General features: G+C 33.0%; 6 protein-coding genes across 6 annotated transcripts; 3 read left to right on the top strand and 3 right to left on the bottom strand.

The window, feature by feature from the left end:
• Positions 1 to 20,392: 20,392 nt before the first annotated feature.
• Positions 20,393 to 22,512, top strand: LOC114737691 (uncharacterized). Its single transcript, XM_028925647.1, has 3 exons — positions 20,393 to 20,470; positions 20,997 to 21,367; positions 21,456 to 22,512. The coding sequence occupies exons 1-3, from the start codon at positions 20,393 to 20,395 to the stop codon at positions 22,510 to 22,512; spliced, it is 1,506 nt and encodes a 501-aa protein (XP_028781480.1).
• Positions 22,513 to 25,939: 3,427 nt separating this feature from the next.
• LOC114737690 (uncharacterized) lies at positions 25,940 to 26,554 on the bottom strand. The gene has a single exon (XM_028925646.1). It carries the CDS (start codon positions 26,552 to 26,554, stop codon positions 25,940 to 25,942), a length of 615 nt encoding a protein of 204 aa, XP_028781479.1.
• Positions 26,555 to 26,572: 18 nt separating this feature from the next.
• Positions 26,573 to 27,177, bottom strand: LOC114737689 (uncharacterized). The gene is made up of 3 exons (XM_028925645.1): positions 26,956 to 27,177; positions 26,669 to 26,875; positions 26,573 to 26,581 (listed from the first exon to the last, which is right to left on the bottom strand). Exons 1-3 carry the CDS (start codon positions 27,121 to 27,123, stop codon positions 26,573 to 26,575), a joined length of 384 nt encoding a protein of 127 aa, XP_028781478.1. The 5' UTR covers positions 27,124 to 27,177.
• A 3,443-nt stretch (positions 27,178 to 30,620) lies between these two features.
• On the top strand, positions 30,621 to 33,374 carry LOC114737687 (pentatricopeptide repeat-containing protein At3g12770-like). The gene has a single exon (XM_028925642.1). The coding sequence runs from the start codon at positions 30,892 to 30,894 to the stop codon at positions 33,331 to 33,333; it is 2,442 nt and encodes an 813-aa protein (XP_028781475.1). The 5' UTR covers positions 30,621 to 30,891; the 3' UTR covers positions 33,334 to 33,374.
• A 13,019-nt stretch (positions 33,375 to 46,393) lies between these two features.
• On the top strand, positions 46,394 to 49,198 carry LOC114737693 (uncharacterized protein At1g66480-like). The gene is made up of 3 exons (XM_028925649.1): positions 46,394 to 46,494; positions 46,908 to 47,582; positions 48,742 to 49,198. The coding sequence occupies exons 2-3, from the start codon at positions 46,926 to 46,928 to the stop codon at positions 48,811 to 48,813; spliced, it is 729 nt and encodes a 242-aa protein (XP_028781482.1). The 5' UTR covers positions 46,394 to 46,494; positions 46,908 to 46,925; the 3' UTR covers positions 48,814 to 49,198.
• Positions 49,199 to 52,570: 3,372 nt separating this feature from the next.
• Positions 52,571 to 60,524, bottom strand: LOC114737686 (putative 1-phosphatidylinositol-3-phosphate 5-kinase FAB1C). Its single transcript, XM_028925641.1, has 12 exons — positions 59,013 to 60,524; positions 58,008 to 58,793; positions 57,764 to 57,917; positions 57,318 to 57,662; positions 56,381 to 57,139; positions 55,959 to 56,290; positions 55,759 to 55,882; positions 55,472 to 55,624; positions 55,162 to 55,365; positions 53,914 to 55,089; positions 53,544 to 53,810; positions 52,571 to 53,012 (listed from the first exon to the last, which is right to left on the bottom strand). Exons 1-12 carry the CDS (start codon positions 59,582 to 59,584, stop codon positions 52,758 to 52,760), a joined length of 5,127 nt encoding a protein of 1,708 aa, XP_028781474.1. The 5' UTR covers positions 59,585 to 60,524; the 3' UTR covers positions 52,571 to 52,757.
• Positions 60,525 to 72,089: the final 11,565 nt, after the last annotated feature.

Genomic DNA, 72,089 nt, shown 5'->3' with positions numbered 1-72,089 from the left:
ATGTTATTAATTTTTTACATTGTTAATAATATTTCAAATATTTAGTTATTATTATCATTTTAAAATTAAATTTAGTGTTAGACAATAATTTATCCAATTAAATTTTTAAAAAATGGGTTAATTTGGACTTTAATAATGATTTGATTTATATTATATGCGTTGATATTTTTAAACTATATATATATTTGATAATAGAGTATTTTTATACTCATATAACTTGTGATTTTATAATTTGAATTAGAAATTTATGAGTTTCAACAATAATGTTTCTCACATTAAAGTAAAATAATAGCTAGATTGTAAAATTTAAAAGTAAAATTCCTATAAAGAAGAAAAACTTGATATTTTTGTTACGAAAGAAAAGCATACTTATGAAGAAGAGTAATTAATTATAGTGATGATGAAATTTCAAAAGATTAATGATAGTATTTATTTATTGCACAATTGCATAAACTTTTGGATGTTGTTATCTTGTTAATGAATGTTTTAGATGTTCTTGGATGTTGATGGATATTTATATATGATGATATTTTATATTTGTGACTTAATTTTATTTATATTTATGTCTTCTTTTAATAATTTCATTGGTTTATTTTTATTGTTTTATAAAAAAATATGATAAATATAAAAAATAATATTTTTTTCTTAAACGGGCCAAAAACCCGCAGGCCGGCCATGAGTCCTATAGTTTAAGGGCCGGGACCTAGCAAATTGGGGTATTTTTGAAATTTCAGCCATAGAGGGCTGGCCCTTTTAAGCTCGTCAGCCCTGAAGGGCCGACCCTGATTCCCACCTCTAAATTTCCTCTTGATTTTTTACAGATGAAGAATGAGAAGGGAGAAGGTGCGTTGGCCGTTTATAAGGGTGAGGGGTGTTAAAAAGACCATTTTGCCCTTCTAAGTTTTTCTTTCTTTTCCAGTTCGTCCTTCTTTTTTTTTTTTTTAATTGAAGAATGAATCCAGAAATTATTCCATCCTTTTTTATAAAGAATTTCTTCTTCATTAGCTTCTCTAACCCATAAAATAATTTCTCTAAATAGTTTGGGCCAAAAATCAATTCCTAACTATTTTTCTTGAATTTTTCAAAAAAAGATGTCCTAAACTTCCAAAATTATCTTTATATTATCTGGGATATATTTTGATGGTTTTAAATCTTAGAAATTTTTCCAAATATTTCCTCTATCATGCCTTAACTAAATTCATAAAATTTGGGATATTACAATTGATATTTTAAATATTGATAAAACATTCTCAAATGCTAACATATTAAGTTTATTTTTTAAAACAACCATAATTGTCACAAAAAATTATCATTTAAGCTTAACGATTTTTGGGTTAAAGGATTAAAAAATATTTTTAAAAATTAAGGGGCCAAATGTATACTTTAACCTGAATGATATGAATTTCACCTATTTTGTTGGCCAAAATATGAATTTCAAACATTGAATTTATATTCAACATCCCAAGGTTTATATTTAGAAAAATAATATAATATTAATTACTAATTAATAGTATAAATACATAATTACAAATGACAATTAATTATAGCAATATCTGGTATGACCATTCAACAAAAAATTTGATCCCAGAGTGATAAGGACTTTTCAACTTAGTTCAAATCTGTATTAAATTTGATGGATTTGTTTTATTAATATTTTGCCTTCATTTAACACTCTTAAATTCTATTTATAAGCCTTATCAATTATTCAATTGGTTGTTAATGTACGGGACCTATTGTAAACTTAATTAAAGGAAACATTTATGCGGTTATGAGCCGCTTCTTCTAAGTTCCTTGAGAAAATAATAACTAATTTTGAAAATACTTACTACAAAAATTAATAAATAATACTTAATTTTGAAATCATCAAAATTAATTTCTCAAAAATTTTCGGAGCCAACAGCAATAACTATAAAAGAATAAATAAAATTTAAAAAGTAGACCAAAATGTCTCTAAAATTTATATATAGAGAAGTGGGGTTGAGAAATAATCCATCCTTTACACTTATATTCAAGGGGAGAAAATCCTTCACTAGAATGTGCAATCAATAAAATCAAGGAAATATAACTTTTAGTTTTTGAGCTTTCTTTTCATTATAGATTGAATCATGAACTTTGACTTAGAATAATTCAATCTTTATAATTTATTCAAAAAAAGAATTACATTGGTTAGAAGTAAAAAAACATAACGACTAATTTGTTTAAAGTAAATAAACTATAAAGATTGAAATGTTGAGTCAAAGTTCAGAAATTTGTTTAATAATAAAGCAGAAGTTTATGAATTAAAAGTTACACTTCTCTTAGAAGTTATTTTCAACTCCTACATAGTGTCTCTTTGGATTGGTAGTTTAAAAAGTAACTTATTTTTAATTTGATTTTGAATAAGTTAAATTGAGTAAAATTTAGATTGGATAATATCATTTATGTTTGGGTTAGTTTTTGTCAATAAATCAGTTTGTAAGTGGAGTTGTTTGGATTATTATTTAAAAAGTAAGTTTTGCTGTAAAATAACCAAAAAGACATGATATTTGTCGCACCTTACTATCGTATCCATTTGGATTTAATTAAAACCATTTTAAACCACCTTGGATGGTCTTGGGTTCAAAAATCCATGAAAAACTGATTTTTGGATTTTTACTGTTTATCGGGTAAAAATCCAGTTTTCTGGCCCAACTTCAAAAATTCATAACTTAATCTAGAAAAATCAAAATGGAGTGGTTCAAAATTCTATAAAAAGATCTTTGAATGCTTTTTCAAGGAAAAATAATCTTAAGAACCAATTCTATTAGAAAAAGTGTCAGATTTTTGTGAAATTCACTTCTGTCCATTTGGCAAAAATCCTTTTTCCAGATTCTGAATCTTAACTTTGAAAAATCATTAAAAATCGTGTAGTTAGCTATTTTAACATGCTGCCTATCAATTTGAAACTCATGACGTCAACTCTAACCATACTAAATTTCATCTAGAGATTCGTTCAGTAACTTAATAAGACATGGCTCTAAACTGACGTCCTGCTTAGGGATTACAGCATCAACCATTGATATTTATACATAACCAAATGTCCACGAATTTTTATGGTGTGACACCATAATTTAGCCTCCAATCTGCAGTTGGCTCTTGGGAGTTTCAGGCCCTAAAATGTTAGATTATACTTGGAGGATGAGATTTTAAGAAATCCCAGTAGCAAGATCAATCAACCAAAACATTAACATGCATCAATTACAAGCATTTTAACCTTTTGCTATTAATAGGGAACTACTTTACCTCATACATGTAGCACTCTAACATGCAATAGCCATGGCACATAAAGCAAGGAGTATAGCTACACAATCATCATCATCATCATCATTTAGTTCAACCACATAATAGCACATGAAATTGCATAGCAAACAATGCAATCAACTCAACATTAAGATTAATTAAATCTTACTACTTAATCCAATGCTCTTTGATTTTCTTGTTCTTCTTTCTTGCTTCCACAAATGCCAAACCCTAGTATGGCAATCCACAAAAAGGGCAGCAAGAATCATCAACCATTCCACATAAGAATCAATAACATAACTCAAGTAATTCCTAAACCCCTTAAAGCTTCAATCTTTATTCTTGAATTTTTAGAGTTTATTTCCTTTAACCCTAAAAATTCCCTCTTGACTCGTTCCTACATGATTTTTCATGTAGAATCCAAATATCTACTTGGATTTAACAAAATAAATTTCCTTCTTTCAATTTCAGCTTGACCGAACCATTAGGGTTCCTTATCCAAAAATTTCAACTTTGATTCTATGGCTTCCAATACTTGTTCTTTAGTTTTACCCTACACTATTTTCCATTTTGAACACAATGGAAGCCTCAAAAATTTGAAAAACTCATCCTAGGGTTTAGATCTTGCTTTAGCCGAAATGAACTTTAAGAGAATATCAAAGAAAACACTTCAAAAACAACCTACAACCACTTGTAACCACTAGGATCTATTATGCTTTGAAGTGTTCTAGCAAGATTGAACCATACAACTTCCTCCTCTACAATACATATGTTTCGGCCAGCATCAAAAGAGAAGGGAAACTATGATTTTCAACCATACAACTCAAGCAATCAAAGCAAAGAACACCTTAGAACAACTTACCAAGCTTGAATCTTAGTTGGATGATCAAAGTTCCCTTTCTCTTGATTTTCTTCATCAAGCTCTCTCTTTTTCCCTCTCTTCTTGCCTTGGCCGAAATACTAACCAGATTTAGGGGGAGGAAGAGCTCATTAATGTGCACAAAATATCCCACCAACCATCACTAATGATTTGTTAAGTGTCATAAGCCTACTTAATCTTAATCCTCTCTTTTAATTAAAATTAATCATAATGTAATTTAATTCCAAAGTCAAGATCCTCTCTATTGGTAGCTTGACACTTAGAAAGCTTTAATTACCATCCATTGAAGGCTTGATAAGTGGCAACTTATGGGCCAAGTAAAGTGCAAGACTCTGATTAATACTTTATCGGTGTACTTTTACTCCGGGTTTAATTCTTTTCTATAATTACAGTGCTTTGGCCTCTGTAATTATTTTCTGTCAGATCCATAAATTATTATCTTCATTTTTATTTCCTAAATTGCCCTCTTTGTCTCAAATTTAATTTCCAATAATTAAATAAAAAGGAAAACTATTTTCCTTCTCTTTAGTGATTTTTCCTCTTTTCAAAGGAATTGGGAAAAATCTTAGATACTTAAGGGTCTTCTTTTAATTTCATAATCTCTTATAATTCCTAGGGATATCATAGGAATTTTCTTGGGATCTTATTCTCCTTAAAAATATTTATTTGGAATTTTCCAAATAAAGGACCTTAAACTAACTTAAATTGCCCTTAAATTCCTTTTTAATTTCTATAAGGGCAATTTGGTCATAAAACCAATTTTATAATCCCATATAATTCTCAAGGAACATTTTCCTTATTTTTTCTTAATTTTTTGAGACTTGAAAATATTTTTCCATAATTATTCTTGACCAATTTTCCTTAATTAGTCAAACTTTTCATAATTGGCTTAGAAAATTATAATAATTATTTTCCATCAAAATTCTTCTATTTCTCCTTGTCATTTTTGACCCTTAATTATTTAGGAATATCCCTATTCCTAAATGCCATATTACTGGATGTGACAATATTAAATAATACATGTAAATTATTTATTACTTCTCTTCTACTATACATTTCTTTAGTTACATTTTTTTTCATACATTTTATTTTATACCTTTTCTCATTCATTATAATAGCATATTTGAAATCAAAAGTATATTTATAACCTATTTATTACTTTCAATTAATTTCAACTAGTTTTTTGTTATCCACAAATTAATTATTTGAAAATTATAATAAAAACTAGAGGGAGCAGTAAATTTTTTAAAGGTGAGAGCAAACTATTTTCAGAATAAGCAAGTTTGTAAAAAAAGAGTTATTTAAATTATGATTGAAATAATAAATTTAATTGTAAAATGACTGAAGATGAATTTTATCAAGTATATATGTATCATATATACATAATGCCATACGAGAGGTGTCCAAATTGTCCCATCTCGGTGGGTTTGTCCCGATCTTGATCACTTTGGGACAAGACGTGATAGGAAAAAAATTTGCAAGATGGGATAAAATGCTAAACGGAATGGAATGGGACGCGGGACGGGATTGTCTCGTCCCGGGATATGTAATTAAAAAAAATTGCAAACAATAAAATAAGTAAAAGAAAAACAAAAGCCCTAGTGCCTGATTTTCTAATACATCTCGTCATCTCCCTTTCAGCCTCTCTAGCCTCCAGGCCTCAGTCATGGTACAATGATCCTGTTGACTCCTCACTTTCGCTCTATTAACTCTCCCCATGCCATCGCATGACGTTGTGTAGCACTCATTCCTTCGTGCCTTTGCTTTGCTGTATCTGAAGTCTATAATGCGTCACCATGATTCTCACCCTATCTCTACCGTGTGAATCGCCTTCGCTCTGAACTCCACCCGTGTTGTCACATCACTATGAGTAAGCTTGTTCCTTTTTTCCTTTGCTCTACTATCTCTTAAATCTCTAATTGCGTCGCTATGATTCTCCCCTTGTCTCTCCCCGCATTGCGTGAATTGCCTTTAGGAACTCCCCTTGCCATCACCGTGAGTCATTCCTTCTTGCCTTCACTCTGAACTCTTCCTATGTCACGTGACAAATTCCTTCTCACCTTCGCCTAAGACTTGAATCATCATCTCAGCTTGCAGGTATTTGGTCTGAACTCTGTTCGCACGTTCCATTTTTTTTCTTTGTTTAGTTCAAACAACTCAAACCTTTTTGTCTCTGCCTTTATTAGTAAAATACAGTTAACCGATGATTATTATCATTTATGGAAACATCAATTTTTTGTGCATGATTCAAATAGAGCATAATTATTGATATGCATTGTATTTGTTCTTCATTTTGTTGCTAGGAGGTAAATTGATTAGTGAGCAATTTGAATTGTAAATTACTTGTGCTTTTTTTTCTTATTTATGCAGAAAAGAAGTTTAATTTAATTTTAAAGATGTCTAATCCACAAACTGCTCAAGATGATTATGATGAAATTGAAAGTAGAACTATATAAACACCCTCTGTTAATGAAAAGAAAAAAGACATAGGTTTGACAAGTATTGAGGGTGAAGGAGGAGATGAACCAAAAGCAAAGAGATAGAAATCTGTGGTTTGGGAACACTTTGACAAGCTACCTTTAAGCCAAATAAATGGAGAACTTTGAGCAAAGTGCAAGTATTGTCCTACAACAATTGCTTGTCACTTCTCATATAGGATGAGTGGATTACGAAAACATGTAGAGAGATGTGTCTTAAATCCAAACCGAGAGTAAGAGGACATAATCTTTGTTATCAAGCTCTCAACTAGGTTCTTCTAAAACATTGAGTCATCATGTATTTAATCAAGAGGAATGTAGAAAATCTGTTGCATTATTTATTATATTGGATGAAATGCCTTTTCGAGTTGTGGAAGATGATGGGTTTAAACAAATGATGAATAAGATAGAACCTCGTTTTCAAGTCCCATCAAGAATGCATGTCACTAGGGACTATTTTGGATTGTATCTTGAAGAAGTAAGGAAGTTGAAAAAATATTTTGAAAGAACAAAAGTTTGTGTTTGGCTTACTATAGATATATGGACTTCTTGTCAAAATTCTAACTTTATGTGCTTGACTGCTCACTAGATTGATCAGGAATGGACATACCAAAAGCGAATCTTGAATTTTTGTGTAGTTGAAAACCATAAGGGTGATACAATTGCATCAGAAATAGAGAAATGCTTGTTGGCTTGGGGTATTGAGGAAGTATTTACTATCACAGCTGATAATGCATCTTCAAATGACAATATAGTGGTAAAATTGAAAGACGTTTTGAGCCATTGGAATGGTCTGGTATGTAATGGGGACTTCTTGCACTTGAGGTGTTGTGCACATATTTTGAATTTGATTGTTTATGATGGTGTGAAGGATATGCACAAATCTATTGAAGGCATTCAAAATGCCATTAAATATGTGAGATCTTCTCCAGGAAGGTTGCTTAAATTCAAAGAGCTTGTTGAGAAAATGAAAGTTGACTCTAAGAGTCTACTAACCATGGATTGTCCAACTAGGTGCAATTCAACTTACATCATGTTAGAGAATGCCATTAAATTCAGTAGCATCTTTGAAATAATGGAGAAAGAAAATAATGATTACACAAACTATTTTGTCAACATTAATTGGTCCTCCTGATGCTTTGAATTGGAAAGATGCTAAAGACTAAAAAATTTGTTGTGTTTTTTGAAGTGTTCTATGACATCACTTTGTGATTTTCATGATCACTTTATGTTACCTCAAATGTATGCTTCCAACACATAGGTGATGTGTTTGTTATCCTACATATAAGGGCAAATAATCCTAATTTTTTGGTATCTGATATGGCTAAGAGGATACAAGGCAAGTATGAAAAGTATTAGGGAATGTTAGAAAATCTCAATCCTTTGTTGGTGGTAGCAATGGTTCTTGACACTAGGTATAAAATGAAGTTTTTGAAGATTGCTTTTAATGAGATATTTCCTGATTCTACATAATGTGAAGTTATGACAAATAAAGTTACAAACGCTTTGTATCATTTGTATGACTTCTATTCAAGTGGGCATGAAACAAACACATCTAAATCTCACAAACAAACTCAGACACAAGCATCAAGTGATCCTACCAGTTTAACTCAAGATTAGATGACAATGTTGGAGTCTAGGCCTCTACTACAACTATTTGTTGCCCAAACTGAGATTGATGTTGAGACAGATAAGTATGCAGAAGTGGACAAGTATCTTCAAGCTGAGTTAGTTGATGTGCTTCATCCTAACTTTGACATTTTAGCATGGTGGAAACTAAATGGTTCCAAGTACAAAGCCTTTTCATCGATTGCACGTGATGTCTTAGCCATACCTGTATCCACCATGTCTTTAGAATCTATATTTAGTACAGGAGGTCATGTCATTGATGAATTCAGAAGCTTCCTATCATCAAAATGGCTGAGGCACTAATTTGTGCACAAAATTGGTTATCTCCATCTACATCAAGACTAAAAGGGCTTGATACTGATAACTTCAATGATATTGACATTGGTCATTTCTATTCTTTATTTTATTCAATTTATTTTTTCAACTTTGTTTAAATACTCTAACAAGTTGTTCTTTTTCTTGTGTTTCTTTGCAGAAGAGGAATTAACAACTTCAATTTCAAATCTGTTAGAATGTTAAATTGCTTTGTGGTTGCTTTGATTTAGCCTTAATGTCATGGATTTAAATATTACATTATTGTGTTGTGCTTGTTTTGGTTTGGACTCAAATGTTATGGATTGATACAATTGTGTTTTGACTGTCTTGGACTACTTGGATTGTTAATTGTGACTTTTGATTGAGATTGGCTAATGGTTGTCTTGGTTTTGACAATAAATTAAATGTTGTGGTTTAAAATATTAAAGGTTTAAACTTTCAATAATTGATTCATTTTTTTGGGTACAAGTGTGGATGAAACACTAATGTTTGAGAGTTGAAATACAAATTGTTTTTGTCACTGAATTTGATGTTGAAAGAGGCAGGGGAATTAATTATTATGAAAGTGTCCAATTTGTTGCATGTTATTTTAGTTACTTGTCCACTAAATTTTCAAAGGCCCAAACTTGTCCATATTTTTTTGTGGCAAATTGACTAGCATAGTGTTAGGCCTAAAAAAAGAAATAAGAAGAAATTTTAATCATTTTTCGACACAGGCGCAATAAAAACTGAATTGAATTAGGCCCAAAACTGAATTTGAAAAAAAAAAAAAAAAGAGGGACGAGATGTCCTGGCCCTGTCCCAGTTCTATCTTGGTCCCTTTCAGGATGGGACACTCCTGGGACAAGACGGGACACAGAACAAAAATCTCTTAAAGGTTATGGTTGTTCACTGGGACGGGACTGAGACGGTCCTGTCACAGTCTTGTCCCATCCCGTGAACAACCATAACCTTTAAGAGAAAATTTAAAAAAATGATAATAAAAAATAAATAAAATGCATAGTGCTAATCTCGTACCACATTATTGTCATTTTGATGACATGAATGAGTGACCCTATAGATAAGGACAAAAACAATCAAAGTACTCCTGGTCCTACATTCCTTTTCTCCTTTACAGTTATTAAGCACAGTTGAAAAAGTAAAAGTAAGATTTGACATGCTTTTTCAAATCGTACGATTCAAACAGCTTTTGGTTCATAAGTTAAATGGACCAAAAGTTATTTCAAACAGAAAAAAAAATTGTCCAAATGTGCTTGTTAATAATAAGTTGCTTATTATTAAGTGGGTTGCTTAATAATAAACTTATGTTCACAAGATTTAATACTCTTACCATTTAAATCAGCGCACATGATTACAAAAAAAAATGACATGAAAATGATTGTTGAATTTGAAAATTCTTAAATAGTTATCAGAATAAGAAAAATTTTATTTCAGTCAAACATGACTAAATGAAGATTCTGTAATTTTATAGAATGACAATATTGCCTTTATGAATTGGAAAACCAATTGTAAAAATGGCATGGAAAATCTGTTGTTAATGGTAATATCAAACTTGTTATTAAATAACTTGTTAATTGTGTTACAAGAGTTGAAATTTTTTTATTTATCATGCATTGACTAATCCGTCAAAATATAAAAAGCTCTCAAATTGTGTAGTTAATAGCATTCTTAGAGTTCTTATGACTTGTTAACCTCATTATTAAAGTTGTAAAAATGACATTTCTTTTTTTTTAGGCACAAAATGACACCTTTTTAATTTTATGTAAGTGCGTCTAGTACTATGAATTTTTTTTATGTATCTAATACCTTAAAGTATTTTTTTTATATGAGTCCAATATCCTGAGATATTTTTTTGGTTCATCCAACACTTAGGAAAAAAAAACTTCATGGTGCTGAACACACGTAAAAAATATTTCAAGACATTGAATGCACTACAAAATACTTCAAGGTGTTGGATGCATCTTAGTCCAAAAAACATTCAAATTATTATAGATATAGGAGTCTTTATTGTAAACCACACATTTATACTTTAAATATAACTCTTAATCTATAGTTGAGATTCTCATTTAAAACTATTTGAATCAATATTTGTACTTTATTCTTAAGAAAATTTTGTTTGTGTTAAAATGTCATTCTTCCTATATTATAAAATTGGAAAACAAATATTAGTAAGGAAGCATGCAGGAAATTAGAAATAACTAGTGAAATTTTCAGTTAAGGATCATTGTAGCCAATATATTTCAAACAACCTCAAAAATAATCTAAAATTGCACTACAGGATTGAAGGGGGAAATTGAAAATACTTGGAGAAAGAAAAAGACAAGAATGCTATGCAAAAGTGAAAAGAAATTTCGGTGCCGTAAAAGAAAGAAGAAACAAGGAGAAGTTAGCGTTATTTCTTTCCCACCCTCATACAGTGATTAAGGGAGAGTATCTACCACTATGAGCTGAGAAAATACACTGGCTAATGATCTTTGTCGTCTCTGGAAGTCACTGTTATTGTTGGTGGAAGTGAGACAAATTGCAACTCTGCCCTAGATGTTGCGTCCTCATCGTCACTAGTGCTTGGTGTGTGAGGTAAAATTTTGTTTTCCAAAATTTTTGTTTTCTTCTTTTGACTTGGTGAGCATTGGTGGGTTGTGATAGGTAAATAATGTAGAAATGGGTATTTAAATAAATGGGTGAGTGGGTAGTGAGTAAGGGAAAATCTGATGGTGCGCTTGATTTTAGAAAGAAATTGTCATCCTCTTCTTATTTTAAGTTATTGGGGTATTTGTGATTTTTGAAAAGTAGTTGAAAATGGATGAAGATTAACTGTCACATGTTGTTGAAGGAACTTGGGAGGCAGGAATGAGAGGAAAACAGGTAAATGTGCTTGAGTAGCTTATATGGAAGTTAATTGTGCAAAGAAATAGCAATTTGATGTTGTTAAAATCTATAATTGTATTGTAAATTTTCAACTTTGAGTTGTATAGGATAATGGTAATTTGGTGTTGTGAAAACTCATATTTTTGTTGTAAATTCACAAATTTTTGTTGTAAACATATACTACGTTGAATTTTTTAAAATTAAAAATTGATACTTGAATGATATGCACCGGCGGATTATATGTGGCTATTAATAGTAAGAAACAATTATTTTGCATCTTTCATATGGGAGGCAAATTTGTGAAGACCTTAGAAGGAAAAATGATCTATGAAGGGAGATTATAAGTGGAAGATTGATAAGAAAAGGGATTACATATAAAGAACTGCAGAGTATAGAGGCAAATGATGTGTGGCAGTAGGAGTTATTAATACGAGATAAAGTACACAGTCAGTTTTGATGGGAAAACATTATTAGACCTTATTAATGATGTGGGACTTGGACAATTAATTGATACAACAATAGTAGGGGGTATGTTTTTGTTTGTAAGAATGAGAAAAATTGACACAGGTGTCACGGTTGGATAGTGCAATAAAGAAAAACTATGGTAATGTATATGCATATGTGAAGGATTATTTTTTACTCTCATCTCAAGATAAAATTTATGGCGAACTTATGATCCTAATTAAGACCATGACATTCCTAGGCCAAATTTTGTTCAATATGATGATTACTTGTCTACTATCTTGTTACAACCACCATCGATTACTTTTGTCCTGGAAGGCCTAGAACTAGGAGGATTGAGTCACAATTCTAGTAGAAGAAAGTGTACCATTACTCAAGATGTGGCGAAGCAGGTCACACTAGAAAAGACTTGCATGAACATGAACCTTGTATGACTTTATTGCTGAAAATAGTTTTTTTTTTGTTTAATATACAGCTACTTTTGTATATATATGAACACCAACATATCTTTTTGGGTTAGTAGGGAAATAGCTATAACAACTCATTTAGGATTTTTGGGGTGAGTTCGAATATTTCATGACGGTAGTTGATGATAAGCTATCCCAAGTACAATATTGAAATTGGCTAGAAACAATGTAAATGTATGAACAAATTAGTCTACTTGCAAATAGATGTATTTCTATTGTTAATTTACGTATCCCTGATATAAAATTCCTAATTCTACAATTGTCTCTCCAGACTTGTACATTATCATGTTTAAATTATTTAGTTGCATTGGTCCACTTACAAATGGATGTATTTCTATTGTTAATTCACATTTTCTAATTCCATTTGTGAATTGTCTCTCCACACATGTACATTATCATGTTCAACTTTTTTTTTAATTATAGTAGTCTGCTTGCAAATAGATATATTTTTGTTGTTAATTCATGTATCCCTATTACAAATTTTCTAATTCCAGTTGTGAATTGTCTCTCTAGGCTTGTACATTATCATGTTCAACTTCTTTAGTTACATTAGTCCACTTGCTAATAGATGTATTTCTTTGTTAATTGATGCATCCCTCTTTGAAATTTCCTACTTCCAATTGTGAATTGTCTCTCCAGACTTGTATATTATCATGTTTAACTTTTTTAGTTACATTAGTCCACTTGCAAATGGACATATTTTTGTTCTTAATTCATGTATTCCTGTTATGCATTTCTTAATTCCAGTTGTGAATTGTCTCCCCAGACTTATACATTGTCATGTTCAACTTTTTTTAGTTATATTAGTTCACTTGCAAATAGATATATTTTTGTTGTTAATTCACTTATTCCTATTGCAAATTTCTTAATTCCAGTTATGAATTGTCTCTTTAGACTTGTACATTATCATATTTAACCTTTTTAGTTACATTAATCTACTTGTAAATAGATGCATTTCTGTTATTAATTCACTTATCCTTATTGCAAATTTTCTAATTCTAGTTGTGAATTGTCCCTCCCAAACTTGTAAGCCCTTTTGTTATCAATCTTTGACTTATAATCGCTCATATGTCATTTTCTCCTATAAGGTCTTCACATAGTTTCCTCCCACATGGAAGATGAAAAATAATCACTTTCTAGAACTGCTAGCCATATCTCATCCCTTGCTGCATATTATTAATGTATCAATTTCAATCAATTATCAAAACTTAAATAGAGTATAAATTTATAACTGAAATTTTTGAATTTACAACATAAATATGCATTTTCACAACACAAAATTACAAATTTTCTGGACAATTTATTTAATATCACCAATTCATTCAAAATCACTAACTCATTTATAAAACAATATTGGGTAGAATCAAGCAGAAGATATTGGAAGAAAGAGGCCCTATAAGATTCAAAGCCTTTAGAAACAAAAGTTGACATGTTTGCAAATCTGAAAAAAGGTGATAATGCAACTCATCTTAAGTTCTAATCAACTATTCATTTAGTTTTTTTTTTCTTACCCTACTTTATAAAACACCAATGGTCGAACTATATAAAACCTCACATATATATACACAACAACACTGCAATGATTTTCTAGAATGAAAACCATATAGAACCTCCTTTGTACAACTCAAAAAAGGGGAAAATTTTGACAAAATCTATTTAAGTGCACAAGAACCCATACCATAATGAATACATGGAGTGGATGCTGGCTAAACCAGAATGCAGAGTACTGGGAAGGAGAGCTTACTAGAACAGACTTGTTGAATCCCACTAGTGAGCAGCAAACCATGGCGATAGCGACGAAATGCCACGTTGACAGCAATAGGAACCAAATGGGTGGATGCGACAACGACAGCAATAAACTCAACAAAATGATAGCAGCGGCGCTGATAAAACACACCCAAGAGCTGGAGGATGGAGTGATGTTTCGAGAGAGGAGCTTTAATGAGCAATCTGTCGAATTCTTTTTTCCAAATTTTGGATGCAACAAACTTTAGGGGCAACAATGTCTTTTTACTTCAAAAATTAATTTCATTTTACACTTGTGAGACTACAGTAAAGTTTCAAAATTTTAGCTTTTTATGGGGGACAGTTTGAAATAAATTAACTACAATAGTTTTTAACTAAAAATTTTTCAAATAACTTTTCGAGCAAATTTATACTTTACTCATCGTATAACAATTATTAATAAAAAAACTCCAACCAAACACTACCTCACTCACAAATCAGAATTGTGCTTCCAGTGTCATAGATTGTGTGCATTTTACACAAATCAATATGTACTAAAAGGTGCCTTTTCTTTGAGGGTCCGTTTGGTTGGAGGGTTGTTGAGAGGAGGGGAGGGAAGGGAAGAAATTTGTCTTTCAGTGCTCCCCTCCAAATTTGAGATTTTTTTAGAGGGGAGAGAAATATTATGTCTAATGTTGACTAAACCACTCATACTAGCTTTTAATATTCCAAGCTTGCCCCTCTTATTAGAAACCCTTTCTCTATCTTCTTTCTCTTTTCAACCTCTTGTTCCTCTACGTGATATTTGCTCTTGCAACTGTCGCCACCTACTGCTCCAGCTATTGTCGTCGCCACCTACTCCTCTAGTCAACAGCTAGCTGTGCCTATGATATCTCCTCTAACTTTTAGGTATATCTCATTATCAATCTCGTCCATTATCTGTAAAGTTCATGATTGGCTATGGGAGTAAAATCTATATTTGCAATGAAGCTAGCCGACTTGAGGAAGTTTAAACTTGAATTGGGAGAGAGATGGAGTGAATTAAGCTTTGCTGCTCCATATCCTACATAACTGTACTTTTTGGCCTATTTTCTATTTGTAGCATCAAAATGACTAGAAAGTGTTAGGAAATTGAAGGCAAAATGGCTTGTTTGCTTCCTCCAAAATCGTTTATGATAGGATAGATATGGTTCATGTGCTGTAATATGGATATATATCACATATTTAGGCCAATATTGGGGGTATATACAGTATGATTGCCCTCGGTCCTTTCTCCATCATATTCAAATTATTATCTTGAGATATATATATACAGATTAGTACGATACAATGGATTAGTATGTAAGTTAAAATGGATGTATATTAAAAGGGAAAAGTACATTAAGGTCCTACCCAAAAAGCTTAAATACAAAACAGTCTTTATTTGTTTTTATATATAATTACTGATGGAATATTTAAAAACTTGTTGCTTAAATTTACATATAATTTATATATTATATGGTCATGATTATAATCCACTTCTTTGATACGCATTTCTTTTAATCTATTAATAATTATAATCTATTTGTTATGTCTCAAGTGGTCTAATATTAATTGGATGCATGTTGACGTGGTTTATTAGATGGAATGAGAATCTCAAAGCAATTTAGCCTTGTGTCGATAGTTGGATTTACATCAAAAAGCTGTAGCACTACTCACATGTGTTTTTGTTTACCTTGTTATTCAGAGGAGGTGTCGTAAAAGAAAAAAAAATTACAGTATGAGTTCAGAAAGGAAAAGGGTGCATGAAGAAATAATGAGCCAACTAAGCACTAATGAAAAGAGTTGCAATATCATTCGTATGACTCCTAATGCTTTCCTAAAATTATGTGCCTTGCTAGAAAGGGGGGTTAAAACCCATAAGATGCGCTACTGTGGAAAAGCAAGTGATAAAAACTCTTTACGTACTAGGCCATAGAGCAAAAAATCAATTAGTAAATATTTTCTTTCAAAGATTTGGTGAGATAATTAGTCACCATCTCCATAATGTGTTAGGAGCTATCATTGAAGTAGGTGATAAATTTATTGTACAACTTGACGGTCCTACTAAAATTCATGCACATGATAGGTTCTATCTTTCTTTTTTTAGGATTGTGTTGGTGCTATAGATAGAACACATATACGTGTGAAGGTATTTGTTAAAGATGCTCCTAGATATCGTGACTAGAAAAAATTCCCAACACAAAATGTGTTAGCAGCTTGCTCGTTTGATTTAAAATTCACTTATGTGGTCACTGGATAGGAAGGCACAACATCTAACTCTAGAATTATGAAAAATGCATTAACACGAGAGGATAAGCTAAAGATTCTTGAAGGTAAGTACTACCTCTTGGATGCTGGTTTCATGCTAACTTGTGGACTTATTATACCTTATAAAAGAGTACGTTATCATTTGAAAGAGTTTTCAGAAAGAAATCCACCCTAAAATTATAAAGAATTGTTCAATTTGTGACATTCATAATTACGCAATGTGATTGAAATGGCTTTTGGTGTTTTGAAACAAAGATTTGACATTTTAGCCAATTTAGTTGAGCCTACTTATGGAGTGAAAGCTCAAACTCTTATCATTGGAGCATGTTGCATTCTTCATAACTATTTGATGAGCATAGATCCTAATGAGGATCTCATAGAAGAAGTAGATTGTGAAAGTGCAACTCAATCTGTGTCTGATGATAATAATCATGATTGATGTGGTGACAATGAGGAGGCTACCCAAGGACAGTTGAATAGAGATACTATAGCAAATGAGATGTAGATAGATTATCAAAATAGGCTAATGAGATGTGGTGGCAATGTACCCTAATCAGTTTGAAGTTTATGCTTTGATGAACTTGCTGTTCCATGTTTATTTGAGGCTTAAGACTTGATGTTTTGAAGTATGCCATGTACTAACTTTGAAGTTAGACTTTTATGTATTTTATTTGAAGTTAGACTTTTATGTATTGTATTTGATCTTTGAGACTTGTTGCTTTTAAATTTGGTTATATTGTTATAATTTTATAGTTACACTTTTATGTATTGTTTTTGAAGTTTGAGACTTGTTGCTTTTAAATTTTTATGTATTATAATGACTTTTGTTTGTCATATTATTTTATTACTTTTGTAATAGAATGCCGCCCAAACCGAACAACAATAAGCAATGTTTGAATTGGACAAGAGCGATGGATGATTATCTTATTGACGCGTTCATAGAACAATATAACTATGGCAACAAATTAAATGACATGTTCACAACCATTGCATATGAGAATATTGTGAAAGAGATGAGTCCTTTACTTGATATTGAAATGGACAAAGACAAGATTAAGAAGAGGTGGAAAACTTTTAAAAAAAACTTCTATGAAATTTATGATATTTTTAAAAATGGTTTAAATGGGTTTGCTTGGAACCCATCAACTCAATTATGAGAGGCAGAAGATGAAGTGTGGGATCAACTTATTGATGTTAGTTTATGTTAATATTAGCTTGTGGAGAATTTTTAACATCTATACCCTCTATTTATTCATTAATATTGGCTATTATTTGAATTTTTTCCTTTGCAGTCAAAGCCTAAAACTACAAATTGGAGAGATATTCTATTTCCCAATTATGACAAGATGGTCATCTTGTATGGAAATAATAGAGCATCAATGGAGGGAACCTATACTATAGGTGAGATGCGAAAGAGACATCACTCAATCAATGAAGAGGACTTCCTTGATATAGGCAACAATACTAAAGATGTTGCTTCCCAACATAATATTAATATAGAGCATGTTGAAGTACTTGATAATAGTGTCAATCAAGATAACTCATTCGGAGTTGTAAGTGCTTCAACTAAAAATATCATTAAAAAAAATACATCAATTGTTCAATTGGTCAGAGCACCGCCCTGTCAAGGCAGAAGTTGCGGGTTCGAGCCCCGTCAGTCCCGACGGATAGAAATCCAATAAAAAAAATACATCAATTCATTTCGTTTGTGAAAGGGAGTCAAAATAACAAACATAATCTCATTCATAATAGGGATCTCCCCTTTGAACTCATCTTCTTTCTTTTATCACTTAGAAAGCCCAAATGCCCATTGAACCCGCCTGAGCCTGAAGAAAAATTGCCTAGCCCAGCCCGGAAAAAAAAGAGCCTGAAAAAGAATGGGTATTTTTGGGTTGGGCATTTCATGGGCAAGGCCGAGTATCAGGCAGGACATGCTGCCCTGCCCATTTGGCTCTGCCCGAATTATATATATATATTATAATTTATGAAATAATATTAATATATTACATTTCTTCACGAAAAAAAAAGTTATCTCTCTCCTCTTTGCAATTTCATTTATTATTGTCACATGTATGTTAGTTTTCCATTTTAGGGGATCTAATTCTTCTAAAAAAGCAATAGTATCTTGCTTTTAACTTGTTCTTCGTGAGCTTTATTAGGTATATCCTATTGTGTGTTGCTGTTGTAATGTTGGCTATTTATAAGTCAGTCTTCCCCTTTATGCCATTAACAACTTTCTTTGTTAGAAAATGAAGTTTATACATTACATACTTGTATAAATCAACAATTTTGAATATTTATACAAGATAGAAAACAAGATTGGGGTAGGAGCAGGGAAAGAAAATTAGGGATTAATTATTTGAATTACATTTTATTTTTTATTTAATTTATATTTAGTTATTTTGTATTAATTTTTTATGAACAAGTCATATGATGGAAAGAAATATTTTAGTTGTGTGGACTGCTAACTGCATTGTATCGTATAATAAGTGTTTGCATGTTAAAAGTGGTCATATTAAATTATGATAAGATTTTAAGATTTTTTTATTCTTCTTTTTACAATTATTTTCACCCTATTTTATATGGTCTATATTATTCATGTTAGCCCATTGTTTCAGTTTTAATACCCCTTTGCAATCCTTTAGGTAACATTTAATTTTTACCACTTGAATAGATAATCAAGTTTCTATTACATCGTCATCCCCGACCCTCAATGGAATATCTCAATATGCTTCAACCCCCCTTCAATTTTTTCAGATGTTTTATTTTTTTCTCAACTTTCTGGAGATTGATGCAAATCGTTTGAATTTCAAAGCTTTCATTACAATCTTGAGAGTTGTTTTGTTCCAAATGGATTATGAATATTATTTATTTGGATATTTGCTAAGACTTGTTTTGAATTTTTTCGAGATAATTTCAATGTGTGAAAATATAAAATTAGGAAATATAATTTTCAGGTATGGATGAGAGTTTTTTTATATGTGATATCAACAGGTCATCACTATTTGGGCAGCGAAGCTCGCCTATGCCCAACCCAAAATGGTTAGAGCTTCTACGGGCAGCCCACTTATACTTCAGGCTGGGCATCCTGTCCTACCTAATCCTGCCTATGTGCACCCCTAGTTGCCAAGATATATAAAGCTCTTATGGGTGATGATGGGCTACTAAGGATATTTGTTGAATGTCCCCTTTTTGGGAACAAGGATTTGCTTATAGAAATTATGAGTGACTTGGGAAATTAGTTTGCTAATCATTTAAAGACTTTTGATATTACCAATTATGAATGACTTAGGAAATATTTTGTGAACCATTTAGTGACTTTTGATGTTAGGTGATCTTGATATTGCCTATTATAAATGACTTAGGAAATATTTAGTCTACTAACCGTTTGGGGATTTTTGATGTTAGGTGACATTAATGTTGCCAATTACGTAATGAACTAATGATATTTGATAATGATAATATAACATTTCTATCATGACAGTAATTTTTTTCTTAATATAATATGATAAGTATACATTGATAGAGGGCGATGTATTATAATTATATAATATATACATATCATAACATGTGTGTATTATAATTATATATCATGGTGTGTGTATGTGTGTGTGTATTATAATCTCATATGGGTTGCAAACATGTATATATATTAATATATACATATCATAGCGTGTATGTATTATAATTATATAATATATACATATCATATATATATATATTAACACACATGCGTGTGTATTATAATTATAAAATTAACGAGATAGAATGTTAAACTTTTTACCATATTTCTGAATTTTTTTTAGTCTTATCATAATTTTTTTATCACATGTAAGTGAGATAATTGTTTTTTTTTAAGGGAAAATGACAAGAAAATGACTGTTGAATTCTGAAATGACAAAATGGGCATGTAAATTACTGAAATGACAAAATGGGCATGAGGTATCAATCTGGAATTTAGATAATTCGCCAAAAAGACTGAAATACCCCTAAATCAGTCTGAACTCATGAAGAACAAAGACATGACACGTAACAAGAGGGAGAGATCAGAAGCTGAAAACGGAGGTGGAGCAGAGTCGAACGCTGAGAAGATGAAAAAGGTAAGGAAAATTTCCCCTAAAATGCTCTTATATACTCCTCCAACTTTCACCATTCTACAAATCTTATTACGGTGGAATTGCTTTGTGGGCAACCTGGTTTGTAGTGAGAGAGGGGTTGAACGTGGGTATTACGTAAGAAAGTGGAGCTTAATGATGGGTTTGGGTTTTCAAGTCGGTTTACTGGTACATGGTCTAATGGGGATGGGTTTATGAGTGTAGATGGTTTAAATGAAGAATCTGACCAGGATGAGAGAGTGATACATCAAAAATAGAAAAATGGTGGGAACTGATAACGTGGGCATGAAGTTTGAGGGCTAACAGTAAGTATGAGGTGGTCAGTGTTGTCAAATTCATTATTGGAATTGTGAAATCCCATATTTAAGTTGTCAATGCAGCAAGTGTGTGTGCGCGTTTTTTGGGTGTTGCATTTTTTGTGAAATCGTAAGAAAAGTTTCGAAATCCTGATAAATGAAATTGATTATTGGGGAACTAAAATATTGATTTATGCTTCTCTGGTGCAAGTTAGGTAGCTTTGATGACATCTAACATTGGGTCAACATCTTCAAAGCGTCTTGCTTGTTACTTTCATGTGGGTGGGAAGTTTGCAGAAAATGGTGATGGCGAAGTTAAGTACTATGGTGGAACGGTCAGGGTAAGAGTGATCAAGGAGGGTATAAGGCTTGAAGATTTGAGGGTTATGATAGGAGAATGGTTTGGTGTGGATAGTAATGGTTGCGACATTAAATACACATTAGGCTTGAATGATATGATATTAATAGATCTTATTGATGATGATGAAGTTGACAACCTATTTGAGTATAATGATAGTAATGCACATGTTTACGTAGCAGCTAAAGGTAATGAGAATATGGAGGAAGAAGTGGCTGATCGAAACAGGTAAGTCACAAGTTTCGGATTATGGAAGTTGTTACTTGCGATAATGTTGTTGTTAATATCATAACAAATGTTGTAATTATACATGCAGCATGTCAAAACTGTCGGGACTGTCACAGCAAAATGATAAGCCAATGATTGAGGATGCTGTCGAATGTGTGAATTACATAACAGCTGAAAATGTTCTTAGCCTGCCATATGCAGAAGAGAGTGCACCAACTCCTTTGCCAGGAATGAATTCCCTGAAATGGAAGACAGTATTGTTAGGATTGAGGCAGAATTTTCCAGATGCGAATGATCTCAAGAAGAAACTACACAAATTCAGCATTGCAAACAAATTTGAGTATAAATATGTGAAGAATTCTAATGCCCATATGTATGTCAAATGCAATGTTGAAGGTTGTCCATGGAGGATCAGTGCGAGAGCAGCTGGAAAGAGTACTCCAGCATTTTTACATGTAACGACATTCAAAAATGAGCATGTTCATAATGCCCAAGACAATCTTCACGTGACACATGGTGGATCAGCTAGCTTGACATCATCAATTATAATCGAAGAGGTTAGGGATCATATAGACACGCGTCCAAATGATATAAAAAAGAGATTGGAAAGAGATTATGGTGTGAAGTTGACATACAACCAAGCATACAGGGCCAAGGAAAAAGCGTTGGAGGACATACATGGCAGACCTGATCAAACTTACATGCTTATTCCATGGATATGTGACCGGCTGAAGGAAACCGATGACAAAATAGTGGCAAAATGGGTGGCTGCAAGGAACAACAGATTTGAGCGTGTATTCATAGCCTATGGGTGTTGTATAGAGGGTTTTATTGCAGGTGCTAGACATGTACTGTATATTGATGGAAGTCATTTAAGTGGACCGTATAAGGGGACACTACTTTCAGCGTCGGCTTATGATGCGGACAACGAATTATTACCTTTTGCCATTGCGATTGTGAAGGGAGAGACGCTTGAGGATTGGACATGGTTCTTACATATGATTAAGGAGATAGTTGGGTCAATGCAATTAACAATCATTTCAGACCGACACAATGTAATTATAGGTGCTGTGCAAGCAATATTCGGAGGTGAGCGACATGCGTACTGTTATAGACATGTTAAGGAGAATTCAGTACACAAATGATCAAGTTAAATAGAGGAAAAAGGAAGACAAGTGGCAACACAAGGGAGGATGGACTACATTTCCTAGATGCCATTACATATGCAAGGCTTGACACAGAGTTTGATCAAGCAATGGATAACATGAGACATTTCAATTCCCAATTATTTGAATGGCTTGTCAATCATGGTGATATTCACAAGTGGGCTTTAAGCAAGTTCCCTTTTAAACGATGGGACAACATAACAACAAACCTTACGGAGTCATTCAATGCATGGAAGCTGAAGGAGAGAAGATATAATGTTGCCCAACTTATACATGAGCATCGTGAAAAAGTAGCCAAGAAGATGTATGTAGCAAGCATGACAATGAGCAAATGGAAGAATGGTGTAGGCCCAAATACAAATGTAACATTGATGGAAAATGTAGTGAGATCTGCACAGATGTTAAGTGTTTCTTACGGAAGGGGTAGGGTGTGTGTCTATACAGCAAAAGGAGCCATTAATGTTGATCTTGAAAAAGGTGAATGTAGCTGTGCAGCTTGGTAAATGTCAGGCATCCCATGCCCACATGCATGTGTAGCTATCAAGGCCTTGAATTGTAATGTGTATGATTTTGTTCAAGAATGCTACAAGATTACGTCCCAACAAAAGATTTATGGTAGGATGATGACTCCAGTGGTGACAATCGACATGCCAAATCCTAATAACTATCGGCTGCAAGATATAGCAAGTCAAGTGTTTTTGGCACCACCTTTGACTAGTCGACCACCTGGAAGGCCTAGGATAAATAGGCAAGAGTCACTGTTTCAAAACAAGAAGGTGTACCATTGTAGTGCATGCCAGCAAGTTGGCCACACAAGAAGAACATGCAAGAATCCAAGCCCAACTTAAGGTTTCATGTCAATACCAATAGGGGTAATTTTTTTGTTATAGGAATGGAATGACTCTTGAACCCTTTTTAATTTTTTTGGGAGAAGGGTTGATAGGTAGGCTATCTTTTTTGTTAATGATATTAACTGGGTAGGAGATGTTCTATAATCTGAATGACAAGAAAACATTAGGCGGTGGGTTAATCCTAATGTTAACTTGTCATTTGGATATCATTTATGTAGCTTCTGTGATGGGCCTACTGGTTTTTGGTAAATATTGTCACTTCAGTACTAAATTGCATTACACATGTAGTAAAGTCTGAATGTTAATGTAGACATCCTATGATGCTCTTCTGGTGTACTTCTATGCTATTTTGTCAACACAAATGCTATTTTGTTACTGAAGTTGCAATTAACATTTACAATGTTATCATTATCATTACAGGGGTAGTAAAATTTCATGAACAATTTGATGCGTGGGTTTGAGTTCAGGGAACCGGAAATAGGAAAAGCAGACTGGTAAATCTCATTACTGAAGTTGCAATTAACATTTCCAATGTTGTCATTATCATTACAGGGGTAATAAAATTTCTTGAACAATTTGATGCGTGGATTTGAGTTAAGGGAACCAGAAATGGGAAAAGCAGACTGGTAAATTTTGTTACTGAAGTTGCAATTAACATTTTCAATGTTGTCATTATCATTACGGGGGTAGTAAAATTTCCTGAACAATTTGATGCGTGGGTTTGACTTAAAGGAACCAGAAATGGGACAATTTCCTGAACATGGGGATGCAAATGGGGAAACCATAGTGGTAAATGTCATTACTATAGTTGCAATTTTCCTTAACAATGTTGTGATTTTCATTACCCAAGTTGTGAAATTCTGTGACAATTTATATGTGGGGATGAAAATGCAGTTGTAAAAAGCAATAGCGAGGTGGTAACAATCATTAAAAAAGTTGCAATGTTCATTACAAATGTTGTGATTATCATTACCGGGCTAGTGGATTTCCGTTAAAAAAGTGTTAATTGGGTATGAACATGCAGAGTTGAAAAAGGCAATAAGAAGATTGTAACTATCATTACACAGGTTGCAATTATCAGTACGAACATTGTCATTATCATTACTGGGGTAGCGAAAATGGATTCAAAAAACGTGATTTGGGCTTGAAAGACTTTAGATGCAAATGACAACAGCGATGTGGTAACTATCATTACAGAGGTTGCAATTCTCAATCCGAAAGTTGTTAATCCTATTACTTGTGTAGTGAACCTGGGTCCAAGTGGATGTAATTTGGGGCACAAATAATCAACTTGTGATTATCATCATGGAAGTTACATGGCATGTTGTAAATACCATAACTTTTTTACTCAAATTATCCCAAAAAGGATTGCAATTAGGCCAACAACTGGCAGCCACTTAGTACCTCCAACCATAAGTCAAATATTAAGACTTCAAACTAACACTCCTTTTACAAGTACTATATGCCTAATCTACATAATGTCTCCTATCACAGATGCCGTCTTTTGGTCAATGTGGTGGCTTGGGTTGATGAAAGCAAGCTTAATGCTTCATCACGTCTTGAATTAAGCTCATGATTCACTAGCCACCACATAAGGTTTCGTCGGAATTCAGCCACTTGTTCATCCGTATAGTGAAGTATCTCACTAGGCTTCCATTTACTCAACCATATTAATACATGAACGCCGCAGTCTCGCCTGCACATCAAAACATCCCAACGAAGTAAAAGAATGAAAATAACACATTGGGCTACTTTGAGACGTAATAATATCAACAACATAAACCACTCACAAATTGTTTTGTTGCGGAACAGGAGCCCAAATGATATCACTCATTTTCTTCTTCCCAGTGGCATTAGGCTTAACTATCTCAATAATGTCATAAAATCTATTCCTCTGCACAATATCATTACGCAATTGTAAATAAAAGGTAAATGAAATGTCAATCATAGAAGATGAGTTGCATTATCCTTACACATTCAGTGACCACGGTCGTCATGTCATCAATAATTACACCCTTCTTCTTGCTCTTCTTCTTACCCTCTAAATTTGGCTTCATTGAGTCCAGCACATAGAAATTCATTGTGCTAGGCTCAAGCACAACACAAAACTAGTGAGCGCCAATAAGTGTGGGTCCAAAGATCAAATCACATTCTCCTATGTTGTAGCCTACATTTTCAGGTAAAAATTGTTTCTTCCGTTTTGTAGCATCCCACAGCTTTGGGTTAGCTGCCATTATTGCCTAAAACATGAACATTTTAGTCATTTATCAACATCAATCGACAAAAAACTAACATCTCAGCAAGCTTACCATAAAATCAGCATAAAAATGTGCCGCTTCACCTGCCCTTCCTTCTCCATATCAGCCATTAGAGTCTTGCACACAGTTGACATCAGCTGTACGCAAAGAGATGATTGTTTTTATGAACCCAAAACACAGCATCTACTAAACAATTAAATGACCTCATCACAAATATTCTACTTACCCGGTTACCTATTTTCTCAATTCCACCAAGTGTCATTGGCTGATCCCGAGTGATATCTTCATCAGAGATTTTCACCAAAGGCCTAAAAATATGTTGTCAATATCATTATGCATGTAGTCAATTAGCACAAAATTGTAATGAATATGATTACGTGGATAGTGGATATGTACATACATGTCACCCTCCTTGCTTGAACACATACGGGAAACTATGTCATAAAACCAGTCCTTGTCATCCATGGGCCTCTTTCGCCTCTTAATTGGCTTTGTCAAAATCCATGGAGAATTGATAGCGGATTTCATCTCCCTTTGCGACCTCCGGAGTTGACATCCCTTGTCCATGGGGGAAAAGGGCAGGGGAGACTCCATAATTTCTTTGTCTGCACCTTCTGCTGCAACACCGATGTCATCACCCCTATCTGAGCCAGTTGCATCATCGTCTCCCTGATCATCTCCCCCGTGGAACTCATCTCTATCATCACCTTCGTGATCAGACTCATGTCCATCATAATCATGGGGGTCCTCATCGCCAAATGCATCATCATCTCCCTTATCATCATCTGGGACGTCAATAGGGTCCTTATCATCTGTGGTCACATTATTTTCCTCTATCCTTATTTGCACCTTATCTAGCTCATCTTCCATTGCACTTATAAGCCTCTTAGTGCTTAATTCGATCTGAGCCATCAATCGTCCGTGCAACTTCTATAACTCCTGCAGCAAACAATTTAAAATGAGTAAACACTTTTTTCATGAGATTATTTGCTAATGAGAATGAAAATTAGTAACGAAAGCACATACCAGTTGTAAATGACCCACACTTCTGCGTTTTCCTTCATCCTTCCCACTTCTATCCATACTTCCCTTGCCCTTATACAGTAAACCCCTCTTGCTTTCCCTCTCCTTCTTTTCCAGCTTCCTTATCCTCTCATCAGTCCAGAATTGAATGGCATTTAGGGACCCTCTCTCAACAGTTTTGGATAGTGGGAAGTGCTCAGCAAAATATAACTACAACAGTAAATCATTAACTTGCCAATTCCACAAATAAAGAAAACAATAACTTAGAAGCATAAGTCAGAAATACATACCAACAGGAGGTAGATGCATCCTCCCACATTGCAGCTTCCTTCATCTTCATCTTCGTCTTTCTTTGCTTTTGTGTACACTTTCACATAATCTCCCATCTCTTTCCACAAGTGCTTCACAATGTACGTGGCCCAATCAAATTGGTGAAATCCCTTCATGGTACAGCACATGACTCTTATTAGCTTGTCACTCACAGTTGTTTGTGAAGTAGGAGTTAAAAAACTCCCAAGTGTACAGCATAAACAAGAACTCAAACTCATCTTTCTTCTGCCCAGATTTAATGTCATTGAGTATCTTCGTATAAGGGACTTTACCAAATTCCTCCTTCAACCTCTGGTATGTCTCATCATCATCACATACGTCCATTTTTACCTTCTCCCCTGTGTGGGGTACACCCAACAAGTTTGCAACATCATTTGCTTCTATTTCCTTTATTATCCCTCTTATTAGAAATTGATGGGTAGGCGGATCATATGCTCGGAGAACACATACTATGAGGTCACGAGGGAGTCTCTCACATCCAATGTCAAGTAAATGGCCAAAGCCTAAATTTTGTACCCTCACTTTCAAATCTTCATCATCTTTTATGAAGTCCACTAATGACTTAAATTGCCGAACCAAGCAACGAGTGCTAAAAGCCACTTTTTTCTTCCTCTTCTTCTTCATCCCTTTCTTTCTTGATTGCTTCACCCTATCATTGTATTTCTTCTGCTCCTCTGGTGTCAACTGCTTCCATGCCTTTAATGCCTTTTTCACTTGTTCAGACATATTCTTAAACTTCTCCCTGCCCTTAAGAAATTCTCATCTAAACAACATGTAGCCATTCTTCACTTCTTCACTTGGCCCTCCTTCTACAACAAGCATAAATAACTAAATCTGGTCAGTTGAACAGCTCAACTTTCTTTACATTTCAAAAAAGTTGTCATTACCATTTCCAGTGTAGTCATTCACATTATAGGTGTTGTTATTTAGCCACAAAATGAACCTCGACTATTTACTACTTAGATAACTAAATTTGCTGATCACGTAATGAATGTTATTGCTTCTTTCTCACTTCACAGAACAGAGCAGAAAATAGAGACTAACGACATAATACACTTTAACAACAAACTAAAAACAATCTAATCTTACCAAACCTATATAACTCAACCACTTAATTCCTATTACAACTGCATATTACCGTTTGTCACAGTCACAGTTACTTCGCCAACCTCCTCCATGATAGCAATGCGATTGATGCTTCTCAGCACTTCAGCGACCTCTACCTCTTCAATCCTCAAACCAGCAGATTAATCTCTACCTCTTCAATCCTCAGACCAACAGATTAAAAAATAAATGAATATGCATCAAAAGTGATTCTTTCTCGATGAAATGTTACAAAATTTGCATCTTCAAGTAACTTATATTATGGAAATTACTACTACACAGTGCCACAGATAACCAAGTAAATAATAGCAATACATAAGAAGGCCACAAAGGTTATTCTCACTTGGTACATACTGAAATGAATATGCATGTTCATCCCCAGGTAAATTGCACCGCTAAATGACTGAGGTTATGCCCATTAGGTAGCTATATCTTCAAAACAGAGTTCTACCCACGAAGAGTCACCCCTTTCAATTTATTTTACAATGTTAAATTTGCATAACCAATATGGGGATATAGTTGAACTCATTTTAGTCCCATACACAATGCTAAAAATGTGCAATGTCCATTACACGAACAGACCAAACAAGGGGGCAGAAACAGGAAGCATCCACTGGCTCATGTGCGACAGTGGTCTCAATTTATGGGCTTCTAAAAAGTAGTGTAGCAATCATAAACACACACGTATATTATGCCTTCCAACATTACAGCAACACAACAATCAGACAACAACAATCAGAGAGATATCTCGTCAAACATGGACTGAGTTATATGAATCAGAGCAAGCAAGCAACTTCTGTAATTCCGTCACACACAGAAGCACCGACTTTTAATCTAATCTACCTTTACATTCCATTTTAAGCCTTTACCATTGCTTCCCCCTTTACAACCAACATTCACCGTTTTCCCCAAATCAAAACACTCCAATCAGATAAGCACAAGACGGAGAGATTTAGGTGGCTTACTGTGGTCGGAACGAATATCGACTTCTTCCTCAACCGGTGACGACCTTACAGGTGCTCTCCCTCGGAATCTCTCTCTCTAGCCACCCCCTCTCCCTTCTGAAGATTGAAGCTTCTCACTAGTTTATTGCTTCTCACTGCGACCCACGGAAAAGACGAAGAAGCCGGACGCTATTCACATTCCTCGTTCACAGTTCCTCAACCATGGCAATGTGATGCAGTTTCGCTGAGTGCAATGTGAGAGTTCGGAGAATCCTATGGTCTATGCAGTTTCGCCGAGTGGAGAACCGCCAACCAAACTCTAGTTCCGTTGCACAATATCCCGCCCTCTGATTCCTGAAAAAATTGAGGCATTTCAGTCTTTTTGGCGAATTATCCAAATTCCATATTGATACCCCATGCCTATTTTGTCATTTCAGTAATTTACATGCCCATTTTGTCATTTCAGAATTCAACAGTCATTTTCTTGTCATTTTCCCTTTTTTTAATTGATGAATTAAAAAATAATAATTTTGTTATAAATATTGTAATAAAGAACAAAGTAGCCTAAATACAAAGATAAGGACATGTTTGTCAATTTATAATTACCTCTCCTCCCCTCCTCTTATGAATCAAACAAGAAATCTCCCCTCCCTTCTCCTCTCCTCTAACCAAACAAAACCCATAACCTCCTTGTTCTCCTTTTCCCTTCTTTTAATTAACCTCTCCTCCCCTCCCCCTTAGTTGAACCAATTAAGGCTCGAGTTTTTCTGCGCATATATTTAAAAACATGTAGAGCCGGTAATATGCGAGCTCAACCCGCCAAGAAGTGAGGAGTTGGGTTGATAAAAATCAGACTCGTTTTGAAATGGATCTTTTGAGTCTGTAACCGTCAAGACTAAACCCGCAACGGGTGGGTTGGCAGGCTGGCCCCTTTTTTTCCCCCCTTCCTTAAATATAATTATGTTTACTCCTTTGGTCTTTTATTTCATCCTTATTATTTAAAATTACCATAATGTAATATATCTTTTACTTTGTATTATGAATTTTATTTGTGACAAAGTTAGTTCAGCAAAAAGAAGGTTATTCTACTTATGAAACTTAACTAAATAATTTCACATCTTCATATTATTCTTCGAACTATATTAACATTAAATGGTGGCTCATGGTTGAGTACTTGATAGTGATTTGTAACATTGTATTTATATTATTATTAATTTAGATTTGTTATGTTTTAATTTGGGATGTATGTTTAATCATTTAGGATAATGTATCATGTATGCTTATAGTAGTATTTTGTAATGTTTGGAACTTTGGATTTCATATTTTATTTATGATAATTTCTATATACATATTTTATTTTAGTTGTTTAAGAATTAAAATAAATTTTATTAGAAGAAAACAAAAGGCACAAAATTTTTTTTTAAAAAAATGATGGGACGGGCTAGGTTGGAAAAATATCACTCTGTTAAAAATCAGTATAACCGGCGGGTTGGTCCAAATTACGGCCTGCGGACACATGGATCTGATTTCTCCTTGATAATCATTTTTTTTTTTTGGTGCTTGATGTTCTTCCAGTGCGTGGCTTGAGTCTTTCTCCTTTCCAATATGCTGTGTTTTTGATGCTATGGTGGAATAGTTGAAAGAGGTGATCTGGTGAGAAACGGACTGATTAGACCCTGTGAAGGAAGCGGCTAATTCAATCGAAGGAGAAGATAACGACATCATTGTTTTACTTTCTTCATCCACCCTGTTTCAAGTTTTGAAGGGATCCTCCTCTCTATGAGAATGATTGATGGATTCAGAAGAAAAATTACCTAACATCATTCCTGCTTTATTCTCCTTTAGTTCATGTTTTTATCTTATTTGCACATCAGAGTCACCTGCAGGCTCATTCAAGCCTCTGCATTTTCAAGCTTTGCTTCTGTTAAAGATGCCCCATTCAATCAATCTCTTCCCGTGGTCTGCAATTTCTGTTCGCTCTTAAAGAGAATCTCAAAAAGCCGTGTCCATGTCAAGTCCGTCCACGCACAGATTATTACAAGCTCGGCATCTGCTGATCAATTTGTGGTATCCAAACTTGTTGAGGCCTATTCTGATTTGGGCCTTCTCAACAATGCCCGTCAAGTGTTTGATCATGTTTCTCATCCAAAAACCATTCTTTGTAATGCCATGATTGCTGGGTACACAGAAAACCAGCAATACAATGAGGCTCTCCAGCTATTCAAATTGATGGACGCTCGTAATATAGATATTGATAGTTATACATGCAATTTTGCACTTAAGGGCTGCACTGGCTTAATAGATAATGAAATGGGTATGAAAATATATAGGATAGCTGTTTCGAGGGGGTTTCATTTAGACCCTTATTTTGGCAGTTCGATGATTAATTTTTTGGTAAAATCTGGCAATCTGGACGAAGCAAGAAAAGTGTTTGATCAAATGCCTGAAAGAGATGTTGTTTGCTGGAATTCAATTATCGGAGGTTATGTACAGCAATGCCTCTCTAAGGAAGCAATCAGAATGTTTTTCTATATGATAGGTGATAAAATCCGTCCAAGCCCAGTAACTATGGTAACCATACTCAAGGCATGTAGGGAAAGTGGACTTCTTAAGCTTGGAAGATGTGTTCATAGTTGCATCCTTGCATTAGGGATGGGCGAGGATGTTTTGGTGCTTACAGCATTGCTAGATATGTATTGTAATGTGGAAGACATTGAAAGTGCTTGTCGGGTTTTCAATAGCATGTCTGATAGAAATTTGGTTTCTTGGAATGCCATGATTTCAGGATATGTTCAAAATGGTATGATACATGAATCATTTTTGCTCTTTCATGGAATGGTTCTTAGTGGTGCCTCATTTGATTCAGGAACCTTGGTGAGCCTTATTCAGGGTTGTTCCCACACATGTAACTTGGAGAGCGGAAAGATCCTCCATGCTTGTGTCATAAGAAAAGGATTTGAATCAAATCTAATTTTGTCCTCTGCAATTGTTGACATGTATGCTAAATGTGGTGCTGCAAAGCAGGCAACTACTGTTTTTGGAAGAATGAAACAAAGGAATGTGATTACTTGGACAGCTATGCTGGTGGGTTTATCACAAAATGGCTATGCAGAGGATGCCCTGAAATTTTTCATTCAGATGCAAGAAGAGAATGTGTCAGCAAATTCTGTCACTCTTGTTAGTCTTGTACATTGCTGTGCCCACATGGGATCTCTCAAGAAGGGTATGAGCATCCACTGTCATTTAATCCGACATGGTTATGCATTTGATGTGGTTAATATGTCAGCCTTGATTGATATGTATGTCAAATGTGGTAAACTTATCTCAGCTGAGATACTATTCAATCATGGATTCCATTTAAAAGATGTAATATTTTGTAACTCTATGATCATGGGTTATGGCATGCATGGTCATGGACTCCGTGCTATTGGTGTCTATGATAGAATGATAAAGGAAGGCCTTAAGCCAAATCATGCTACATTTGTTTCTCTCCTAGCTGCTTGTAGCCACGCAGGACTTATCGAAGAAGGTAAGACTTTATTTCATAGCATGGAAAGGGATCATAACATTAAGCCTACTGAAAAACACTATGCTTGTCTTGTGGATCTTCTTAGTCGAGCTGGCCATCTGGAGGAAGCTGAGGCATTGGTGAAACAAATGCCTTTTGAACCCAGCACTGATGTGCTTGAAGCTCTGCTTAGTGGTTGCCAAACCCACAAGAACATTGATATGGGCATAGAAATAGCAGACAGATTGCTATCTTCAGACTACTTGAAATGTGGAATTTATGTGAAGTTATCAAATATATATGCCCAATCAAGAAGATGGGAATCTGTAAATTATGTAAGAAGCCTCATGAGGACAAGGGGCTTGAAGAAAACACCTGCTTATAGTTTGATTGAAGTGGAAAACCAGGTATGCACATTTTTTGCTGGTGATGATTCACATCCTAAATGGGCAGATATTTATGAGTTATTAGAAAATTTGAGAGTTGAGGTTGAAGCTCATGGTTATGTGCCTGATACAAGTTGTGTTCTTCGCGATGTGGATGAGCCAATGAAAGTGAAGTTGCTATGGGGACATAGTGAGAGATTGGCTATAGCTTTTGGTCTTTTAAACACACCATACGGAAGCTTGCTTAGAATTACAAAGAACCTTCGTGTTTGTGCTGATTGTCACACTGTTACTAAATACATATCAAAGATAGTTAAGAGGGAGATTATTGTTAGAGATGCTAATCGCTTTCATCACTTTGTTAATGGGAAATGTTCCTGCAATGATTTTTGGTAACAAGGAGACTCTGAGAAGATATGTATGCATAGAAAAATTCAAGCCTGGAGTTGAACATTAAATATAGCAGACGCTTCTTGGTAAAATTCATGTTTGACATGCTTATTTATTTTATGATTAATTTTGTATATATTTCTTTTAGAGATTGAAGTGGACAAATAATTTTTCTTGAAGTTATTTTGATTAGGTTGCAATGAATTGGAATACAAATGATACAAGTTATATTACGGACTGTTCTTTTTTATTACTACAAAGGCAATCTAAGGTACAAGAATCATCAATATCAATATATATCTTAAATTTCACGGCGGCTAATTTGCTTTAGGAACAGTAAGCTGAACCAATCTGTGCTATAAACAGTAAGCCATGTGATGTTTCAGCTTATTGTGTCTTGTTTGTATTAAAGGTGGGTATCCTTTGTTTGTTTTGTTTATTTTTTCAAATTTGTATGGTTAATTGTTATGATGTCAATTCATGCTTTACAAAATCTCATTAGCCTTTAATGCCCTCTTCTCATTTGTTTTTACCAAATCATAAATGTTTTGAATTCAAACCTTATCAAAAAAATGCAAATCTCTCCTCTTCATCTCCTTTTCTTCAGTTCTATAGCTCAAGACTTTTCTTTGTCTTTCCTATATCTTTCTTTCATTTCTACAACTCAAACTTCACTTTCTATCTCTTCCATCCAATTTCTTTGGATTCTTGCATCTTAGATGATCTTCAATTTGAAATTTTCTCAGCGGCAATGAACAAATGGCATGATGCTTGCATGAATTTTTCAAACATTTTGCTATTTTCAGAAAATATGATGGCTAGAGAAGCTTTTTGTGGCGTTAGCTTGATTGTATGGTTACAAGACTTCTTGATTTATGGCTCTTTGTTGATTCTTATCTACTTTATTGTTCTTCACTTTCATATAGCTCCCCCAGCCCCCCAAACTTTTTTATTGATATATTCTAGGGCTTATAGTTGCAACTAGACTTTTCGTACTGTTGTGTCATTCTACATATCAAATCTATGTGATTACCACTGGAGATTATTTGAAATTTTGCATTTACATTGTAATGTTCCCTCTTAAAGTTCCTTCATCCTCTCCATTTTGGTCTCACCCAAATTTTTTTAAATCACATCTCATTCTTTGCTTATGTTAACAGTCCTCGCATGTACAGGAAAGAAAGAGTGCATAAACATACACTGCATATTCAGTTGTGCTTAATGTTAGAGTTAGTTCTTGGTGATCTTGGATGAGGATTTAAAGTTCCGTTGAAGTGAGGTCATTTTAACATATTTATTTTTGTAGCTTATTGAGGTTAATTTCAAAACCACAGGTCGAAGAAAATGCTTGCCATTAGATGAGATGCTTTGAAGTATTTTCAATTCTTCCATTAATGTTTCGTTATCGTTTGTCTTTGTTGAGGTAATGAAGGGTAAGCTTTTCTTTTCAGATTACCTTACTAACAGGGGAGCTGTAAACACTGTCTGACTAATTTATTTCAGTGATTATTCTTTTCTTACAATCTTATTAGATTTTATGATTTGAATTTCTTCTATGCTAGAGAGAGATTTGCTTCGGGTGTGTCATAACTTGATCTTCTTATTGTTCTTTTTTTGCCATGATATTTTTGTTTATTTGCTTGTCTGTTTTGTGTCTATTGGATGCACTAGTGAGAACGGTGGATCAAATAGTATAGAATCCTTTGAAAAGGGATAGAGGAAGAATGAAGAAAACACTCAATGAAATTATTCGGGACTTTTTGTTTAACAATTTATTCAAAGATTTAGTTGTTAATAGATCATAATGACATTATGCAATCTATGTAGCCAACCCCATCTAGTGAGCTAAGGCTTCTTGTTGTTGTTGCTACTGTATGTTTGTTTTGCATAGAAGGATATATTTGTGGTCACATCATATATTCTTCCTTCCTAAAGAGTGAATAATGTTGCAGGTTTATTTTCAATAATTCATGACAGAAAAATGGGAACAGTTTCTGTATTTGAAGGTTTCAAGAGACTTATATATGCTTAAAGCATGTTAAGTTTTCATTTCTCTATTATCCTTATTAAATATTCTGTCATTTGCAAATACTCAACTTCCTTAGTTGCCTTAGATTTATTACATTGGAATTGCCCTGATAGTTGTATAGACTGGGTTAGTCAGAAGTTGTTTACAATTGAGTTGACTGTGATAACTGGATATATTTTTTATTTTATTTTCTTTCTAGGCTCATTATGTTAGAGAGGAAGAAAGAGTGCAAGGGTCGACGGTTTTCTTTCTAGACAGATATATTCCATCTTGATATTACTCTTCTCCTTTCTAATAATATTTTTTTATAACTTTTGCATTGCGTATATTCTTCTTGAATCATAAATAATGTTGGATGTTTATTTTTCAATAAACGATGACACAAAAACCTGAACAGTTTCTACACCGATGTCTCAGTAGAATTATCCCCCTTTGCTGTTTTGGCTGAAGTACGTGACCTTTCTGACTTCCATTTGTAGTCATTACCATGGCAGAATTTTGTTATATACCCTTGTGAACATCTTGAGATGTGTATAGATATATAGTTTTTTTTTTTTTTCAATTATTGGAATTGGACTGACAGCTTTAGAGACTGAGTTACTCATTGGACAAGGACTTGAATTAATCCGGAAGATAGGTATATAGTTTTTTTTTTTTTTCAATTATTGGAATTGGACTGACAGCTTTAGAGACTGAGTTACTCATTGGATAAGGACTTGAATTAATCCGGAAGATAGGTATATTGTTTTTTTTTTTTTTCCAATTATTGGAATTGGACTGACAGCTTTAGAGACTGAGTTACTCATTGGATAAGGACTTGAATTAATCCAGAACATGTGAACTTATTCAGGTGTGCATATACTCTCTCATTTATATCTTCATTCCAAAGCAGGATACATGATGTGGATCAAAATGAACAAAATTTGAACGTTGCTTCAGACATATAGGTAGCATTTTATAGCACTTCTTCCAATGTTAATATAGGATCTAAATAACTAATTTATAGATATTAAAAAAATTAGTTAAGCTAGTTGACTTTTTAAAGTACTCATTTTAGTTATGTGTATTAGAAAATATTTCCTCAGTTGAACATCCCTTAATATGTGCAGTAGAGTTAAAGTAAAAATAAATTTAGGAGATAAAGTGGATTGAAATCTTACATTTAGGATTAAAGCAGATTTGTCTCTGAGTTCTTACCTTTAGGATCAGAAGAAGTACTTTATTAGTCTTGGAATAAATAATATACTCCTCCGGTCCTTAATATAGGATCCAATTATTGAGTTGATTTTGGTCCTAAATATAAGATCCATTTATTATATTTATCAAGTTTCTCTAAATTACCCCTATGGATACTCTCTCAACCACAATCAAGTAGAAGAGGGAGAGGTGGTATTAAGAAAAATGATTATGGTGTTTTAGGAAAAACATGTCACATTTCTTATAATTAACTAACTTACCTAACTTCCTTAATCTAATCAAATTGGTTAAATGAGTCTTATATTAAGGATCGGAGGAGTATATTGCACCTGCTGATCGGGAGTAAGTTAGGTTTGAAGATTTAAGTTCATGAAATCAACCTTCCGATGAGACAACAAATGTTTTAGTGAGGAATCTTCTCGAAATCTTTCCATCTGAATATTTTGGTAACCAAAGTCTAAAATAAATAAATAAAAGACAATATTTAGGTTAAGTTCCTGACAGTTTTTATGTTAAGTTTTTCAATTATATTTTTTGTCGTGTCTCCTTTTTTTTTTTGGTTTAATATTACCATTTAATGCTAAGTCCATATGGAGAAAATGAATTGGATGAACTCTAAGATCTCGTTGTAACAACTTTCAGCATAGTATATTTTTGAGTGGTATACAATCAGAAATGAGGCATGTTTTTAGACTCACCACCTTCCCCGTAAGACAATACCACAGTTTGCTTATTTCACAATTTGTTTTTTTTTTTTTTTTGAGTGAACATTTCACAATTTGTTTTTGATAGAATGTAGTTGCTTTCATATTGGTATTGTTGACTTGTAGATATCATACAATTTCCTCAAATCAGAGGCTTAAGTTCTCGTGAATGTCATTCAGACCAAAGCAACCAAAAAAAAGAGTGTTGCCGTGGATTGTTTGTGGCTCAGTGCTTCAAGAATATGAGACAATGAATTTGTGCTTCTCTCTCTCTTTTCTTCAACACATTATGAGGGTTGAAACTGTATATCTCTACCTATACTCGATCCCATCATTGTCACCTAATCTACCTTTAGATGACTTCTTGATTTTTTTTTTTTAAAATAAATGAAAGCTTAGGTGATTTGAGCATGAGGTTTGCTAAGGTAAGGCAGAAAAGAATATTCACATATTAGTGATAAGCATAGAATTAACACTCAACCTGACTCGATTAAACTGGTGAATCAGTCTCTCACCTTGATCGATGAAGAGTTTTGAACAGCTAGATTGGGATGCCCCCCCCCCCCCCATTAAACCCTGAAATGACATCAGAGTTTAAAAGGAATAACAATCTACAAGATTTGTATTTTAGCAACTGTGTTTTGTTGGATTAAGCATGGTTTAAACATGACTGTTCTGTACTAATGTTTTTCATTTAAATATTATTTAAATTAATTCTAGTTTGACCTTGGTTAGAAGCAGGATTATGGAGTCAAATGCTAGTGACTCTGAACCTGTCACCGGTGATAGCAGGTCTATCCTCTCCACTATTCTGTGGCCCCACTAACCTTCCATTGCTACCACACGAGATTGCAATATCAGCATCTCAAGTACACCTGTCTTCACCATCATTACTGTTGTGGAGCGGGCTTGGGCTGCACACGGCGGAGCATTAGCTGAACTTGGTCCGCGGTGTGGGGTGAGAAGCATAGGAGGGGGATGTTGATTTAGTGCGTGTGTGAAATCATGTGATACCAAAAGCACTTGTTTCCACAATCCAACATGAAACTCTTCTCATGTACTTTATATTGTATTTTGTAAATTATGATTAAAAATTTACTTTTCAAGCTTTTAAAGGATTCTATCGTCATTCTATCGTCATTTCAAACGAGTTCTTAGATGAGATTTTTTTTCTCCCCACATTAGAATGTGTTAGGTAATTTTTTCTTTTTTTTTGCCAAGAGATAATTAATTGATGATTCAAAATGATTTATATATGATAAGAATTAAATTATTAAATGTGAAAATACCAAAGGTTAAGTTATAGACAAGTTAAAGGTTTAAGGGTTGAACTGTGTCAAGTTATAATTAAGAAACTGAATTATAAGTAAGTTAAAATTTGAAGTATTAAAATATTAATTTTTCAAATATATATTATGGCCAAGAAAAATGAAAGTATATATTTCAATTTTTTTATTATGACATTTAATTTATAATATACAAGTCATGCAAATAATTTATCAATAGGTATGCAAATCTTAAGCACCAATATAATCTACTTTTCACTTAAATATTTATAGTAGTCTTGCTTAATTAATTAAATCATATGACAATCTATAATCAAACATGATAATATAATTTGCTTTCATTATCAACTGTAGTCAGTTAGGTGTGTTATTGTACTTTGAGTAATTAATTTATTCAAGTTTAAAACATGAGTATCACTCCAAAATTTCTAATACCTTTGACATCAACAATTAGGTATTGGCACGTTGTTAACAATCCACACTTGAGTTCAAACTTGTACTGTGAAGGAATTGAATATAGCCTGCCACGTGAAAGACTTATCAATCGATTTTTAAAAAAATAAATAAATAAATGAAAACATAAATTTCGGCCATGAAAGAAATTTTTATGAAGGTTACCCTACATTGCCAATTTTTATTTTTCAGTAAGAAATAATTATTTTCATATTTATTTACGATTAAATAAATACTCCTGTTCTAAATATCATATTAATTTTTATACTCTCCTAAACCAACTAAAAATTGTATATACAAGGACCGGAGGAGTATTTCTTAGAGCTATTAAAGATATTATGAAAAGGACTAATAACACTTTCTAAAAGATGCCTTTTATGGCATCGGAGGGAGTATTTATATTAGGGTCTTCTATTATTCTTTCTTTTTTCTTTTTTGCTCAAACTATTATTCATTCAGGGAAAAAACACTAGTGATATGAAACTATCTCAAACGCAGGACAAGGGGGGAAAAAAAGGGGAATGAAAGTGTGATTTTAATTCATCCTTTTTTTTCACGTTCTTTATTCTTATTTTTCTTTTAATTTAATTATCATTAAATAAGGGCTTGGTGAGGTTCAGCCCCTAATTCGCAGAGTCATTCCTTCTGGAAGGTTGGTAAAGCACAATATGGGGCACTCGCCTTATGGAACCTGGAACAACTCAAAGGATCATTTACAGTGATTAATAAAAATAAATTATGCTAATTTAACATTTTTATTTCAAAATTATCGCCAGGCTCTTATGAGTTATAATATTGTAATATTAGTTTTAGTATACAAAAATAAATAATAATCAGGTCTCATTATATGGAAATATGACTTACCTTGGAGATTGAGCGAAAAAATAATTTTGTTTTCGATAAAAATTAGTGTTATTGAAAAAGTTACTTGCTTGTCTAATTGTTAAAGGAATCATTCTATATTAAAAAAAAAAGAATAAAATTTATAATTGGAAAATGGTATAAAGAACTAGTATTCATTTATTTCATAGTTTTTGCATAACATTTTAAAAATTTTCATATGCATATGTGGAGGACTTGTTTTTTAAAACATATGAGATAGTAAGAATTTTAAATTAACCTTGTTTCAAAGGGCTAAGTACGTCGCAAAACCCTATTTGTAAATATAAATTGCTGCATAGTAACTTGTGTAGAAGCTTTGAACCGTTCGTCAATTAGATTAAAAAAAATGGTTTGGCAAAAAAAGGAAAAATAATAAAATATGGAGTTTTCAAATCCTTGATCGCCGTCGCCACAGAATACAATTTTTCTTATTTCTTTCTTTGGATTCTTATTTCATTAACCAAAATGGGGTTACAAGTCGTTCAAATAATTCTTATGGACTTCTTAATAATTTAATACATAGAGTAAAAGAAGGGTTCAAACACGTAGAAATAATTTTGATGGAATCATTTTAAACCAAATGGACCAATATATTTAAATTTTAAATCCAACCAATTCGTATACTTAACTATTTATATGTTGTCAATAATTTTTAATTTTATGAATTTAAGATTGTGATGGATTCTCATCTAAAGTCAAGAAAAAACTTGGTGTAAGAAGTTGTATTTTTTTAAGTAAATATTATTGGATGGATTTGTCTTCACATGCAAAAGGAATAGCATGCAAGTAGGTAATTGTTGGCGTAAGTGTTTATCAATGGGTTGTTGTTTTATTCATGACAAAAAAAAAAAGTGTTGCTGCAGTATTTAAAAAACTATTAATTTATCAATTATTAAACTGTTAGGTTATGATCCTTAATTTAGTACCGACTGAATTTATTATGCATTCGATATATTTCTGACTTCTTAGCTTACAAAATTGGAATTTCAATAGTATTTAGCATTTACTTCTCTTGGAGGTTTCCTAAAAACGTCCATTTATTACTAAGTTGACTCAAAATTATGAGAATCTTAGGTGTTACACAAACTTAGTCTAAAGCTTTATATTTATCCAAGGTACTGTAAATCGGATTCAACTTTGAATCAATTGAAGAAGTGGGTTAAACATTAGTAGGTTAGACCGGAGTCAACCTATAGGTTAAATTGGTGAGTAATAAGAAACTAAAAATTAATTTAAATTCTCATCATTCCATTCAAAAGACTAAATATTTAATATCTTAACTCTCTAACAAAATAATCATATACTTATATTTTCTTTCTATTTTTTCGTACAATTTCCATGACAAATTGACATCATAATATCATACCATTAAAATCATTAAAGATTCATTCTGGTAAAATATTAAGATAGATTTAGGATAACAAAATATTGATATCTACAATCCTTTAATCGCTAAACTAATAGTAATTTTTTTTTAGCATTAAAACAACTTTTTTAAAAAAAACACAACTAGGTTAACACACCAAGCCGTTCGAGTTAGACAGGTTTCTCTCAGGTTGAGCTACCACCGATTTTTCCTGCTAATCAGACTGGCCATGTGACCGGTTTCTGCCCAACTCGGCTGACCCGGTCCCATTTTTAATATTAGGCATTTATCTTGAAGATATATAATAAAATTCTCAGAAACTGTTTTGAGGACTAGATGTAGGTCACATAATTAAAAACCAAATCAGTATAAATTGCTTGTGAATCATTCCATCGCTTGTTTCAGATACACACAGGGACTTACTAACATAAATCTTCTTCGTATCTCATTTATTATATATGTCATTTAAATTTTACTTTCAGTTAAAATTTTCTTACCACCAAAATCACTCCTTCTGGGAGTCTTGGGTGAAGTTCTATACCAATAAATTCATGGTATTTAATCTCTCTTTCCTTCTCATCTCAAAAATATCAGTAATATCTCTTACTTTACTTTTTACTGTTCTCTTGAACTTATTGTTATAAATAATGTGCCGGTGTGTTCAAGTCCAAATAATGAGTGATTTTAGGCTACTAAATAGGCCAAGAAGAGAAGCGAGCTTGTAGCACAATAGGTCACCGGATGCAAATCCGACAATTTCCCCCCACCCCATGTGCACGAGTCAAATGCAATACTAGGCAATTTTATAGAAAATATCTATCTAATTAATCTATCATCATGTCTTATCAATGTTTGTAACTAATGATTTTAGTCATCATTAAGCAAGTTAATAATTATGAAAATTGCCCATTTAATTGTGTTCATGACTATTAATTGACAAGTTAATTGCCATTAAACATGCCCAATGGTATAGTAACCTGCAGCCTATAAAAAGGGCATAAGACCAAAGTTCACAATGATTCCTGAGTGCTGAGCTTTTGAGCAACTCTCTCTCCTCCTCTAGTGCTCTACCCTCTTAAGCTGTCGACGGAAAAAATTTTATAAAACACAATTTACTCTTCTTGTTTCCTTTTATCCTTATGAATTGCTGAAATATTTGACTAAAATTAGAACTTAGATCTTATAATTTAATAATACCACAATATAATTGTAACAATTGAAAGAGAGACGAGAATCATATTGTTAAAAAAAAAACTTTATGAAAAGTTGGGAATAAATTCCTCTTTGAGAAATTTATTGGAAAATAGTCCCTAAAAATTTTTGAAGGATGAATGACTACAATGCCCTAATGAAGACAGATTAGACGCAAAGGAACTTATTTGCGTTTAAAGGAATGTGCAAGTTTAGTTGCACAATGGAAAATAGATTGCATGCAAAGAAACTTAGTTACACTTAATGAAAAATGGTTCGCATGTATGGAAGTTCAATTACACAAGGGAATAACTAAACTTCTATACATGCACAGCATATTCCATTTAGTGGAATTAAAGTTCCCTTGCTAACTTGTACAATTGAAGTTTCATCTGTGGAAAGCATATTCTTTTAAGTGCAACTGAAGTTTTTTTGTGTGCAACATATATTCTCTTACACAACTGAACTTTCATACGCGCAGAATATTTTCTTTAAGTGTAGTTAAATTCCTTTATGTGGAAGCTATCTTCCATTCTGTTCAAAATATTTTATGTGTAACTAAACTTTCATCCATGTAAAGCATCTTTCCTCAAGAGCAACTAATTTCCTTCTGTGCAATCTATCTTCATTAAGAGCATTGTAATCGTTTCATGAGCATATTTATTTGTATTAAAGGACCTCAATTCTTCACAAAGTTCTAAAGACCATTCCCTAATAAATTTCTCAAATTGGATTTATCCCTAGTTTTCTCTTTTTTTATTTTTTTAAATAACTTTGAAGCTTAACATTATTCATAATGAATATGTTTAACTTGTGGGTGTGATTTTTTCTTCTTTTCGCAATTCTTTCTCTCTCTAAGATTTTCCTCTCACTTTCTCTTATTGAAAATCAAGATCTAATAAGTTTAAAATTTTAAAACTATAAAGGTGCAATATTAAAATTTAATATTATATGCATAAAAATCATAAAATTAACAAAGAACATTGACCTACTGCACCAGTAGAATCTTTTCATTTTTTTAAGACCAAATAATTTTTAAAAATCACATTAAGTTTTTACTAATTTGGATGGAGTTAAGTTGATTCTTTTACTATATCCCTAAAAAATCAATAGTCAATAGTGATTTGAATTTTTAATTAAAGCAATCCCATGTGATTATGTGCCCTCCAAGTTAAAAATAAAGCTAGATTAAAAAAATATTCATGATTGATTAGTTATAAACAATTTGGTAATTATATAGTTTTTTTTTATGAGAGTAATTATATAGTTTTTAATCACAGGATATACTCGCTGGCCAAAAATTCTCAGGATTCTCTATAATATCCAAACAATTAGCAATTTTTTAAAGTTCATAAAAATTTTTACAAGACATAATTTAAATTAAAAAACATTTTGAACTGATAGAGTAGTTTGAACTTTAAAAGAATTAGGAGCTAAAGTATTACTTACTCTGCTTCTAAATACAAATGCCAAATAACTAATTTATATATGTTAAAAATTAAAAAAAATTAGTTAAATTAGTTATTTATAAAAAAAAATACTTGTTAATTGTTTATAATATCATCTTCAATTATTTGCTTTATAACTACCTCTTGATGAAAATCATATAAATAGTACTAATAAAAGTTGACTTTAACAGAAGAGACTAGTTTCTCTTGATGTGAAGCTAAAGTTTAAATTCTTAGGGATGTCAACTTTGAGTACCCAATTGTACTTATTCGAGCCTTATATTCGTAATGAGAGAGTAACCTAACTTTTCTCCTGTGAATCAGGAACAATGGATGACTGTGTTTTGATTTGAAAAAGGAAAAAAAAAAAAAAAAAGCAAGAAGAGAAGTAGGAGGGCATAATAGTAAACTAAACTAAATGCAGGGCATTGGGTCTAACGTCATTTTTGAAAATGTTTCCAAGTTGATGTGCCGACTATCATTTTAGACCCAACCTTCTGTTTGCTGCTGCTCCAATTTTTACCTTGGCACATGCTTTTCAAACCAGATATAATATACATTTATATGTATATGTGTGTACATAAAACTATTTAGTAGTATAAATTATATTATAAAATAGATCTTATATTTAGAATTAGAAAAGTATATATATTACTTATGATAGTTTTTTTTTTGAATGGATATTACTTATGATAGTTAATATAAGACAAGTTAATTAATTTAAAGATATTTAAAAAGATAAATAAATTATTTAATTGTAACATACTAGTATGTTACATGTTCTGTTAAAATATTTATGTATATCACTAGATTATATAATAGCTTATAAGTTAGGTAAATTAATTTTCAAATTAGTTAATCGGATCTTATATCAAAATAAAAATTGAATGCGATATATACTATATTGATGAGAATTTTCAAAATAAAAATTAAGTAAATTATTTTGCCGACATTCATAAACTACGATAACATTGATAATTGAAGAAACACATGTATTTAAAATTACTAATTAAAACAGTCCTCAAAATGAATGCGAGATTTGAACTCAACTCAACATATTTTTTAATCTTTTGAAATAAACTAGCTTTTTATTTTTGGCATAATTATTACGTCAGAACCAAATTCTTATTAACGAAATCAATCTTTCTCAATTATTTATATGTGTAAGATATTTAAAGTTTTCTTCATCATTTATCTATTGGAAAAGATGACCCAAAAAAATACACTTGTTGAATTTTAAAATAATAAACAGGAATGCTAAGTTGCTAATTATTCTTATAATAGCTTTGACATGTTAAAATCTGTTGAGATTACCTATTTATTATTTTGAAATTCAACGTGTATTGGTCATTTTCTCATTTATTTTTTGATACAGATACTAATATTACTTATTAATATTACTGACTAATATAGTTTTAAATATAAAAAGAGGGCAGTTTTTCTAACATAGATACTAACATTTTATCTCAATGCTTGTAAATACGTTTGGTACGAGAATTTCTTAAAATCACAATTCTTTTTTAGCAAAATAATTTGAATTAAATAAAATAAAATTTACTTTTTGCTAAAATAAATATCAAAGTTTATAACTAACCCTGATATTCAATATACACTATTGCGTGAACAAATCAATAAAAAGTTACATAGAAACTAAAAACAGATATTTAAGAATTTCCTATTTCATATAATTAAAATCTAATAGCTTAAATAATTTTACTTTTAAAAAGTAGTTAGTCCTTTTCACATTTATTTTCGTCGGGTTTTTATTTCTAGATGATATGGATGTATAAAATAATTAAAAATAAAAAAAATCGACTTTTATTGAAATCTTCTTCGGTTATGTCCAAAATAAAAACCTCGTGGCGAAATTTGTTGTTTGATTTGCCGTTCACACCCACAGAACAAGGTCAGATGGTTATGTCATACGGTGTCAAAATATATATAAAGTTTGATTTGATTTTTAAATTATATATATTTGATTTTCTAATTTTATATATAAAGTTTAATTTGATTTTCTTAATCCTGTAACGTTAACACTGTTACTATATTAGTTTTAATTAATAATTTTTCACCAATTATTATCATTTTAAAAAAATTATACTTAATATATTAATGAAACTAACTAAATTATGACTAAATTAACTAAAAAGACATAAGAGATCAAGAGAAAATTTTGTATGAAATTTACAAAAAAAGCTGTTTTGTCAATTTTGTTAGAAAAATTAATTGCGATAATTTTTTATTAAACATTTGATGAAAAATATTTTAAGTTTTTTTAAAAAAATTCTACTTAAATTTTCTCCCTTAAGAAGTAAGAACAACAAAACTTTGCCCGAGCTCTGAAGTCCAAAAATCCTTGTAAATCGTCGCCGTGATTAGCGTCTCTCACCGATTCGTTATTCTTGCGAAGTTGCGAATTCAGAGCACAAGCCTAATTATCTTCATTAATTATGTCATGATTCGAAGATTTTGTTCTTGAAAATATGAGATTGAGACCCTTGGAAATTGAAATGATGCGACTGGACGCTCTCGTTGAAGGCGAAACAACGGTAGTTGAGAGATGAAGAAGCCGCGAGAGAAATGAACAGAAGCAACGGCTTTTCAATTCAAAGTAACGCATGTGCTTCTTTTGGCTTTTTTCATTACTATATTATGTGCCCTAGTGGTTTCTCTCGTTCAGGATTTTCGTCAAACAACTGTCGGTATTCAAAAAAATGCCTTCTTTATTGACCAATGGCCCCTCCTCATATCAACAACTACCCATAAAACCATGCCCTTGTCCCACCACCCACCATCTCTCTCATCCTAGTTTTTATAATAAGCGCTTTTAATTTGTTTCGTTTGTAAGGATTAGCTTTGTTCGTGTTTTTATCGGCCTCCAAGGACCCCTTTTTTCTGTACTGTGTCTGTCCTCTGTTGTATCTCACAGACCCAAGTAATTAGATTTGTCTTTGTTCGTATTTATCATCCTCCGAGGACTCATTGTTCTGTATTATACCTGTCGTCTGTTGTTGTATCTCACAGACCCAAGGAATACACCAAATGGGTAACAGTTTAGGAGGGAACAAAACCACAAAGGTGATGAAAATTGATGGAGAGACAATGAAGCTGAAGACCCCAGTGAAAGCTGGGGATGTGTTGAAGAATCATCCAGGTCTTGTTTTGCTTGATTCCGAGGCAGTGAAGCATTATGGTGTTAGAGCAAAGCCTTTGGAAGCACACAAGGATTTAGAGCCGAAGAGGCTATATTTTCTTGTGGAGCCTCCTAAAGGAACAGCTCCTCCGAGGAGAGTCCGTTCTGGGATCAACATGAGTGCCAGAGATCGCCTTGAGAACTTAATGCTGGCTAGGAGGTCTGCTTCTGACCTTTCCATCATGAAGCAGAATAGTGATCCTATTGGCAAAGAGGGGTCTGAGAATGGTAAGGTGAAGCTCAAGTTGAAACTTCCAAAGGCAGAGGTGGAGAAGTTGATTAGAGAAAGCAAAGATGAGGCTGAAGCAGCACAGAAGATTATGGGTCTGTACGTGGCTGCCGCCTCAGCCTCAGCCGCCACCACCACCTCCACCACGAACACCAGCAGCAGCAGCAGCGGTAGAGACAGTGAGAATGAAAGTGCGGAAAGTGGGGAGCTGATAGAGCAGAACGTGCATTTGAAAGTTGGTAGAAGCAGAGTTAGAGAGAGTAACAAGCCACGTGAAGTAAGTTTTCCAGGACTCTAATGAAGATAACTCTTTCATGCCTTAACGGTCCTATTTTGCTTTTAGCTCACAATAAGTTTTAGATTCTTTGAAAATCTGTTAGGCAGGGATTTCGTGCTTCATGATTGATGAGATATGCTTCTTGATCATTTAGTTTTATGACTTGGCTTTTGGCAGACAAGAAGTTTTAGATTTGATGAAATACGCTTCATATTTTTTAACCTAAGTGATTTGTTCCAAAAGTATGAGACCAGTGGATGCAATCATAGAGATGGCATTTTTATTTTCTATTTTGTAAAGTACTAGAATCCAAAAGACCGTTGCAATCATTTTCATTTGAGAAAATAGGGAAAACAGATGAGATTCCTCCTTATCAAGCACATTTTCTGACGTATATGTCTGTTTTAGAATATTGATTAACATAATAATAGAGTTTGCCATACTCATTGGTAAAGTTTTTCTCCTCCAAGACATTTAAAACTATATTTATTCATCATAAATATAAATATATATATCATTTCTGTATTTTCTGTCTTCAGTTAAAAAAGTTAATTATTGTCTGAACAATCATAGAATTATAAGGTGGATTGTCAGTGACCTGCGAGAGACAGAAAGAGATTTCATCTCTACTTGTAGATTAATGGCCAACTTATATTGAAAATTTGAGTGAAACTAAATTCCCTATCAAAAGGTGATCCATTAAGTCAATACTTTTGTTGACAATTCAAAAAGCAGAGGAACATGATTGACATATAAGGAGTATTAGGTAGATTTTGTCTGTGACAGGTAGATTAATTCAATAGAACACCCTACTAGCACTCTGCTAGTAAGCTTCGTTCTATACATCTCTTGATTTTTCTCACGATTAATTTATTTATTTATAAACCCATTATGTAATATAAGAAATATATATATATATATACATTGGCACCATATAGATTTTCTTCGCATTCATAGTGTGAATTCTAGCTTTGTAGATAGGCCATGCTTATAGGTTAGATGCTGAGTCCTTTTCAATTTGTTGGCTATGCGCGTCAAAGAAGCACTTGTCATTGAACTATTTGTACTTTATATAAGCTTCTACTACTAAATCTTAAGGTCAAGTATTTGGGAGAATCTGCAACCACTAAACTGTTTTTTTCGTATTTGGACATTCCAGAAATTGCAGAAAAGGGTCAGTTTTATGCCAATCACTCATCAAGGAGGAAGAGAAATGGTGGTGGCTTCATAGTGGGACTTCTCAGTTCATACGCAACCTGAAAGGAGATTTTCTGATGCTTAGTTAAAATAAAGACTGAGTAATGCTATTTGTGCCTGTTCTTCTCATACTTTATGGATGTGTACCAAAAGTTTCCGTTTGGACCAGTTTGTACTCTTGATGAGATATACAAAACTTACAGATGTAAGTAATTGGAAGCCTAGGTATCATGTGTATATATATGGCATTACTCACTATATGTAATATAATGAGTATATTTTGGAGTTAATTTATAAGCTCTGTGAAACCAATTCAGTGAGAGAGGCAGAAGATGATGGGGGAGGATAGGTTAGCTGTTGATCTTTGTACTTCTGTAAGTCTCTCTTTAATGAATGGATTTCAGTTGTCATTCAAAAAACAAAACAGAGACAGAAATCATTACGTATATTTGGTTTCACATAGCTTTGGTGATTTCTAACATGAAATTAATTACACTCCGTATGAGTTTCTGAAGAAATGTTTACCTTCTAAAAAAAAAAATTACTAACTAATCTTAAGACCTTACTTGAGAATGAGTTTCTTATTATTTAACACTAATGAGAATATAATTAGCTTTTTTAACATCCATCTTTTAAGACCATCAATTATGTTCTCTCATATTTATTTTTAAAGTGCCACCTAACTAACAGCTTTTTAGATAAACAAATGGAGAATCATGCTACAATAATGAAAAGCAGCATCTGGACTGCATAGTGTATTTTTGAAGTTTTTTTTTTTTTTTGCCAACTTGAAGTTGAAGTTTTGATTCTCAAGCTTCAAGGAGCAAAAAGTTCTTTCGTCCATTTTTCAAACTTGGTAGAAGTTATAAATATTTTTTTTCCACACAGCGATTGATAATGACATATAGCACTGACTCATTTTTAATTACTAAATGTATTGAACAAATTACGGTCTGTTTGGTTTACAACCACCAATACTGTTTATTTTGACTACTCCCAAATAACCCACGTTGCCAATTTGGGTTTGTGACTCAAACGCAAAGTCTACGAGTAAGAAAATAGCTTTGATTTTGGTTCCTCTAATAAAGAAAAAAGAAAAGGAAAGGAAAAGGAAAAGTCGTATTAAAATGTAGTTTTAAAATTGAAAGTACAAGGGAAGATCATGTGCAAGTCAATATCGAAGGCTCGTGTAATGGCATGTGCACATGTAATCTCCAAAGCAAATTCCTGACCACTTTCCATATCACACTCACCCACCATGTGCACACAACGCAAGTGGATTTTGCTTTCCTTGATAACCTCAAGCTTCCGTAAGCAACTCATCTTCTTTCCCTTAATTAAAACACAATTTTTCATACATTGCATGAATTCAAAACAAGTAGTACTACTACGCAATTACTTTATCCAATCTTAAATATAAGATCTGATTGAAAGGTTTGTTTTGGTTTTATCTAGGGTAAAATAGCATCTAGTATCCTGATATTATTTTCTAATAACATTCAGTACTCCAATCTTATTTATAACGCATCCAGTACTTAGATTTTATTTTCCTAGTGCATCCAACACTTTGTAATATTATTTTTTAAAATTATGGCCAATGTTCTAGTCTTATTTATAACTTACGGTGCATCTAATAAGATTAAGATATCAAAATCACACACAAAAAAACATCAAAGTGCTGAATACAAATAAATATAAGATCACAATCTACCATTACTAAATTTATAATTTTTTTTCTCATATTATCAAATACTAAAGGAGGGATTCCATCAATAAGAGCATTTTTAATAAAAATGATTAAATGGGCATTTTAGAGAAACTAACACATATTTTTTTATGAATAACTAACTTAATTAATTTTTTTATTAATATAAATTATTTTATCTAAATTTTATATTTAAAGCCAGGAAAGATATATGTTTTTGCCAAATTATCATTTATGAATCATAAATTTATCGAAGATGATGTTGATTTCATTTTATAAAATGAACTGTCGTAGTATAAATCTCTGTTCACATTCTAGCCGCTTTTACCACTTAACTTGACAATATTTTTTATTTATTTATATGATTATCTGACTTATGGTATTATTAGATTATATATGAACAATAATTCTTTCAAGGTAATTAAGAGTTTTAAATCCCCAACTTTGTTTAAAAGAAATCGGATCCTATTCATTTAATTTAACCACGTTTTATTGACCTTGATGTATTTTGACTTCAACTTTGTAAAGCTCTAATTAATTCCAGTTATGCAGGAATTATGAAATAATAAATACTTTTTTTTCAGTCACCCTTGGATTATGAAGACTTTTACTTTTTCTTGCATTCCCACTGCTTGTAGATTAGAAACTCAAGCAATAAATTAATATATAATAATAATAATAATAACGGATAAAATGTAAAAAAAAAAAACCCTCAAAAAATGAATGTTAAATTTTAAAATTTTAAATCAAAAATTACTATAAAAATATGTTAACATTTACTTTTCGAATATAATCTCTTTTTTTTTACAAGAGTAGTAAACAATATTAATTTAAAATTTTAAAATTTAACAGTCTTTTTAGAGGGTTTTTCCAGATATAAAACTTGTTTCTCAAAACCTAAGATGATGGGAATATATTAACCTGAAAAAGTAAATAGGAGAGAGAATGTTGAGGTCAACACACGTTAAAGCTAAGGATCAACCTTGCGATGATATCAATACATCTGCATTCTAACAACCACATAAAAGTGATTATTATCCTGTTAAAATCATTACAATCACAAGCATTATAAAATATCATTAAAATCACATGCATTGCTTGTGTCCTTAATATCTCAATAATCATATTAACATACTGAAAATTAGACTGGTTATTAAACTAATCAATGAAATGTATTGCCTATATCCTTAATATCTCAATAACCTGAGTTGGATTTCAATATATGGATCCTGTTATTCATAGATCATGAACAATACAATTCATTGTCCAACGTCTTCGCAACCCCCTGAAAAAAAATGTGGTTTAGCCATATATTGTCTCACCAAAAGAGGATATCCGAGGGCTAAGGATGTGTTTGAATTGACAGTGGCAAAAGTAACTTTCATTCCATCTGACTTGTGCAAGCATAAGTTACGATAAAAGTCAGTTAATATAATGTAATTTATGTTTGAATTGACTTTTATAAAAATCAGTTTGAAAAATTAAAACTTATTTAGATAGATAATAAAAAAGTAAGTTTAAATGTAAAATAACTTAAAATAGCATAAATTTTAAAATAACTCTTAAGCTAAAATATAATCTAATGATACATATAAACATTTTAGAAAGATTATATAATTTATTTAGTTTTCTTAATCTGTTCAAATTAACCTATTAGGGTCTTATATTAAGAAGTGAAGGTACTGTATCATATGTATATAATTTCATGAAATTTAGAAAAATAATAAATTAAAATAATTAAGTCTTATTAGTTAATTTTTCTCTTTAAAAAAAAAACACATCAAATTATCGGGTCAAGAAAAGACCCACTTAAATCCCTCTATCTTTCTTTTCATCTTTATTGCTTTCTTGCTTTCTCTCTCCCGTTTGTGATAGAAGAAGCTCAAATTTTTAGCTTTTCTTTCATCGAGGCTTTTTCCCATAAGCTCATTTACTTCCATCTTGGATCCAAACATCATTTTACCTACAAATCACACACTAAGCACCATGTACAGTTTTCAAGGCACGTTTGAGAGGCTCAAGCAGCGCTCCAAACACGCTCCAAGTTGTCAAGGAATGAAACTCAAAGCTTGTGATACACACAGTATAGAAGGAATCTTCACAATTTCATTAAGCTCTAGTTAAAGAATAAGTTTCAAGGTTAGAATACACTGCCGAGGGATGTATGAACAATTAATAATACGCCGCCAACTTACCCTTATTAACCAATGAATGCATTGTGTCAGGAAAAATGAGATCATTATCATCATCATCATAATACATTTTCAGGCATGTCATGAAGACCATTGATCTGGTAGAGTGAGGAAGTAGGTAGTCATCGCCTTCCTGAACCTTTTCTTGTACTGCTTAGGAGAAACAATGGTGGGAGCAGCATTCTTTGGACCACCTAGTATCCCGGCTGCCTTCACCCACGTCTCCAGATGTTTGTCCCATGTATACTGTCTCATGAAGTCAATTATGCCCAGAACCAGCTCTTTTCGTTCATCATCAACCCCAACCAACAATGAGTAATCCATGACATCCACAGACTGCAAAAAGAATTTGAGGATTTGAGTAACATCTACATGTAATAGAAAAACTGCAACAAATGAGCAATACGACTCATTCTTCAACTCCGTGTAAAAACCGCCAGAAATGCTGTGGAAGGCCATTTTTACCCAGAAGTTTAGATTGTTAAAATCAGGCTAGTAAAAGAGTTTACGATCTCTAACAAGTTTTCCTGCACAAATCTTCTAAATTCAAAGTGTAAATTGTGAACAGAACAGAGTAAAAATTCTCTGCCCAAAATCTAGTGTCAGGACTCATGGTTGTAATTATTCTCAAGAGTTCATTAAATAAAACTAGTGGTAATGTTACTGATGATAGTGACCAAGAGGGAAGTTCGAAGCTAAAGCATAAACTTCTCAAAACCCAATAAAAGCCCTTACAGCTGCAAGACCCTTGCCGTATCAGACATTCAGAACATTCAAATTCTAAAGGCTTTAATAAAAACGCCAACGGAAGTGAAAACCTCGAAGCATATAAATTTAATTAAAGATCCAGAATGAACCGTTACTCACTGCCAGAAAGGATGTGTCATTCCAAATGGCTCTCTCAAGGCTCCTCTTGGCCTTGCTCCCAAGGAATATGGGCTTCGTTCTTAAGGCTTCTAACAAGTTCATGTCTAACATGACTTTGTTTGTCCCCGTTGTATCTGGGTTGTACCTAGATCTCTCTGAGCCTTTAAGATCATATACCCTTGCTATATTTCTCTTATAAAAGAGATTCTCCATTACCATCACATCTATTTTTGTTTCCTTCCCGCCTTTCGGGTATTTGACAGTGACCTGTTGCCAAAAATGAAAAACAATAGAGATTTTACACCATAATTCTACAATTCCTAAAAGCTGCTTAAAGTCGAGATCACCAAGCCATAGAATGAAGCCTCACCTGATAAATACCAAGAATTTTGGCAAGGCAAGTCGGGCTTCCTGAGTTGAGAGATTCTGTTAGATACTTGAAATACTGAGGTGCAAATTCTTCAAAAGAATCTAATTCTGTCTTTGTGACTTGCTTAATAATAAATCTTTCATCCAACGATTTGGCAAAATATACATTACTTTTGCCTCCTTGTGCCCTCCACCTCCTGCACCGGCTTAGAGACCGTATAAGATCAACTTCATTAGGGCAACACTTCTTTCTAAGCAAGTCAAACTGCTTTGCAAAATAACAAGTGACAGAGAAATTCACTTTCCCTCCAGCACCCAACGAGTCATCGCCAAAAGAAATTCGCAAATGTAAAGACTTTTTGGAATCTGAGAGGAGAGTACCAATAGAAGACGGAGCATCTTCAGGCCCATAGTTACCATAATGGATATAATCTAAGTCCAGTGAACCCCAGGCTGAAAAGGTGGAAGTAGCCAAATCTTCTCTGCTTCTCTCACGGTTAATCCAACTCCCATCATGCAGATCCAGCTTATCAGTAACCCAGTCATCATATTCCTTAGAACTGAGGGCATAGGATATTATGCTAGAATAGTCATTATCATAAACAGCAATAACCCTATCACCCCGCTGAGTTTGGGAATGCAGTAATCGAACACCTTCAGATATGCAAGACCCAGAGGTGATGAATGTCGGTATGGTGCTCAATATCAGATTTAGCTTCTGTGCCTCCCATGGCAACATTTGGAACCGGGCCTCCAAAACATTGGAGACGGGATCCCTAACCATACTCCTGTAGTCTCCCGAGGCATGAAAAGATCTGAGTGTTGATAATTGTAATGAGAGTGGCAAGCTTTTCCTAATTTGTTCCTGAACTCTTATAGCTGAATCAAAAGAATGAACTCTCATTGGTGATGGCAGCCTTCTGAAAGAAGGATTATCATTTTGACTAGATGGTTTTATAGATTCAGCCTGGGGACCATCTGTTTGACATGTATGAAGAGGTTCAACGCTTGAAGGTGGTTGATCTGTTCCAGTCCAAGCAGAATCTATTCTCTCAGACAGATTGGATTCATCTGAATTAACTTGCTCTCCATCAGGATGACCCATTGTAGATGGTTCAGGAGCACAAGGTTTGTGCGCCTCATCCTGCTGTTTGACCATATGACTTTCCAAAGGTTCCTGCAATTTCAAAGGATGAAGGTTATTTGGCCGAAGCCCACTGTCATAAATGCAAATTGAAACACCTCTTACTTCTTTAACGTCTTCACAAGACTTGTTTCCGTGCTTAATACTGGAAGTAGCACTCCTTTTAATAAGAGAATCCAAGGAATAAAGCCGGTGATCCCATACGTGTGAATCAATTAGAAGAGAACGTTTTAAGCGATTTAGTTCAAGAACATCTAAATCTATCTTCCCTGGTTGTGAGGTCTCTGATTTGGCTGATTGTAGCAAACTCTGTACACAAATACAAAAGACCTAATGATAAACATAATTGTCAATAGGCACATATGCAACTTGCACCATACAATGTATAATGGACCAGTTATTTAGTTCAACTCACTTGATAATCATTTCTTTCTTCTCTAAGCATATCTTTTAGCCCAGTTATATGGTTATGAATGTCACACGAATCTGCAGGAAATGGACTCTTTTTCTCCAAGCTTTCAAGCACATCCGATATCTCCCGGTACAAGGTTTCAACATTACTCAAAAGCTGTAGAAGAAAAAGAATTAAATTAAATTTTGATGCCAAGAAGCAGAAAAAAAATCAAAACATCCAACATACACATTATTCGTGCGACATTGACAAATTGAAACCAAACAAGAAAATTGTTATCTAAAAGTAACCTCTCTAGACTCCTTTCTAATCCACTCCTCCTGAATGTGATCAAATTCCATCACTAATGGAGGCAAATGGACGGAGAGAATATCAATAGGCGAATACCGGAAGAAAGCAACCATGCTTCCAAACCTGTTACATCAGTTCATTTATTAACTTTCAAGTGTCAATAATAAACAATAATGAATCCGTAATCTCAGTGCTTTACCCATAATATCGAAGACAGTCCCTCTGCAAAGAATGGCCACAGGGTGCAACTCGATTGGCAGTTGCATGGTTTGAAAAGCTTAGTTCCAAGAACTTTCCAAAAGACAATCCCCAGGCAGCATCCGACATAACCACTCTTCGGGTTGCAGGGGGAACTCCATCCTCATGAGGACACTTCAGGCAACGGTGCCACATCCAAATCTTGCCATCTCTTTCCCCAGGTAACTTCACAGAGAGAAGGCGCCTAACATTGATTGTAAGATTTCCTTGCTGGTGTGTGTAGCATAGGACATGGGCCTCCACAGGCTCCTTACAAGACCGACAACAAGATGTCTGAGGAAGGAAAACATGAACCAATAATTGTCACTTTAGAATTGAGAGGTGCCAATAACAGTATAGCACAACAAAACAAACATGAGTTACCTCATCAAATAGGTCATCACGAAGATATCTCCCAAGAGGCTTATCAAAAGAGCCATAGAACTTTATCCGCAGCAACCTTGAGTGTTCGCAGATTGTTCCCTTTGATACACAGCGGCTAGAAAAGTACACCAAGATGCTTTGATGACTATCAGTGGCAGAAAAGTATTCACCAGAAAGTTCATCCTCTTCAATATTATCTTTTGTTGATTTAGAAATTTCACCATGCTGGCTCTCCTCTTGAACCATGGATTCTTGCAAGTCTGATTGCGAATGGTTTCTCATGCCATAAGCAAGCATATAGTCCACATCTGATTCATTGCATGAATAAGAATTAACAGATTCTCCAGTCAAATTAGATATTGAAGCATTCTGGAATGCATCAAAATGTATGTTTTCAATTCCAAAATCTCTGGTCCGTGCATCAGAAGGAAAACTGAGATCATCAAGATACTCTGATGCTGATCCCAACCCCTCAAACTTTAATTCAAGACTGTCTAGTTCATCAACTTTAGCCACAGCATCAGCCTCTGGCGGGCTCATTGTTGGAGTGAGGGTGTCAGACATTATAGAGATGTTGGGGTCAGTCATTGACCTATCTGACTCAGCCATTGAGTGTTTCAGTCTTATTTTAGGCAGGGTTGCACCCTCATCAGCAAGGAAGGATGTCTCAAGGGATAAATGATAGGCTGCAAAGACTGCATATTGAACAACATGCTTAATTTTCTTTAGATCTTCACGGCATGCACCTTTCAGTAAGACCTAAAATAAAACCAAAATCAGATACTGATACTTCCACACATCTTCCTGAACGATTACACCTTATATAAAGGGTAGCTTAAAGGAACTTTGAAGAGAAAAATGTAAGAGAAAGCAATGTAAATAATCCTTGTTAATGAATACAAAAAAGTAGAATGCAAAACAAGAAGAAAGAAATTACCGTGCAACCCAAACGCCTAGGACAACCTTCAAAAAACATTAAAGTCTTTGATGACTTCTTGTTTGACTGGTTGCTAGTCTCATGATCTTCTACCATTCTTTCTAACCGGAACAGCTCACAGTGCCCCAATCTTGCTTTAGATAAACTATCCACTGACGGAGTGATAAGTGCGCCAGTGCAGCGGGCTATGCGATCCAGCAATGGCCTTTTCACATTCAACACCAATGAAATTTCCTTTGTCAGCAGGTGTTCCAAGGCACACGGAGCCACACTTTTTTCCACCAGCAAAACATTAGGACGGAGAGCCTCAATTTTTGAAATAATTATCTTCAAATGATCATTTTCCTGCCAGATTTACAAAAGCCAGAAAAAATATATAAACAAACAAATTATCTCCATGAGAATTAAATGTAAGACGAACTCCATTGCTGAACTGAAGAAGGCACCTGCTGCAACAATGTATCAAAAGAAGCCAGTTGGTTTGGAACTTTCTGAAATTCCAGTGCTCCGCCTAACAGAAGCAATCTAGGCTTCGTATACTGTGAGGTCATGCGCTTATGCTTTATATTTTTTGTGCAAACTACACCTTTGATAAGGGTGCTGCGAACATAAAATCCCACAATTTGATAGTTAATCACAAAGAATTGCATAGGAAAATATTTTGCTGGCAAAGTTAGAATTACATAATACCTCTCAGTTGGACTTCCAGTTGCTATACATTTCACCTTTACATAGTCAACAGGATCCATACTACCTCCTTTGCTAGTATCTGGTCTAACATAGTTAGCAGCTTGCCAAGCTAATGTTGCAACTATGTCAAGCCAGTCTTCAGAACCATCTTCCTTACCACCTTTAATACCCTCTCCCTGTAAAAGCTGTAAAACAAGAGCTCTAAAATGACCCTGTATGACGGCTTTTAGTGGTTCCTTGTTCCCCTCATTTTGTTTCTCTTTTGCAGAAAAAACATTAGATAGGCTGCTGTTGGATGAGAACAAGGCTCCTGAGTCACCAACATCATCATCCTCATCATCATATGGAAAGAAAGTACCTTCTGCATCATCATTCTCATCATCAGGCGGAGGGGGGAACCAGATAAGACCACTATTTTCAAAATCCAATGGCCTCTGTGAACTCTCAGACTGGTTCCGAAAAATTGACAAGTCATCAGAAAAATAACCAGTATTATATGCATCCTCAGTCCCTTGTTCAGGCTTTCCTAAAACAGCCGTAGTTTGTTTATCAAAGGGACCATCATACTGAGAGACGGGGATCCTCTCTTGTCCCTGCTGTACAGGAAGCCCAACCCCACAGGAAGTAAAATCAATCCTAGAAGGGCTCTCAGAAGGAGACTTATTGCTGTAAGTCTCATTTTTAGCACTAACACTACTAGTATCTATATTTGAATCATTATGGCAATATGTACTTGCAGAGCTGAAATTGTGCTTCCCAAAATCCTCAGTCCGATCTTCATCGCTCCTACATTCATACACATGCTTTAAGTAAGCATCGCATCTTTTTGAATCACTAACGTTTGTTTGCAGTAACAATAATCATCATTCAGATTTGCAGATCACTTTCACAAATTAAAGCACATCATGTCAAAGCAATTTCTCCAAAACTTCTAAATGAAAAGCCAAAAAACATAAATAAAAGCATACAGCTATTATCCTCTAATTAAGACCAAAAAGTGGTTACCTGCCAGCAGATTGATGAGTAGACACTGAAGATGCAAGAACACCAGATGAATCCATACTACTCTGGAGATAATACCTATAGTCTTGGTCTTGAAAATTGCGTCCAAAATGATTTCCCTGACTCAAATTACAATTCAGAGGAGAACTGATTCTTTCAATTTGGACACTAAAACACGGCGATGGCGGCTCAGGACTTTGTCTGGGACTATCTTGAGGAGAGGCTGAAGGATGCACTTTCTCAACATACTTCCCCTGACCTTCATACTTCCTATCATCACCTGAACAGAACTTGCAGGAGTTGACAGTTTCCCTGATCCCAGGGTTATCATCAGATTGAAGATCAGGAATATCAGAAACTTGCATACATTTCTCACACAACCAGCGGCCACAGCTTTTGCAATTGTACTTGTTTACCATTTCATTGAGGTTTCTATTACACTCACAACACATTTCTCTGCTGTTATTGAGCATATCACTTTTGACTGACAAAACTTGTAAATCACTTCCTCCCCAAGAAACCCAAGACCTCACCTTTTCTATTAGATCTAGTAGCGAACTATCAGGTATTCCCATAACATGTAATCCCCCAACAGAGAATTCAACTAGTGCCTCAAAACAAAACAAAAAATTGTTTAATCTAACTCTTTCTTCTCCTCTTTGAAACTCTAGTATAGGACGACTTCTTTAACAAAACTAAAAGGAAAAAAAAAAATCTGTCCTTTGGCACGGGAAAACTAATTGCTTTAAGTGTCTAAAAATAAGAAATATGTGATAAGTAACGATAGAAACCCACGATAAAATTGGGGATGACTAAAATTATCTAAATCAGATTCCTAATGCTTCTTCTTTTTTTTTGTTTTTTTTTTTTTCCTTTTCGGTAATTTTGAAAACTTAAAAATAGGAGCAAATCCTCCAAGATTCAAATAATATCAAAGGAGGAATCGACGACGAGCGACCAAGACTCACCAATCTAGAACTATTTACACCAAAATCCTAACATGATAACGAAAACCCACGAAACAATTTCCACTATAACAACAAAAACTGAAATTCCTAGAAACCCAGGAAAAGAAAAAAAAAATAGAAACGTAAGTTCGAATGCCAATGACTCCACTAATTAGCCGATCCCTGATTCATCAAGGAAGCATTCAGAAATCGGTTCTGGCACTACCCCATAAATAATCATAAAAAGAAACAAGACCCTTAAGAGAAGATAAGTTTATCTTTTATCGAAAACAAAAAAGTTGAAGTCTTTAATCTGAAACAGAAACAAAACGAAGAAGAAGAAGAAGCAAGAGTAATTTCAGGAAACAACAGATAAAAGAATGAAGGAAGGAACAAGAAACTTTAATCAGTGGGGAGAATGAGAATCAGATGGAGAAAGAGAAGAAGTACGAAGAAGGTTCCCTTTCTACCGGAGTCAGGTCAGCTCGCATCTCAAACAAGACTTCCTTCTTACCCATCTTTCCCGGCGCCACTGCTTTCCCTTTTTAATTTTCCTTTCTTTTCCTTTCTTTTCTTTTTCTTTCACCCACTCTTCCCTCACCTTATTATTATTTATTGATATTATTGATTACTGATTATTAATAATTAATTTTTTTAAAGGCCAAAAAAAAAAAAGAACTCAACATTCTCTCTCCTCTGTTTCTTTTTGAAGTTCTCTCTTTCATCTATTTCTTCCAGAATACATTAAATTAATGATGATGATGATTCCTTCGCAGTTGTTATAGAAAAGTAGATAAAATATTGAATTATTTTAATTCTGAAAAATATATGCCTCTGCCCTTATTGGTCATTATGGGATGCTTAACCAGATTTAATAAATCTTGAAATCGACTTTTTGGTTAATTAATTTCTATTTGGACTATTTTTTAAAGTTTTGCTGGTTTTGATCCATCTTCAAGCTCCCTGTTCATTGGTCACCATCAACCGAATAAACCATAGGCAGCACTTTTTTTCCTAAGGTTACTTCTTAAATTTATAATTAACAAAATCATCCATCAACGATATCAATCAATATAATATATAAAAGTTAGGCACAGCGCAAATTTTTTAGAGCTATGTTTTGTTTTTTCTTTTTTTAATTTTTCTCTGTATATTTTATTGAATTTCATGCAATTTTATTTTTACTTTTTCTTCAATAATAAAAAATAAAATTAAGTAGAGTTTTATCGTAAAATAAAATCTCACATTTCCAATAACATTCAGCATACTAGTCTTGTTTATAATTCGTCCAACATTCCTGAATATTATTTTTTAGTTACGCATAGCATTTAGTTTTATTTATGATTTAGGACGCTAAAAGTACCAATAAATAATATTAAAGTACTGGGTACACTATACATGAAATTCGGGTATTGAAACCAACCGGAAAATATCGTTAGAGAGTTGGATGCTCTTTTACACTATAGGTTTTTTAAAAAAATTTAAATTAATATTTTAATTATGCTTTGCACAAATTAAAAATATCTAGCTTTATAAAGATATAAATATAAATAAAAGTTGGGTCCAACACATTGATTATCGAAGGGATAGGTGGAGCGGATAAATTCTTTTCTTACCGGCTAGTACTTTTTATGGTAAATGTTTTAAAAGGCGCATCGCTATGTTATAAATACTGATTGTACATATTTATTTTTAGTATAAATCATAATCACAGTTGTTTATATTTTTAATATCTACAGGATAATAAATTATAGAATAAAATGTAAAATAATGATAATATTAAAAACAACACTGAAAATTATGTCTTTTTTTAAGAAATCATTTTCAAACATGTGTACCTGAGCATGTGCCTGCGTATGTGTTTAATTGTGTCTGTATTTATTCTTTTTCTGAAGGTTGGCTTAAAATATTCATCATCAACATATTAATGTGACATCATCGCAATTATTTTCTTCCTTGTGTTTGAATGACACAAGATTTAAAAAAAATAATGATACAATTAACTATTAACTTAATATTTTATTTTTTGAAATTTCCGATCGTATATATAAGATACAATATTTTGGGTACGCATGATTCTATTTATAAAACGGGAGAACTTCAATTAGTCCTTTAGAAACTTTATTTTCTGTTGCCCCAAATAAATCTAAAATTTCACTGTATCCTTTTGAGGTTAAAGTGAAATTAATTTCTAAAAGGAAAAGACAATAATAACCTTAGAGATCGAGAAACAAGAAAAATGAATTCGCAAATGAAGTATTAGAATTTATAACCAAGATAAGACTATTTACAATTTGATTAAAGTCACTTAGAAGTGTAGCAAGCATTCGCAATAAAGTCTGAAATTTATGATTCATAAATAGAATACAAGAATTTACAATTAAGATAAGAAGATTTACAATTAGAAGAATAAAGCCGTTTACAATTGGAATAAAACTATTTACAAGTAGAGCTAACATTCACAATAAGTCAGGGAGTTAAGATTCACAAGTGGAATGTAACACATCAACAACTTACTCACTATACTTGATACATTCTGAGTATAACCATGATATAAAAGAAATAAGCACACATAATCCACAACATATCATATCGTGGTTTTAAAAGATTCTACTTACCTCAAACACATAACCATGTTAGAAAATGATTGAACTTCTAACATGGTTATAAAAAGAGCTTTCCCTGCACCTAATTAACATAGTTATAATAGATAATTATCAACAAAAGTTTAAAAGGAACTCAGCAATGGTCCATGTCTTAGGTTGTAAATAATCAAAGGCTAGACATAAAATAGAGAATTTATGAGGTAGTAGGGTCACTTTAACACATGACCTCTGGCCTCTAGTTCCTTCCCCGCCACGAGCTGTTCTCACTTGTAAAAAGTAACAAAGTGAAACAAGAAGTCCCAGTAATATAAATTCCTACCTGCATTACCCATTAGCCCCCTTAAGAGGTACCAAGTAGGACTAATAATTAAGAAGTCAATAAACATATATGTTGGAAATTGTGCCCTATGGACCAATCATTGTGTTATGAACATTGTTGATTTATGAATTTCTTAATTATGTTATCATATTATTTGCATGTTTACTGTGATGACTATCCTTGGATAACTCATGATTTTATCCTAAATGTCCCTGGTCGGTCATCTATGTGGGAGCAGAGATGAAATAAGACCAGTATGACTTTGAAGATGTATAGAGATATAAATCAAAGTTATAGGCACATGTAAGAGTACAAGGTATTGGACTGACCCGCTATGAGAGAGCTGCATGGGTTAAGTCATAAGCTTCTCTCATATACAAACCATGTCACTATGCCCTTTGACCTAAGATCATCATGGATTCCTACATGAGAAACGCTCAGCTTTGACCTAGTCAAAAGTCATTTTTGACCGAGTGATCATAAAGACTATGTTCAAGCTTAGTGGTTTTTTGTATGGAAGAATGTGAATGATCAAGATAGAATTTGTCCCTCACATTCGTATAGAGACATCACTGGGCCCCTCGATGAGTGAGTCTGAGAAATGTATGGCCATACTATAATGGAAAGGTAGTTCCATTTCTATACTCAGACTACTCATGGATCGAGAAAGTAACAGTCAGGAATAGGAGAATGACGTTCTCCATGCCTCATCCATGACCAAAATGTCGTATGACAAAAGGGACGTGATATGGTTGTATGAAAGGTTGCATCGTTCACTGATCCTCATATGATTTGGGTAGTCGTGATGTCTTGCTAGAGACCGCTTACGACTTGTGAGTCATTATGGTAAATGGCCCACTGCCAACTTCATATGGGCCTACAGAGTCGCACACAAAATAGCCCAACACGAGTTATGATGTCCAAATTCATTGAATCTAAGATATGTCCAGATTCAATGAATAATCTAGGGTGGATGTGTATATATATATATATATAAATTCGCGTGTATATGTATAATATAAGAGATATTTATAAGATTTGATTTATAAGGATAAATTAAATCTGTATCATTTTTTTTTGATAAGGTATATATTTCAAATTTGATTTATTAGAATAAATCAAACATAATTCCGTCATATCTTTATTTTGAATTAAATGAATAAGTGAATTAAATCTGTAGGACGGATTTAATATAAAAACCGTATTTATTTAATTAATTTCTTATCAGATTATGCAATATGTGATATTGTATTAATTTCGGAATTAATTTAGGATTAATTTCGAAATCCAATATCCTTAGCGTCCTATATATATTTGATATTAGGAGCTAGGGTTTTTGGACGTGTGAGAGTGCAAAACGTTTGCAGATAAGAAACGGCCAATAGAGAGACGGTGAGGATGGATTCTGAAAAACCCTAGAAGGACAAGAGGCGCTAGCACGTCGTTCGTGATTGGAACGCTGTTCGTGTGGATACCGGTAGAGGAAGCCGATTTGAGTCGTCGACTTCTCACGATCAAAGAAGAGCATAGGCATCCCGAATGTCAGAATCCCCGAGCCACTATCGATTTGAATACTGCAGGTAACACCTCTTACCACTTGACTTAAACGCAATCGGTAGATCCGGGCAAGGAATTGAATTTTTAAAGTCATTTCCGTTGCGTGTCTTTCAATTCCTTATGATATAATCCATACAGATAATAGGTGTCACATCATATGAATCACAATAATCAATCAACAGACAACAAGTCATAGTCATCAATACAGCGAGAAAGGTGTCTCATCAAGGTGAGGGCTGGTTGTACATCACCATGGCAACACCTATAGTCTAAGACAAATATCAAAATAAGTTCCAAAAATTTATTTTGAGGGTTTTTATCTAGTCCTACTGTTCCAAAAATTCAATGTTTTCACAACAATAGTTATACCAATCTAATCTCCAATTACAATCAGTAACTTAGGCGGTTTTATATCCAGTTTTCCTATTCCATATCCTTTAAAACTTATCATAAAGATTACTCTTTCATTAAAGGCCCTTTCAAAGGAGTCAATATGAGAAACAGATAAGAATTCACATTATCTAAACTCCTAAAGCTGTCACAAAGGTCACCCAAGGCAAATTCCAATGTTCCACAAGCCTCTACATCCCTCTAAGTCAAATTATATCACAAAATTAGAGAACTGCTAAGCGATAATCAAGGAGAAAACAAAACCTTAGCTAGGTGTGGAGAAGTGAAGAGGAAGAGAGTTACAAGCTGGACATAACAGTTGGGATAGCTTATTGTTACTCCTGAGTTTACAAACTTCTCAAAAAATTGCTTTGAGAGAACCCTAGCAGAGTAAAAACCCTTACTCTTAATAAAAATAAATGTAATAGCACGACCTCAGTCTTTCAATTTAAAATTTTCAACACTTTGTACGGGACAAAGATGCTTGAATGAAACTCTACGTTTTAGACATTTTGTCGGGACGAACTACATAGAAAGGCAAATGTTACATGGAATACAAAAATTTACAACTAAAATAAGGCGATTCACAAAAAGAATAAGGCCGTTTACAACTTGAATAAGAACAATAATGTCTTTTCACTCACAAAATTTAATATCATTTTATTCCTTAAGACTGCAGTGAAATGTGAAAATGTTTTAGAGGCTATTGGAAATTATGTAGCTTCTATGGACATTATATGAAATCTTCCCATATAAAATACATTTAAAAGATATTTAAACTTTTTACCAATCTTTTTTTAATTTTGCTCTCATTAATTACATATCAGATCATTACATTAATTAACCAAACGCTCTCTCACCTCCGCAATACGGGATGCCCTTGCCTAATCTCTTGAAGTATTTGCCATGCAATCGGTTCTTTTTCTATTTGTTGATATCTCTTTACGAAGCCAAAAAAGTTGATCTGTCTAACTTTCTCCACAAACGATACACACACATATTTGCTATTTTTAATTAATTTAAACCAAATTTTTATCATAATTCGATTATTTGTATTTTATGTATTACCGGATAGAGTATGTATCCCACAGGCATTTGAAATGGTAGTCTAACAAATACATGTGTACTGTAGTCACAAGATATACGTAATTATCATTTATAAAGTATGTAACATCCTTAGTGACATTTATTTTTTTGGTTTGACATGTTGTACTACCTCCGGTCCTAATTATAAGACCCAGTTGACTTATTTGAGGAGATTAAGGAAGTAAGTTAAGTTAGTTATTTGTAATAAATAAGTGTTGTCATTCCTAAAATATCCTTGCTAATTAAGTGTATTGGCTAGAACTATCATTATTAGAAGGATTATTTTGGAAAAAAAATGCATAAATATGGGAGACAAAATGGATTGGGGTCTTATAATTAGGACCAAACAAAAAGTCAAATAGGGTCTTATAATAAGGACCAGAGGTAGTATAATGAAAAACAAATGGTAAAATATTAGGGGCGGTTTGTGTATTTCAGTTGGAAAAATGACCAAAATAATTAAATTCTTAACATCAAATACACATGCTTTTGCCAACAACATAAAATACACATTTATCTGTTATTGATGTTGTCCGAATGAAATCATCAAATTAAATACTTTTATGACGGATCTGCCAGAGTACAAATTGCAGTTGAAATAAAATAAATGACAATGAAGGGTTTTAATATTCATAAATAAAATAGATGTGGTCTTGCACGTATTACAACGCACTTAATGACTAATTTATCAAGATAAAAATATACAGTTAACATTGTCCGAATAAGGCCTCAAATAGAATTACCTCTAATAGAAGGATACTTATGCATAAAAAAAAAGTATAGTTAACATTATTTGGTAATCAATAAATACATTACAAACTTAAATTTAAATTTCTTTCTAAAAAACTCTCATCAGTGATTCTCAATAATTGATTTCATTAATATTTACTTCTTTTTAATAAGGATGAGAAGAAAAAGAAATTTTTAATATATACTCTAAACGAAATGCTGTTTCTGATAAATAGCCAGTAAAAACTCTCGAAAAATTCTCTTATAAAATAAACTAGAGGAGTACTAAATATAAAAATAAGTTATCACCGTGGAGTGTCGAACCTCCCTTCCCAAAAAGCACTATGTTTAATAAGGAGTAATGTTGTCTAAAAAGTTAAAACTTTGGATTCAAGGTTGCCACAAAAATGTTAAAATGAAATAATGTTGCTTGTTACCGCTAAAAATATTGATTGTTACCGTTAATTTTTTCACGATTAATGTTGGTTTCTTAACAGAGTGGGGTAACAGTATTATATTTTGCAACTTTTGTGATGACATTGAAATCCAAAAAAAAAAATTAGGATAATATTATTTTTGAGCAAAAACTTTCGAGATCAATTTGTACCTTAACCCTATTATTAATCAAAATGGATTTTTCAATACAGGCTATTTCACTTTAGAAAAGATAGCATGTTAGCTTAAAAACAAGTACTTCCTGCTTGAGATTAATGCCCTCTTTTTTTTTTTTTTGTAGTGCACCCAATGTCTTAGGTTAGACCCTATATCACAGGAAACTCAACGAATCCCAACTAATCTGGATTCGAGATATGACAAGAACTATTAAGATTAGTGTTCCTGGCCCTTAGAGTATTGCATTCCTATGCCTCAAACTCATGACCCGTGGTTGGCGTCCATGTCATGAGAAGCTCAACAAGCCCAAACTAATTCGGATTTGAGATATGACAAGAGCAATTAAGGTCGGCGCCCCTAGCTTTTAAGGTATCGTATCCCATGTCCCAAACTCATAACCTATGATTAAGTTGGACCGTCAAAGTTGGTTAATGTCCACTTTTCACACAACGTAAATCACAAAAGCATTTAATCTACAATAGTAACTAACTCAAGATATGAGAGGACAATTTCATGAACGAATTTTCCATCCAGAGGCATCAACCACAATGCCTCGGTTCTGTGAAAATTCCAACAATTCCTCCTTCCCCGTTGGTGGAAGTCATTTCACCTATTTTGGAGGAAGTGACTTCCCCAGAAAAGCAACTTCCAACAAGTCAAACAAACAGAGCCCAGTGTTCCAATTTCACTTTCACTTGGTCTAATTCCAATGTATGAAGTGAGTCATTAGTCGGATTTGGTGTAGGTAAAGACAGATTTGCAAAGAAACGTCAATTTTTTATTAGTCTCATTCTTTTAATATTTAGCCACTCTTGTGAGAGATAATTAGCAAGAGTTTTGGTATTATCCTCAAGATTCACCATGATCATGATGAACCTTATGGATTAAAAAACATTTATGAACCCATAAATAAGATTCTGCTATTGATAACAAAACGTCATTATCTTTTTGGGATATGCGACTATTCCTTACCCAAAGGGTGTTTGCCAAACTCTCCACTAAACTTCCCCTAACTAAACTAATTCTAATTCCATTAAGCGGTAGAAACATAAAAAGATAAAGAAGACAAATATATATATGGAGATCCAAGGTTAAGGAAGATAGAAGACAAAAAAAACAAAACATGGTTGCCTTGCATGAGGAAAATAGTAAAAGAAAGGCAGAAGATGAACACTGAACGCAACTCTTGTATAAAACTAGTGGCCGCCCCCCGCTAACACCAAAGCTGTAGTTGCCAGCAATAACCGGTGAGGGTGGCTACATGAGTTTTTCTTTTCTTCTTTTGGGTAAGTGAGGAAGACACTGACATTTTCAAAATTTCATTTAAGCAGTATTTTTAGCAATTCAAAAGTTCAGAGCACATTTCAAGGTTTTAGGTGTCATGACCTTTTTAAAATTTTTTTTCTTCTTATTTTCTAAATGCATGTAGTAGCTTAATCTTTTTAATAGTACATCTAATAATCTAATCTTATTTTTCTAGTGTATCAAGCTCATTTCATATTACTTTTTTAGTTATATGTAGCATGCTAAAGAACCCTGATTATTAGAGCACGAGATGCACTAAAAAAAATGTTAGGATGTTAGATGCACAAAAAAAAAATCAGAATATTGAATACATCTAAAAAATAAGGTCAGGATACTGGATGCATATTTATCCTTAATTTTAAAATTTTAAATTTGTATTCGATAATTTAAAATGTAAATTTTTGCTCATAATTTACAAAATTATTATTAAAAAGTTTAGGATTAATTATTTTTGTAAAAAAAGTAAAGCTTTTAGGAGTAAAAGTAAGAAAAATTTCAATGGCCGGCTGCCGGTGAGGCTTTATGCTAGGGCTCCAAATTTTCTTTTTTTAAAAAATAAAGAATATTTTTATAATTTTTCTTAAATTATAAAATTTTAATTCAGGTTCTTTTGGTTATTTTGAAGTGCTGAACGTTTGAATAGAAATATTATAATTTCATATTCTTTTATCTGAATCTTGGGAGATGTTCAATATTTTATTTTTAAAAGAAAAAGGTTGCTGTTCCTTAAATGGGAAAAAAAGAAGGGAAGGTCATAGAAGGCAGCGTGCGCACGTCAAAACAAAATCGTGAAACACACGCCCCCATTGATGAAGGAAGGATAGTCAGATTCAGATTGTGGTTGGCGCGTAGGTCTGGTGAGGTCAGGCAAGTAGGTCCATTAATGCGACCCGATCCACCACCCATTTTTGTCCACTTTTCAAAATTTTGAAATTCTGACCCCTTCTTCTGAGACACATTTCCTCAGCTATGTTGACCTTCACAATTTCCCTTATCTATAAATAATCCATCAATTTTTTTTTTGATACAAATCCATCAATTATTTTATTCTTGTTTTTGTTTGTTTTCTTAAAAGAAAAATTTAAGATAAACCTTAAAAATAAGAACGGGGTTCTAACTTTGTTTGAGTGGGATTTTTTTGGCCTTAAATTTTTTATTTGGATCATTAAAATAAGATAAAGTGTTTAAATACTTCAAAAATATTCATGAAGAAGCACTTAGTACCTGAAAATCTTTTGTTTCCTATATGTCCTAAAAGTTTTATTTCGTAATATTTTTAGACTGATAATGACACTAGTCAAACTACATAATTTAACAATCAAATTTAATTATGAATAAAAGTCAAGTATTTTTGATATAAAAATAAACTTTTATAGTGTATAAGAGCAAAAAGAAAAAACTTTCAGATACTGGATGCTCCTTTTAAAATATTTTTTGGATATTTAAGCATCTTATCCTATTGAAATAGAACGTGATTTCTTAAAAATGATTGGTTTATAATTTTTTTGGGTACTTTTTCAAAACTCTTAGTCTTTGTTTAAATGGGAAAGAAAGAGTAAAATAGAAGAAAAAAGACCGGTATCTGAATAACAAGGAAAAAAAATCAATAAAATGGAGGATAAAAAGAGACATTTTGCACACGTTAATGATTCATTTGTTTCAAATACAATAATTCAAATCTGTTAAAGTAATACTTTCTTAGTAATCAATGATCGAGTGGTATTCAGCTCAATTATCAAGTAGTGGTATTGAGCTCTTTATCTAAAAGACGATTTCTCCCAATGTAATTTTATTCATCCATAAAATTCAAATTTAAGACCTCGTTTAAGTTAATTTTTTGCCCTACCAACTAATCTATATGCAAATTATTAAATTAGGTCTTATTATTTGGGTAAAACCTCTACCAATTTAATTTTATTAATCTATAATGTCCAAATTCAAAACCATAATATTGAAGAACCGGATCAAACTACTTTTAGGTGAGTTTAGATTTTTAATTAATATCACTTCTTCTAAATATAAGTTCTCAATACACTTATTTATTCAGTTTTCATCAAATGGGATATTTAGCCAATAAATATGATTAACAAAAATATGTTAGGAAAAAAACACATATTTATTATGAATAACTAACTTAATTTTAATCTACTCAAATTAGTTAACCAGTTCTAATATTAAAGATTACGGTAGTAATTTTGTAAAAGCCTATAAAATTCAAACACATGACTTTTCCTAAAGTGGTTGGGTTCTTCTAAGATACCAAAGCCGAATTCGTGGAGTCGGAAAGTGTTAAATTTGCCCTTAAGCAAACCACCCGCATTAAACAAAAAGCCTTACTTCTCACATTTGCGCAACTAATTTATTTAAATATTTGTATTTAGTTTAATTTGTCTTGCACTCCACTCCATTCCACATATTCTTTTTCTCCATATTTATTTCTGTTTTCCTGACAAATAGTCACAAGTTTGATGCTTTCTCCATAATCATTAATATAAAATACAAAACCATACCCATAGGCATCCATCTTAACTGAAACAAGTCATGATCACTCGAGCACGAGGTTTTGTATTCGGATTCGAATAAACGTTTGAGTTGGTTATTCCTAATTGAGTTAAAAAATACTTAAATATGACTCAATAATATTAGATATTAGGTGGCAATATATAGGATCAGATTACTAAGTTATACGTAATACAATCTTCGATCCTTAATATAAGAGTTAGTTGACTAATTTAAGTAAATTAAAAAAATTAGTTAAGTTAGTTATTTGTAATAAATATATATTATCTTTCCTAAAATATTTTTGCTAATCAAGTGTATTTGACTAGAAACACTATTATTACAAGAATTACCTTAAAAAAATAGACAAATATGGTAGACAAATTGAATTTGAACATTATATTTAGAACCCAAAATAAAAATCAAACAAATTTTTATACTAAAAACTAGAGGTAGTATAACTTATTTAGAGTTTGTATTAATATTCTATGCCAATAATTCCATCCGGATAATATATAGGGTAAACAATACTTCCTCTCGTCATTTTTTCAGGGTTAGTATAATTTTTAGTTTTTTAAATTTGTCCTCATTTTAGTTTTGATTTTTCAAATTTTAAATTATAGGTTTTTGTTTTGAAAATTTCTCTTTATTTAAAACATTAGCCTCTATAATTTAAAAAAAGCTTGAATAATTTTGCCCTTTAAGAGACCAAAATCTATTGTTTGAAACTTGAGGGACCAAATTACCAAAACGAACATAAGGGCAAATTTGAGCAACCAAAGATTATATAAATTCCTTTTTGATATGATTATTGTCTTTAACTAATTTTAATTAATATTTGAATCTGCATATAATTTAGTTAATTATAACTTGTAAAAAGAACAGAGGGAGTAAGCCTTAAGAAATTGAAATCAAATAACATAAATCTTTTTTTTAATAACTCATTTTTCATTAATACTTTATAGATGAATTCAGGCATGAAGAATATATCATTGATTTAACACACAACCAATGGATAGCAACCACTTTA

This window comes from Neltuma alba, unplaced genomic scaffold (genome assembly GCF_004799145.2).
Source record: "Neltuma alba isolate B1F8T4 unplaced genomic scaffold, ASM479914v2 tig00013479_pilon, whole genome shotgun sequence".
Classification (NCBI taxonomy): Eukaryota; Viridiplantae; Streptophyta; class Magnoliopsida; order Fabales; family Fabaceae; genus Neltuma; species Neltuma alba.
The sequence above is the reverse complement of the archived record's forward strand: the minus strand, read 5'-3'. Positions and strand labels throughout refer to the sequence as shown.

Excerpts from the sequence above, each read along its gene's own strand:
- LOC114737693 (XM_028925649.1), top strand. The coding sequence starts at position 46,926 with ATGGGTAACAGTTTAGGAGGGAACAAAACCACAAAGGTGATGAAAATT. Across the intron at positions 47,583-48,741 it reads AGAGTAACAAGCCACGTGAA|AAATTGCAGAAAAGGGTCAG; the intron begins GTAAGTTTTCCA and ends TGGACATTCCAG.
- LOC114737691 (XM_028925647.1), top strand. The coding sequence starts at position 20,393 with ATGACACGTAACAAGAGGGAGAGATCAGAAGCTGAAAACGGAGGTGGA. Across the intron at positions 20,471-20,996 it reads ACGCTGAGAAGATGAAAAAG|GTAGCTTTGATGACATCTAA; the intron begins GTAAGGAAAATT and ends GGTGCAAGTTAG. Across the intron at positions 21,368-21,455 it reads GAAGTGGCTGATCGAAACAG|CATGTCAAAACTGTCGGGAC; the intron begins GTAAGTCACAAG and ends TTATACATGCAG.
- LOC114737687 (XM_028925642.1), top strand. The coding sequence starts at position 30,892 with ATGTTTTTATCTTATTTGCACATCAGAGTCACCTGCAGGCTCATTCAA.
- LOC114737686 (XM_028925641.1), bottom strand. The coding sequence starts at position 59,584 with ATGGGAATACCTGATAGTTCGCTACTAGATCTAATAGAAAAGGTGAGG. Across the intron at positions 55,625-55,758 it reads TTAGAAAGGAGTCTAGAGAG|CTTTTGAGTAATGTTGAAAC; the intron begins GTTACTTTTAGA and ends TTTCTTCTACAG. Across the intron at positions 53,013-53,543 it reads ATGACACATCCTTTCTGGCA|TCTGTGGATGTCATGGATTA; the intron begins GTGAGTAACGGT and ends TTCTTTTTGCAG.
- LOC114737690 (XM_028925646.1), bottom strand. The coding sequence starts at position 26,554 with ATGGCTCAGATCGAATTAAGCACTAAGAGGCTTATAAGTGCAATGGAA.
- LOC114737689 (XM_028925645.1), bottom strand. The coding sequence starts at position 27,123 with ATGTGCTGTACCATGAAGGGATTTCACCAATTTGATTGGGCCACGTAC. Across the intron at positions 26,876-26,955 it reads GATGCATCTACCTCCTGTTG|TTATATTTTGCTGAGCACTT; the intron begins GTATGTATTTCT and ends TTACTGTTGTAG.